The sequence below is a fragment of the Manis javanica genome, chromosome 5, assembly GCF_040802235.1.
Source record: "Manis javanica isolate MJ-LG chromosome 5, MJ_LKY, whole genome shotgun sequence".
Taxonomy (NCBI): domain Eukaryota; kingdom Metazoa; phylum Chordata; class Mammalia; order Pholidota; family Manidae; genus Manis; species Manis javanica.
In genome coordinates, this window is record NC_133160.1 from 9,924,189 (window position 1) to 9,996,277 (window position 72,089).

Below are 72,089 nucleotides of genomic sequence, written 5' to 3' on the forward strand. Positions count from 1 at the left end.
CAGACTCAAGCTGAGCCGGGATCCCAGCACTGCCGTTAACCGCCACATTACCAAAAGCAAATCACATTCCCTCTCTGAACCTGTGTTTGCATCTGTAAAATTGGGATTATAAAGACAAGATTAAATGTGCTAATGTGTGTCCAGTGTCCTGCCCTTTGTAAATGTTGGCTTGTACCTCCTTTCCTCTTTCCTCCTCTTGGGTTTCTTGGCCAGCATCGGTGCCTACTATGGTCCCCTTCAGCCACGCTGGAGGACCGCCTGCAGCCTGGTGGACAGCTCTGTACATGCCTATGGCTTCCAGCCTCCAGCACCTGGGGTCTCTGCCTGGGGCCCGTGTGCTCGGTGTGCACACAGCAGGTCACAAGATCAGTGCCTGGGGGATGACGGTCCGAGGTACGAGCTTCCACCACTGAGGGATGGGCATTGCGGATGAACGCCCAGCCTCCTTCCCCCTTCACAGGACAGTCTGAAGAGGCCTCCGCCTCATCTCTCCGAGGTCCCCACTGCCCATGAAGGTGACCAGCACATGGGCTCACCCTTTACTGGCCATCCTTCATTCTGGTCTCACTTTCTCACCCCTTGCTGTTCTTCCTGAGTTTGTCTCCCAACAAGCCAGCACCTGGAGAGCAGCAGTTGCTGTCTGTGCCCCTCGGACTTTGCCATTTGTCCAACTTCATCTATCTGACTCGCAGCTGCTAACATATGCATCTTTTTGCTTGGGTTTGTTTGTATGCCCCTGGCTGCTGGAGTCAAGCAGGCTGGAAGTGCTGGAGAATTAATGCTCCGTCCCTTCCCCCTGAGCAGCCATCAACCAAGGCGTGGAAGGAGGTCCTTTACAAATACCAGAGCTCCCAGGTGCCCTAGGGAGGATGACTGAAGGGTGCTCTCTGCTGCTGGGATTAAGCTCCAGTAACTGTCTTGCTAACTTGCTACATTTGGGTTGTCCTCCCTTCCCTGGCTCACTTTCCTTCTCCCTATTGGTGTGTCTTTTGCCTTCGAAATAAATTATTTGTCCTTGAAATCTTTGTCTCAGGGTCTGCCTCTGGGGACACCCGAAGTAATATACAGGCTCTGCTACTGGGGCTTCCCACACTAAGATATCAAGTAGATCCGATCGCAGTCTTGCCTTAAATCTCCTCAAAAGAACAGGGTGGAACATGCTGTTCTTCAATGAAGCAGCTCTCTTGTAATAATCCCATTTGGAGCCGCAGCAGATGAGTCCTCTTCACTGGGTGGGGGAACCTCATCTTCCCCATGCCATTAAGCCTCATACCCCGCCCTTTGGTACATAATCGCCCCCTGTGTTCCACATGAACTCCTTTGTTGTATTTCACAGTTACTGAAACACAATGGACCCTCTGTTCATAGCTTTGGAAACGTCCCTTGGGTCTCCGGCTGGGGGCGTCTCTCGCTATTTGTTTATTTACTTTCTGGGGAGCATCACACGTGTTCGAATGTTGGCAGGAGAGTTAGTCTGGCTCAATACTTACATTTGCCAAAAAAGAAATTTTTTCAGAGCGGCTGATGGGAAATCCCATAGCAACTCCCCCTCCTCCCCCCAAGACTTCATGTTATGCTCTAATTTTTCTTTCTTCTTTTCCTGGTGAGTAATGAAGGATGTTTGCTCATCTGGGGCCCTCCTGCATCTATTGCATTCAGTCTCTTCTGTGCCAAGCACCCTGCATTCCCCATTGTGCAACCACACTTTCACAAGTTCTCTGTCCAGCAGGTTCCAGTGACACCCCAACCCAAAGAGCATGTGACTTAGCATCAGTCAATCAGCAGCTGAAGCACAGTGGCTGCAGTGACTGGTTTGGCGATGGGCATGGCGTACTTCGGTCCAATTGGAATTTACCTCAGAATTTGTTTGGTAGCTACTAGAACCCCTCTCTCTTGTGCCCCTTGCGAACCTGGAGTGGTTGGGACACCGATAAGTGAGCCTGCCTTACTGAACATCTCAGTTCCAGGAGAGCTTTAGATGTTATTTTTTTCACTACACATTGCTCCCCACTGTATTATGTTTAATCTCCCTGGACAGCAGGTTCTTGAATAGTATTTTTGAGCAGAGTCTATAACTTTCCAGTCACTTTTGCTTGTTTTAAAAAGCTCAGCCCAAAATAGTTCCAAAATCTGAGCAAATACCTGATTCAAACCTTGTGCTGGTTAGGATATCAATTCAGTTGTAATAAAACCCGAAATAACTGGCCTGAACAAAATAAAAGTTTAATTCTCTCTCCTGGAACAGCCCAAAGGTTAGTAGTGTCTGTGGTGGTTTGTGGGCCCACAGATTCAGACTCTTGCTATCTTTTTGTTCATCAACCTCAACACATAGCTTCTACTTTGTGGTCTAAAGGGGCTGCTTTAGCTCCTGCCATTATGTCCATATTCCTTTCTGCAAATCGGAAGAGTAAAAGGAGAGAGAGAGGGCACTTCTCATTTTTCCAATAGCACAACCCAGAAGCTCACAGTTGGGGGTGGGATCAGGGACAAAAGCCCTGGCCACCAGTCTCCTCCTCCAGCCTATTCCACCCTGCTCTATGACCTATGTGGACAGAATAAAAGAACTCTCTTGCCTTCTGGCACCTGAGTGGGTTTGATCAATGAGATACACTGATAGAAGTTGGGAAGACGGGAGCAGAGTAGGTCTGGGTATTGATTACCCTAGCTCTCCTGTTGGGTAACCATGGGCTACTGTGTCCCTTGACTGAAGGTCACAGCTCCTTCAGGCAACCTCTCCATAGTGCTCTTCTCTCCAGATCTGACAACCACTTCCTTCTTTGCCCCTTCAGTCTTAGGGTGATAACACCTCCACTGTTACTATCTGGGGGTTGGAATACCCCTGTTACATCCTTAGTGGTAATAGCTCCCCTTCTGTTTCTAGCCTCAGGGTGCTACATATGCCCATACCTTTATAAACCCTGCCCTCACCTTTATAAAAACAGTCCATTCAGAAGACTCTATTCCTGCTGGGGCCCTGACTGATGTCAATCCTCCTAACAGTCCTAAGTAATAGAAGTCTTTACCATTATACCTATCTATCAGATGAAAAACTGGGGGACAGGTTAAGTGAGCTGCCTAAAGTCACTTAGGTAGCAAATGGTGGCACCTGTGTTTGAACCAAGGTAGTCTGGCTCCAGAAACCATAGTCTTCACCATTGCATGGGCCTTAGTTTTTCAGAAATGTGAGGAGGGAGAAGGACCAGGTTGTGGGTTAGCCCCAGGTCATCATTAATCTGCCGAGGGCCTCAGTTCCTCATATTTTTGGTGAAGGGGTTGGACCAATCCAGTTACAATCCCAGAAGCCTGCGGGGGCCAAAAAGTAACATAAACAAGGGAAGTGGGATTGGTCATTGCCACAAAGCAATATTTTTTCCTTTTTTATTTCAAACATTTGGCCCTCTTCTCTATCTTTCCATCCCCCACTAGGATAGAGAATCAGGCATCATTTAGAAATTGCACTTGGCTGGCAGTAACAGAAACTTGACTCCAGGGAATTAGAAATTTATTTTTCACATAAACCAGTCTGGAGGTCACCATTCTAAGAGGAAGGTATGGTAGCTTCATGATATTGTCAGGGACTCCATTTCCTTCCATTTTTAGCATGGAACATCCCTCCTCAAGGTCACAAAATTGCTGCTTGAGCTCCAGCCATCATGTTTGCATTGCAGGGAAAATGAAGAACAGAAAGGCACCAAAGGGCTTTCTTGGAAGTGTCCCCACCAACTTCCATTTACAATGCACTGGTCACTCAGCCTCAGCACTGTTGACATTTTGGACTGAATAATTCTATTGTGAGAGGGTGTCCTGGGCATTTTGGGATATTTAGCAGATCCCCACCTCTATCCACTAGATGTCAGTAGTGCTCCCCCTTCCCTGTGATGAAAACCGAAAACCTCTCCTGACATTGCCACATGTCCTCTGGAGGACAAAACTGCCCCTGATTGAGAAACATTAGGGCATTCTTAGATTCAAAAGCAGCTAGGAAATTTACACTTTGAATATATTGATGCCCCAATAGTATAAGAGAAAGAAAGAAGTGGAAATTAGACATTCGAGTGGCAAAAAAACTGTCTTTGCTCCAAGAGCTAATTCACTTTCCTCTTATTTCTGCTGAAAGAGAAACAGTGACCCAAGAGTGATGATAAACAGTCTTAGTGTAGGGGTAATAGAGAATGGTGGGGACTGTGGCACACTGAGAACAAAGGCCCTGTTCATGGTAGTGGGGGTGGGGGTGGGAGGGGTACTTTCCATCTACTTTCCAGCTTTGTTACCAAAAGAGAGCATGGGACTAGTTTCTAGAGCTGATTTTTTCAAGAAAAGCTAGAAATCCAGATTTTAATATGCAATCTCCCATTTTTAAATATTGGCAAGTAGTTCAATTTATATATATATATATGTATATATATATATATATATATATATATTTATGAGTGATATTAACCTACAGAAAGCTAGTAACCTACAGAAAGCAACTGGTATGCATGATTTTAAAAAATTATATTATGGAAAATTTCAAACATACACAAAAATAGAATCATATAGTTAACACTTGGATAAATAGATCATATAATCTATCTTTAACAATTATCTACATTTTGCCAGTCTCATTTTTATTCTTTCCTTTCAACTTGCTGTTTCTTTTCTATAGTATTTTAAAGCTTGTCATTTCACCAAGAAATACTTGATAATCACTTTTTTAAAAAACAAAATCACCATGCTATTTTCATACCTACCAAAGTTAACAATGATACCTTAGTATGGTCCAAATGGTTTTTAAGGGGCCTCCTGGCTTTGCCATTCTAAGCTTTATTAACTGGTTCTCTCCTTGCCTCCTGATTGTCTTCCGTCTCCCACCTTTGTCCCTCCTTTTATACAGATAGATAGACATACAGACAGACACAGCTGACTATTGTACAATATGGGGATTAGGGGCTCTGACCCCTGGCACAGTCAAAAATCTGCAATAACTTTTGACTCCCCCCCCAAAACTTAACTACTAATAGCCTACTGTTGATGGGCTGAACAAAATGTATTTATTGAAAAATAAATCCGTGTATAAGTAGACCTATACAGTTTAAGTCCATGCTGTTCAAGGGTCAACTGTATATAGATACACACACAGAAGCACATAGTCAGGCACACAAACACAGAAATACACAGTCACACAAACGTACACAAACTCACAAAACACCACACTCAGACATTCCAGCACACAGACAGACACAGAAACTCACACAGCCACCACAAACCCAAACACACACAGGCACACAAGCGCTCCCCAGCTACTTCTTCAAGAGTAAAGCGCACATTCTGACTTTAGACCTGTAAGCATTGTGAATTGGGCTGGAACCAGTGCTTGCCTGATTCCCACCCACATCCTGCCATCTCCCTTGTGCTGACTAATTTTTGACCCTGAGCTTGTTCGCTCACCCGGGCCTTCATTTTCTTTTGTGCAAAACAGGGAGAACGATTCCAACTTGCCTCCGACAATGATGCAGGGAGGGACGTAATTAGAGGATTTCACACTCCTTGTGCAAGTATTAAAGTGCTTAATAATCACTGCAACAATAGCAGCGCTGAGGAGCGATTATAAGTCCCAGAGGAAGCATGGAGTAAACAAAAAGGCCCAGAAAGGGCTCTGACGGTCGCAATCTTCTAATGCCAGAAGATCTAAGGCCAACAGCCCTCCTGTCCTTGAAGACTCACCCTTGCCTCTATTAATACATGAAGATGTTATAAAGGTTCAAAATCCAAATTCCCAGCTGAAGCCATTAAGGGAAAAAGATATTCTGCAGCTCAGTTTTTAAATTAGAAGATGATTTCTGGGTGCTTAAATATCTCCCTTTATCCTTGCACCATTTATACTGCTGCTGACACAGCTCTGGGCCTGGGTGGGGCCTAGGGTCAAGGGGAGACTGGGTGATGCATTCCTTAGGTGCGCCCTTGGAGATGCCCAAAGAGGGCGCTGGCTCCTGCCATGCTCTGCTGAGGACACTCCCAAAATATCCAGGGCACAGATGCTATTTTTGAGGTTCAGCTTAAAGGCTGCCTCATGGCCCCCACATAATCTGATTTTCACTCTGGCTTTGCTTTTAAAACAGATCCTGACTTGCCTTTTGTTCTTCCGGGAAACTGCGTCTCTCTTGCAGTCACTTGAGTAAAGAGTGCGTTCGTTTCAGCTCTTTTGGCCTTTGCAGGAAGACCAAACTCACTTGGTAAAAAAATACTTTTTAATCCCTTGCTGTTTCTTTCCTATTATTGAGTAGAGGGGATGGCAGCTAAGTACTTGAGATTAAAACCTTAAGATGCCAGCTTTTAAAGCCAAGTTCTTCCGGAGAGGATGCAGATTTGTCATCCCCAAAGGTGAGTTTCTGGTCTAATGTCAACAGAAAATGAGGAATTTTTGTTTCTTGTTGCTCTGCTTTGCATGTACAGATTGGAGGTTGGCACTCTGCAAACACACGTTCATCTGCAGGATGTTCTAAGGTTGAGAAGCGACCAGTTTTATTTCTGCAGAGGGAGCAAGATAACAATGGTGGCGATGTCGCTACTGTGACAGGAGAGCTGCCTTGATCTGAGTGCTCACTGGGTGCCAGGCCCTGCACCAGGCCGGTCACTAGTACATATCATTTCATCTTCTCCGCGGCTCTGTGAGGTAGGTATAGCTACTATCCCCAAGGGGAGGATGTCCACCTCCTTGGGAAGCCCTCCCTGAGCCCAGACCCACACCCTCACCCCACGCCCAGTGTTCCTGCCATGCTCTTTGAAGTGACTTCATTTCATGTCCTTGAGAGCAGAGCCCATGTCTCCTTCAGCATTTGTATCTGAAGGGACCAACACATACTAGGCATATTAAACAAGACTTTGGGCAGATTACCTAATTTCTCTGAGCTTCAGGTAATATTTATTGAGCCCTTATGTGGCAGAGATGGCTGGCTGCTCTCTCAATATCCATTCTTTATTTTTTTTTACAATTATTATTATTTTTATTATGGTATCATTAATATACAATCACATGAGCAACACTGTGGTTGCTAGATTCCCCCCATTATCAAGTCCCCCCTACATACCCCATTACAGTCACTGTCCATCAGCATAGTAAGATGCTACAGAGTCACTACTTGTCTTCTCTGTGCTATACTGCCTTCCCTGTGCCCCCCCTACATTATGTCCGCTAATCGTAATGCCCCTTAATCCCCTTATCCCTCCCTTTTCCCCCACCCTCCCCAGTCCCTTTCCCTTTGGTAACTGTTAGTCCATTCTTGGGTTCTGTGAGTCTGCTGCTGTTTTGTTCCTTCAGTTCTTGCTTTGTTCTTATCCTCCACAGATGAGTGAGAACATTTGGTACTTGTCTTTCTCCACCTGGCTTATTTCACTGAGCACAATATCCTCTAGCTCCATCCATGTTGTTGCAAATGGTAGGATTTGTTTTCTTCTTATAGCTGGATAATATTCCATTGTGTATATGTACCACATCTTCTTTATCCATTCATCTACTGATGGACACTTAGGTTGCTTCCATTTCTTGCCTATTGTAAATAGTGCTGCAATAAACATAGGGGTGCATATGTCTTTTTCACTCTGCGATCCTGCATTCTTAGGGTAAATTCCTAGGAGTGGAATTCCTGGTTCTAATGATATTTCTATTTTGAGTTTTTTGAGGAGCCTCCATACTGCTTTCCACAAAGGTTGAACTAATTTACATTCCCACCAGCAGTGTAGGGGGGTTCCCCTTTCTCTGCATCCTCACCAGCATTTGTTGTTGTCTTTTGGATGTTGGCCATCCTAACTGGTGTGAGGTAATAGCTCACTGTGGGTTTAATTTGCATTTCCCTGATGATTAGCGATGTGGAGCATCTTTTCATGTGCCTGTTGGTCATCTGAATTTCTTCTTTGGAAAAGTGTCTGTTCAGATCCTCTGCCCATTTTTTAACTGGATTATTTGCTTTTTATTTGTTGAGGTGCATGAGCTCTTTGTGTATTTTGGATGTCAACCCCTTATCGGATCTGTCATTTATGAATAGATTCTCCCATACTGTAGGATGCCTTTTTGTTCTACTGATGGTGTCCTTTGCTGTACAGAAGCTTTTTAGCTTGATATAGTTCCACTTGTTCATTTTTTCTTTTGTTTTCCTTGTCCATGGAGATATGCTCATGAGAAAGTTGCTCATGTTTATATTCAAGAGAGTTTTGCCTATGTTTTCTTCTAAGAGTTTAATGGTTTCATGACTTACATTCAGATCTTTGATCCATTTCAAGTTTACTTTTGTGTATGGAGTTAGACAGTGATCCAGTTTCATTCTCTTACATGTAGCTGTCCAGTTTTGCCAACACCAGCTGTTGAAGAGACTGTCATTTCCCCGTTGTATACCCATGGCTCCTTTATCGTATATTACTTAACCTAATATGTTTGGGTTAATATCTGGATTCTCTATTCTGTTCCATTGGTCTATGGGTCTGTTCTTGGGCCAGTACCAAATTGTCTTGATTACTGTGGCTTTGTGGAAGAACTTGAAGTTGGGAAGCATAATCTCCCCTGCTTTATTCTTCCTTCTTAGGATTGCTTTGACTATTCAGTGTCATTTTCATTCCATATGAATTTTAGAACTATTTGTTCCAGTTCTTTGAAGAATGCTGTCAATATTTTGACAGGGATTGCATTAAATCTGTAGATTGCTTTAGGCAGGATGGCCATTTTGACAATATTAATTCTTCCTACCCAAAAGCATGGGATGAATTTCCATTTATTAGTGTCCTCTTTAATTTCTCTCAAGAGTGTCTTGTTGTTTTCAGGGTATAGGTCTTTCACTTCCATGGTTAGGTTTATTCCTAGGTATTTTATTCTTTTCGATGCAATTGTGAATGGAATTGTTTTCCTGATTTCTCTTTCTGCTAGTTCATCATTAGTGTATAGGAATGCTACAGATTTCTGTGTATTAATTTTGTCCAATATACATTCTTTATTGACAGAACCTGATTTTGTTCTGGCCAGCAAAGTGCCTTTCATGCAGTTAGGGAGAAAGAGAGCAGAAGTTGTTGGGTGAAGCCCATAGTTGACTGGTACACACCTTTTGCCCATCCTTACATCCTCCTTTATGCCTGGACTTTGGTCCATGAAGCAATCTTGAGGATGGAACAAAAAGAGAATTCTAGGACCCTGATGACTGTATGTTCATCATTCCAACCCTGGATGCCACACCTTTTGATTTCTTAAGCACTTGCACAGGGGCATGGGGATGGAGAGAGAGCACTATCTTGTTTAAGTCAGGTATTTGGGTTTTCCGTTTTATATGGCCAAATGTAATTCTAACTGACAAGATCTGACCAGGCCATGTTAAGTACTTTATTATGCATCTCAGTCATCCTCACAACAGCCGTTTTAGGCAATCATCACTATCACTTCTATTTTAAAGATGAAGGAACAGAGGCTCAAAAGGATTAAGTGACTGGGATTTGAAGTAGGTAATCTGCCTCCAGAGCCTGGGCCCCTGGCCACTAATTTCTGCTCCCTGCTTTACTGTGATCTTGTGTGGGCTGTGGAGGTGTTATGGCCTCTATAAATCACTGGACACATAGTCATTCTCTTCCTCACTTACTCATTCACTGATTAATTCATTTATTTAACAATCATTTACTGAGAACCAACTCAATAGACTTATGTTAGACTTGGGGGCTATGAGAACAACCAGATGGGTGTCTGCCCTCTAGGAGCCTCCCAGTGTGAGGTCTATTATTATTACTTTCTAGGGACAGACAGTGGGCCAGGGTTTTATACACAGCAGTGCACTATACATCCCCAGGGGCATTAGCTACATGGGCTTTAATAGGAGGGGCACCTCTAGATTTGGGCAGTCCACAACTTGCACAACTGTATGCAGCACCCCTGTTAGTCACAGAGCTGGATGCCAATCTCCAACTCCAGCCTCAATCATCCAGTTGGATGCCTTTTCAATGGCTCCCTGCAGTATCTCCAATTGTTCTTGGATCCCTCTTACTATTTGTTGATAACAGTCTCCATCTCTCAGGGTGGCAGTGTTTCTCAGATGTCAGGGGCTCTTTGGACCTCTATTCATATTTGAGCGGGAGGCATACACACACACACACACACACACACTATTTGGAAGCTCCATGTGTTGCCCTGTAAAGTGGCTGGGCAATAAGCTAGCTTTTTCATTCTGGGACCCACATGTCATTAACAAACAGTCTTTGTGCTGAGGAGGTCCACTTCTACTTCCAGTGAGGACTCTCTGGAGGTCCTGCCTGAGCCAGGCTGCCTGTGTTCTGGAAGCTGAGGTAGGGAAGGGACCTGGGCCTGACCATTTTGTTCATAACTCCTTGCCTTATCCCCAGCTTCTGCAAAGTCTGATGTCCCCAATGCCTACCTCCTCTCCATCCCAAGGTCTCCAGAAAGCAACCCTCAGATTCCTGCCAAGATGGGAGGGGCGTTACCTGGCTACACCGGCAGACAGGATGGAAGGCCTTCTTACACCAACTTCCAGCCAAGGCCCCTGTGCTTAGCCCTGGCCAGCTCTACCACCTTCAGAGTTTTTATTAATTAAAAATTAATTTAAAAATTTTAAATGGTAGGCCTGACTTTTTGAATAAAATGTTTAAATTTGATTTTACATTCATATAAAAGGAGTAAAAGAAATGAAAATGAGACTGAAGGAATTGTCAAATTTCAAGTAAAAAATGTTTTCTCCCTGAAAGTATTAGCTTATTTAATTTTTTTTTCTAAAGCTAAGAGAAGTGATTAAGAAAATAATAAGATGCTTGGAGCATTACTTTTTTAGTTATTTATATCAGCTTTTAAATGAATATGTTGATTTTTGCTAAGATGATGAGATTAGTCCATTTGTTCCTTAACAACATTTTAAAATTGAGATTAACCTATATTAAAGTAACTAAAATGCTTTTTACCTATGTTCATACCTGTAATCACCACCTAGATTCATGAATGGAACATTTCTAAGCCTCCCCAAATCCTCCAGTTTCCTTCCCAGTCTATTCCCTGCCTCTCCTGGGCCTGAGATAAACTCTATTGTGACTTTATCACTGCAAAGCATTCTCGATGATTCTAGAACCCTATATAAATGGAATTATAAATATGTATGCCTTGGTCTTAGACTTCTTTGCTCAGTATAATGTCTGTGAGATTCATTCATGTTGTTCCGTACTATCAGCAGTTCATTTTTTCATATTTTCACATATACCTCTTGTCTATTATCTAGCTAGCTAGCTAGCTAGCTGCCATCTACCTGTCAAAATTTAGCCTTCTGCTGTTGAACACTTGAGCCATTTCCCGTTTCGGGTTATTGTGAATAAAGTTGTTATGAACATTCTTGAACATGACTTTTGGTAGACACCTGTTTGCACTTCTCTAGGGAATGCACGGGGCCCCAATTTGGGGTTCTTTTGGATTTCTCCCTGTTATTCTGTTAAGTCACCCCAGTGGCTTCCCCTATTGCAGGCTCAAGCACCCAACTGCCTACTTGACATTGCCACTTAGATGTCTTACCCACCTCTCAACCTTAACATGCTGTATCCTGTAGTGCACCCCCATCCCAAGCCAACCCAAAGCTTCTTTCTAGAGTCTTCCAAGCTCAGACAACACTGTCATCGCCCACCCGATTTGTGAGCCGGAGGTCAGCCTCCAGTCTTCCCTTTGCTTCTCTGCCCCTTCCGGCACCACATCTAGCCCGTGAATTCCAACTTTGAACTCTCCTCTTAAAATCCATCCACTCCTCACCAGCTCCACTGCCACCTCCAGGTCCAGCCCACCTCATCTCCCCCTTAGATAACTATACAACATCCTAACTGACCTCCCTGTTTCCATCTGGCTTTCCTCCAATAGTTTCTCCAAATGGCAGCAAGATGCTCTTAAGATACAAATTCATGTTCTTTTGAATGTCCTCCCACTGCACTTGGACTCAAGGCTACACTCCATGTGCATGAGCTTTACTAACCAGCTCACAAACAGCTGCCTCCTCCTTTTATACCACTGAATACTGTCCATTGTATGGATGGACTGTCATTTATTTATCCCATCTTTTATCAATAGGCATTGTTTCCCTTTTTTTGCTATTAAAACAACATGATGGTGAATAACTATGTATATGTCATTTAGTGTATGTGTAATAAACCTCTAGAAAAAATTCCAAAAAGCAGAATTCCTAGGATAACAGGTATGGCATTTTAAATTTAATGAATGGTGCCAAAATCTTTCTCATGTGGAGCCACATCAGTTTATACTCACATGAACAATGTATGAGAGTGCTCATTTTCTGACATCAATTCTGACATAGTGGATTGTCAAACTGTGATTTTTGTTAATCTGATGGGGAAAATGATATCTCATTTCTCTTATTATGCATTTAATTGAGCATCTTTTTATATGCTTAAGAGCCATTTGTTTTTCCTCCTCTGTGAATGATCTTTCTTGTCCATTTTCCCACCAAGTTGTTGATCTATTTTTTATTGACTTGTCAGAACACTTGTGATTAGCCCAAATTATCCCAATTTCTCTTGTGACATTTAGTTTAGTAAGGTTATTTTTAGCTATAAAGATTGTTTTAAACATTTTTGTGTTTGTCAAATTTCTCTCTTTCATTTTAGGACATTTGGGTTTTGTTTCATTATTAAAAAGGTCTTTTACCGCTGGAAGTATAAAAGACTTCCATCAGTTTTATTTTGCTGCATTTGTGGTTTCACTTTATACACTTACATCTATGATCTTTTTGAAATTTGTCCTCCTGGATTCAGTGGGAAAAAGTAGGGATCCAACTGGATTTTTTTCCCCCTGACTGGTTGTTCCTTTCCATCCTTGTCTCAGTTTAAATGTCACCTCCTCTCTGACCGTCCTAGTCAGAGTATTTTCTATCTCAGTCCATCGTCTGTGTCTTTCACAGAAATTTTTGTAATTTGTAATTTTAAAAACATTTGTTAGTTTGCTTGCTTTGGGGATCTCTCCCAGGAAGATGTCAGCTCCTTGAGGGCAGGGATGTTCACCATCATACCCTCTGCCACATGTACAGCGGCCTGGACGTAGCAGATGTTGGTGGAGGAACGTGATGTTGCTTCACCATCCAGCGTCTGTCGTTCCTTCTTCTGGTATTAACACTGATTTTTCCTCTGGGCAAAACCACACCTCCATTGTTCCTGGTCCTGGTGCGTTCAGGAGTCGGGTGTGACCAATCAGGTCCACCCCCTGACAACAGTCATTGGCTGAAATAGGCACATGACCCAAACTCAACTAATGAGATACAATCTCTGGACAGACAGACAGGCATTACTGAGAGGAAGGCATCTTCACGGGAAATCCCTTTCAGGGTTTTTGCAGCCCTTGACTTCATGGGCAAGGGCACCAACCTCCTCACCTGGAAAAAAAAATCCACCCCAGGCAAGGCAACTTTGACCTCTCTTTTGATCTTGAAAACAAAAGAATATTGTAATTGCAGTCTGGGGTCTTTCGTAATTCAGTTCAAGAGAAGCTTCTATTTCTTTCAATCCAACAAATATTTCTTGAGCACTTGGTGTCAGAGCTGAGCCGAATTCTGGGACTGGCCTCAGTTCCTGATGGTTTTTGCAGATACTGTGTGCTAATTTGTTTTTTTTTAATTAAAATAACATATATTAGAGTTTTTAAAATTCAAAAAAAGTAAAGGCAAAAAAAGGCTAAATAACCCTTGTTGACATTTAAAAAAATACAAATAATACTTGTGCATAGTAAGAAAAACGAAGTCATTTGAAAAGTTAAAAAAAATAGCACTCAGGTGTGACAAATTACACCATCCCCTAATTTCAAGGGATTAAAATAATTATTTATAATTAATGAATAGGGATTAAAATAATAATAATCAAGGAATTAAAATACATTTTTTAGCTCACAGACAAAAAAGAAATACCACCAACTTAATATCCCTATTAACAGTTACCTGTGGTTGCTTGTAGAAAACTTTTATGTATGTACAAGAACATTTATATGAATATGCCAAAATGTTGCTTCACTTTAATTTATAAAAGTGATCAGAATATGCATTCTGTTCTGCCCTTTCAGTTTTTCACTTAATTATTTCAGTAGAAAAATGTACCAGGGACAGGAACACACAGTTCACAGAACTGAAAAGGAAATACAAATAGCTCATAAACATATGACAGGATGTTCAATCTCCTTTATAATAAGAAAAATGCAAATTAGAAGTACACAGAGAGATCATTTCTTGCCTATCAGATTGGCAAAAACCCAAAAGTCTGATAACACCCTGTGCTGGCAAGGTTGCTGGGAAAAAGGCACTCCTGAACCTTGTTGGTGGAAGTGGAAATTGGTGCAAACCTATAGATGGCAATTGGACCGTATCTATCAAAGTAACAAATGCATATACTCTTTGCTGCAATAGCTCTAATTTCTGAAAATTTATCCTTCAGATATTCTTGCTCAAGAACAAAATAATTATGCCTGGGGTCATGTTTAGAACAGAAGTTTTTTAATAAAGGAAGCTCTTGTTGGTCCTGGAATAGTCCTTTGAACATCACAGATACCACAGAGACAACACTCACTCAATATCCATACACATTCTGCCTTGCCCAGCCTCCTTGCAATTAGTTGGAACTATGTGGCTCGTTTCTGCCCAATAGGATGTGCCAAAGTGATGTAAACCATTTCCAGCCTAGTCCTTAAAAAGTCCCATGCAACCTTCTGGCTCTCTCTTTGCCTGTGTCCACCTGTTCCAGATGATACAGCAATGAGATAGGGAAGGGTGCTCGGTCTGCAACATAATGTAAAAGCAAGAAAGAAGCCTTTGCTGTGTTAAGTCCCTGGGATTTGGGGGTTCATTACTACAACATAGCCATTTTATCCTAACTAAAGTGTGGGTGCTCAATAAATTCTTGTTGAATACAGTATGCTGCAGTGAGCATTCTTGTGCATGAAGCTGGATGAATGAGGGTAATCATAGGCTAAGTTGCTACATTGCTGCATCCTAAAGAACACATTTAACATCCTGGTAGATAGAGCAAATTGTCCTGCAGGAAGTTGGCATCAGTTTATACTCCTGACAGCCAGCATCATGATAACTAACACATACAGGTCTGACTCTGTTCCAGGCACTCTGCCAGGGGTTTTGTCCACGTGGAATAAGCACAGCGTAACAGCCCTATAGTGGCAGCCCTATATGCTGGACTGCGACAAATTCCTAATATCCCACTTCTTCAAATGAATTGGCCAAGGCCCAGGAATCCGTATCTTAAAAAGACTCCCCATATGCACCTGGTAGTCAGCCAGCTTGCAGAATCAGGAGTCCAGAGGACTTGGCCTAGGGTTGCCAGAGAGTGGTTCTGGTAAAGCAGCTAAGGGCCACCTGGGCAGGTATCTTCCTTTAGACAGTCTTTAGTATTTGCTGAACAGGAATAACCTAATACAAGTGAATCAAAATTGTGTACTTCTTTCTCTTTAATAGGAAAAAAAAGAGAATGTGTCCATTCCACAAATATATTCTATAGAATTTTCCAGGCCAGACAAACTTATTTAGTGGTCTAGTATTTTGAATATAATTTCATCTGTGAGGTCCAGACACCTAAGAGACAGAAATGAGAGAAACACTTCTCTCTTACACAGAATCCTGAGCTGGGCTGGTGGCTCCGAACCATGACCTTTTCAGGGGATCGGGCTTGCCCCATCGTTATCATCACGTCCCCACCCACGGTCCGCCCGGCTGACCTCCGGTTGGCTTTCCCATGTTCTGCTCACATCCCCTTGGCCACACCTCAGTCACATGGCCACTCCTTGATGCAGAGGGGGCTGGGAATGTCTCTATTCTGGGCAGCCATGTGCTTCTATAGGGCATCTAGAATCATAGAAGGGGAACGCTGGCTTATACTGGGAGACGGTTCTGACTCTACCACTGGAGGCATTATTAAAGCATTTAGAAGTTAGATTCTGGAACAGAACAGATTACTCATTCCCAGTAACAGTACTATGCCATATGGTTTCAGAATTTCAGCTGACCATGACTGCCAATTTCAGGAGGCCCCACTTGGCTGGTTGTGGGGCCTGCAGTATGCCTTATGCTTGTATCATGCAATAAGCACATGTGGGTTCTCAAACTAATCAACAGTAATAGATTAGAGCCAAGAATTTTTTTTTAAATTTCTTCTCCAGGGTGTTGTCCTCAGTGTCAGAAGAGAGATTAATTAACATTTCATTGATTATGTAAGGATGTTGCATGTAGACAACTAAGATTTCTTTTGCTTCAATACTTCTAATCTCTTTCAGCAATTTTTAAGACGACAGACGTATTGGCATGTAGGGACGGCCCCACATCACCTGCTCCCTGCGCTAGCTCTGTCTCTGGTATTAACAGTTTCCTCCTCACCCCCGCCCACCAGCGTCATAGGAAATGCACCGAACCCACACTAAGTCCTAGGCCCTCCGCGAGGCGTTATTTTACCTTTTTGTTTTTGCCTACCTAGCATTTGCACTTTGTCTGAAAACAGCACCACAGCTTTCTTCCAGAACATTCCATATGGCTTAGGTGTGCTAAGCCTACTTCTGGATTTAAATATGAGCATGTGACTTAGGCCTGGTCAATCAGTGTCTTGCATTGTCCCAGCCACAGTGACAGGTTCAAGGAGAGCCATGTGATCTGAAGTAGCCGTGAGACTCGATTCTCAACTAGTGGGAATGAGAAAGTTTATCAACTGGACTTGAAGCTAGTGTGGGCCTTGGGCAGCTGGTGTCTACCTTTGCTATCGTTTACTCATTTCTTCATTCAGCAAGAACTTACTGAGCACTATGTGCCAGGCAGTGTTCTGGGCACTAGGGCTACAGCAGTAAAGAAACAGACAAAATGCTTGCCTTCTAGGAGCTGACATCTAATAGGGGATACAGACAATAGACAAATACGTTGTATGGGCTGAGGGTAATGGGCAGTATAGAGGAAAAAGTCCAGGATAAGGGGGCAAGTGAATGGGGGTTGCTATTTTATATAGGCTGGTCTGGGAAGAGCTCTTTGGAGAAGTAATAGTTAAGCAGAGACCTGAGGGAGTGAGGGGTGTTCCTATCTCAGGGAAGGGGAGAGAGAGAGAAGATGGAAGTGAAGGGACAGACTGCATGCAACCAGCCTGGTAAGCCATGATAAAAAAGGAAGACTTCATCTGAGGACAGAAGGGAGTCATCAGAGAGGTTAGTGCAGGGGAGGAATCTGACCAGATTTGCGCTTTAGAAAACTCATTCTGCCTACCTGGGGGAAGGCAGAGCGGAGAGCTGGAAACGTGAGCTGGGAAGTGTTTTGGGGGCTCTGAGATAAGCTACCTGCAACGTGGGGTTATAATGTTCCCATTTAAAACTGCACCACTGTTTCCTAAACTTTAGTCACCCAAGCACTCCTTGCAGTGTGTATGTCCCCTACTGCTTGCACCATCATATACTTAATACTCTTCTTTAAACAAACACATCTGTTTTACTTCAGTGTATTGGTTTTTAAAGGAAACCTTTTCTCTCTCCCATAGCAGTCAACTCAGGAAAGGATTTGCTGCAATAACTAACAGCCCCAGACTCTCGGGGGTCTGCTAACAGCAGTGAGGGTTTGTTTCGCATTTTTGGCATTTGTCCATTGAAGGTTCGCTGCAGCTCTTGTCTGTGTGTCCTCTTTACTCTGGGGCTCAGGTAAAGGAGCAGCCCATCCCCAGCCCATCCCTTGCCCACCTCTCTCACAGCAGAAATTAGAGAGCGAATGTCCGAAGTACAGGCAGGCTTGCAAAGCTTCTGCTTGGAAGCTTAGCTCACATTCCTTTGGTCCAAGGAAGTCACTCAGCCAAACTGGACATCAGCAGAGTGACTAGGGAACTGCCAGTGAGAAAGGCTAATAAATACTGACCATAATACAATCTACCCCATCTATTATAAATGTAAAAGTAGTGTCACTTGCCCTCAATAGAAGAAGGTGGCCACAAAAAGTAAATATTAAATATTACAAAAACATTTAACTTTATTAAGTTGTGGCCAAATAATCTTGTCTTCTGAAGGCTCAGAGACCTGCTCTCTTTTTATTCACAAGGGAAATGGGTAAACAATAGAAGGGCATGAAAACCATGTTAGTATCAAGCAGAGACTGTTGCCTAGATATAATATGAATGATTGAAAGAATATAGAATGTTATTTGCTGATGTGGCCCTGCGTCTACTAAAATCTTCCAACAAAGCGCCACTGGTATTGGGTCTACACTTTGAAAGACTGTCTTAGAATCATTCTGGGGCAGGGTGGAAAGAAACTAAAAGTTTGAGGAAGTAATGATAGTAAGAACTACATGCTTCAAGGTGATTTGCTGTGTTGCACAATTTCTTGTATGCCCCCCACCCCCAAGTTTTGCAACGTAGTGGCCCTGGATATCACTTACTTAGGTCACCTCATTTAATCTTCACCTCTACTCTGCCAGGTAGGTACTATTATCTCCGTTTTATAATTGGGAAAACAGAGGTTCAGAGAGGCTCAGCGCATTGCTTAAGACCACAGCTGGAGGGCACAAGGACACCGCTCTCAGGTTCACGCCAAACCTGTGGCCTGAAGGTGTAGTTTCAGACTTAGCCACTTGGTGTCACTCTCTCCAAACTGTTGGAAGACTGCCCAGCCGAGTTGTGTTGAGAACTCTGGACAGAGCCAGTTACAAACTGTTATGAAGGATCCCCATCCTATCCTCCACCCTGTCACCCTTGGGTGTGCTGAACGCCTGCCTGTTCCTGTTTGCTCATCGTGTGTGGAACAAGAATTGGGTACTTTGAGCTAAGCACTTGGTGGGCATTAACTTACACAAGCCTCTGAGCAACTCTGTCTTCCCATATTTAAGATGAGAAAACCGAGGCTAAGAGTGTGGAAATGACGTGCCCAGCTACTTAGTGGCTGATTCGAACCTGAATCAAACCCAGATCTGAGGGAGAAATGTGTGTGGTGGGATGGCTGTATTAATTCTCATTTTTTCATAGAATATATTTCCAACCACCTGACCTCAAACTCCATAATGTTCCCGGAAACGACACTAATCTGACTATTTGGGGGACTGCATGTTTTTGTTGCTACTTTTGATGTAGAAGTTAATTTTTCTTTGACTATCAGGAAAACACCGAGTGTCTACTTTTTAAGAATTTTTAAACTACCAAATGTTCTTTGATAACTAGCATTCAGAACTAGAAAATCCATTTAAGTTAGAAGGAGAAAATAAGTCACATCACTGTAATTCACATCAGCCACACAGAGATAAGCGCTGCTGACCCTTTGGAGCACATCCTTCCAGGCATTTCTCTCTTTAATCTATCAATGCATTAAAAACTTTAAAAAAATTAATAAGGAAACATGTTCACATGAAAACTAATTGAAAATGGATACTGTAAATTTCTGATCCTGATCTCCTTCCTCCTCCCCTCTCTCCCATGACAAAACTCTAAGCACCCCTTCCTGGAAGCCATCCTGGGGATCCTTTCCTGGGGATCCTTATAGAACCATCCAGAGTGTAGATAAGCAAACATGTGCACGAATACCTGCAGCTGTTTCTCTAACTAGAAGCATACCGCACATCCTGGTCTGCATTGTTTTGTTTTGTTTTGTTTTATACTTAACAGTGTACCTTGGAGATCTTTCCAGATCAGCAGTAGGAGAGCATTCTTCACATATTCCATTGTCTGAATATAATCATGTATCTAACCCATCCCTGGTGACAGTCATGCCGTCTATCCAGTCTTTTGCTGCAGCAAACAATGCTGCGATTAGTGTCCCTTTCACAGGTGTCTTTCTGTGTATGTTGATCTATTTCTGTGGGATAAATTCTTAGCAGCTAAACTGCCCAGTCATAGGGCAGGTACGTTTTTAAATTTTGACACTTATCGTCTAAATGCTTTCTAAGGTCATACTTACCAAATGACATTTAGACCAACAACCTACGTGAACAGTTTCCCCACGCCTTGGCCGAGGCCACCTATTAGCAGACTCCTCCATCTCTGCCTTGCTGAGAGGGGCACAGGTGGCTCGCCATAGTTCTGATCTGCATAGTCTTTGTTTTTATGCAGGTTAGGAATTAAAAAATACGTGTAAAGGCCATTTGTATTTCTTTTCTGGTAGCAAAGCATTTATATCCTTTCCCTACTTTTCTATTGGATAATTGTCTTTTTTACTCATCTGCAAGAACTCTTTACATACTAAGACAATTAGGCTTTTTCATATGTTGTAAATATGTTACATATTTTGTTCATATGTGTTACAATGTATGTATTTAAAAAAATACATATAGCACACAAAAATGGGGTCCCACTAGGCACAATGTTTTTGAGGCCTGTGGTTATTTGACAATATATTGTGGGTCCCTTTCTATGTCAGTAAATATGCTTTTGCAACAAAATTTTTATTTGATACTTACTTAAAAATCACTTTATGTTGGAAGTCCATCAAATGTAAGTGGTTATAGATTTATGTGAAACAAGTGTGAGAGAGGAGGATTATAAAGCACCCGAAACATGTCATTTGTTTATCTGTTACCAAAGTGAACCTTCCCAACAATACTATGAAGTAAGTAATGTTCCTTTTTTTAGGGGTAAGGAAACTGAGGTCCAGAGAGATCATGGGATCTGTCCAAGGTCTCCCTGCAGGTCTGAGGATGAGCTGGGACTCAAACCCATGCCAATTTGTCTCCCAGGTGCCAGCTGCCACCTTCCATTACCTGAAATCCCCATTTTCCCACTAGTCTGTAAGAACAGCCCTGGGGGCAAGTGCCCACCCTTCCTTCCACTACCCCAGGCTGGGTAATGTCATGCAGTTTAGGGAAGAGGCCACCAGGAGGCGCCAAGGACACACCCCTCACGGTGTGTGGGGCTGGGAATAAGCTGGGCCCAAGCTTTCTAGACTGGGACAATATCCTTGAGGCCTGATGATCCTGGGGACTGAGGTGGCTCAGGGCCAGAGGGAAAGTCTCCTGTCACACCCAGGGCAGCCTCAGCCTTGATCTCCCTTGAGAGAACCACATCCGGCTGCCTTTAGGGCCTACCAGATATCTGGCTCCAACTCAGCTCCCCTGGGAGGTTGGATTCTTGCAGACCAGCATCTCAGCCTCAGCACTACTGATATTTGGAGCCACATAATCCTTTGCTGTGGGTGTCAGGATGCTTAAAAGCATCCCTGGCCTCTGCTTATTAGATGCCTGTCAAATTGTGGCAGCTCAAAACAACTCTGGATATTACCAGATCAAGACGTTGCCAAATGGCCTTGGTTGAGAATGCCTGCTGTGGACCCACAAGGCCCAGGCAGGTCACATAGTGACCAAAGCCAGTCCTGCATAAGGTTAAAGTAGTTCATACACAGAGAGCTTCACATATAGGAACTTATTCATTAATGCCCTGGGAGGTGGGGACTGACGCCATCTCGGCTTTACAGATGAAGAAACTGAGGCCCAGAGAGGTTCAGTGACTTGCCCAAGGCCACACAGCCAGTATGTAGCAGGGCTGGGCTTGACCTGGGTTGTCATTCGCTACCATCTGTGCCTTTAACCACTGCACCCTGTTGTCTCTCAGGAAAATATGCATTGTTCATGCATCAGAACCACAGGAATATTCTCTACGTACATAAGGAATACCTTCTCTCCCAATTTTCTCTTTACCTATTTTCATGTTGTCCTTTTGATGGAGAGTCAGGTCTGAGAGTTTTTTCATTTTTCTTCTAATTGTACTATGAGAAAAACACTAGCACAAAGTCCCATGGTGAGAGGTGGAGCTGGCACCCAACCTCAGCCTCAGGGATGCCCTACAGAGTGGTGGGGACGGTGGTGGCCTAGAGGGCTCAGCCCTGTCAGTCCTGGCACATGGTGCCTGCTATGTGCACTGGCTGAATTTTGCAGGAGAAAGCAGAAATTTGGATTTCTAACATGAAAGCTCCTAATTTGTAAATACTGGCAATTAATTTAAAATATTTAAAACCTGCTGACGACCAAACAAAACATGTCTGAAGCCACAAGTGGCCTGAGAGCTGCCAGTTTTCAACCTTTCTGAGGGGCACGTTCAATGTCCAGGAACAAGCACTTTCATCTCTTAGTGCTCTCTGCCTTTTGTCATCATTTATTCAACTGAGTCTTTCATATCGTCAGCCATGCACACATTCCACCCACCCATTCATCCATCCAACCACTCATCCTTCCAGCCATCGCCCATCCTTCCATTCATGCATTTCACTCACCCACTCATCCATCCATCCATCATTCCATCACTCCCCTGTTGGTTCATTTACTCAGCCATTATTATTAGGCTGCATGGGGTGCTAGACCCTTGCCAGACCCTGGTGACATAGTAAAGATTGTGACCCAATCCCTTTCCTCTAGAAACTCACCATCTAGTTTAGTAGAAATGAGAAAAAAAGGGACTAATAGAGAAGGATGGAACCAAATGGTGCTAAGTTCAGACTCTGCCATCTGCCAGCTGGGCAATCTTGGGCGAAGTATTAAAGCTTTGGGCCTGTTTCCCCCTGCTCGCAAGCAGGTTGTCAGGACCATGTTAGGTCATGTATGTGAAGTGGGGCACAGTAGCAGGCCCTTTAGATGTCAGATGTGATAGGCTGCGGGGAAGCCCAGGGCTGTGGCATCAGGCAAGGTTGCCAGCCCAGTCTGAGGGTCCACGGAGGCTTTGTGGGGTGGTGGTGTCCAGAATGTTCCACCATGCTCCATGCTAGCAGAGGGGTTGCTTTGTCATTACTCTGCACAACTTCCCCCTGGTCGGCTGACACCCTTGGCTGCCTGAACACCCTGGTTTTCCCACTCTTGCTTCACTTTGAAAGGGCAGCTCTTTCTCTGACCACCCCACCCCACCCAGAACTGCCCCACCCCTTGCTGCCACATTTGTGGGAAAACTGTATGGCTCAGAAAGGGCTTGCAGGCTCCCTCTTCTCTAGATGTTGTTATTTTTTTTTCCCATTTAAATTGAAACCACACTGATTAAAGAAAATTAGAAAAGAACACATCAAACAAGAAAGAAGAAAAATTATTCTTTGTCCCATCCTTCTAATGCAACCACACTGAACATTCTGTTTTTTTCCTTTCTCCTAAACCAGGTTATTGGAGTGTATGTGTGTGTGTGTGTGTGTGTGTCTTTGCATAGTTATAACCCATACTGCTCAACTATTTAGCATTGTGTTTTTAAAAACTTTTCCATTATATAGTAAGCATTTTTCCCCACTGCTCATCTCCATGAACATATTTGAAGGGCTGCACTTATTTATGCAGCAGATGTTAACTGAGCACCTACTATGGCCTGTGGGAGAGACAGAGTGTAATAATATAGCCAACCTTTACTAAGTGTACAATCCATGCCAGATGCTGTTCTAATCGCTTGCATTAAATCTCTTCTTCTTCACAACCATCCTATTTGATAGATAACACCATAATGCCCATTTGCCAGATGAGAAAACTGGAAAAAGTAAAACTGGCCCAAGGCTGCACAGCTAAGAGAGGTCCCGCTTTTGAATCCAGCTGGGTCAGTCACAGAGCCTGGACTCTGGTCATGCTGGACTACTTTGTCAGCTGGCCCCCATCCAGAGTGATCTGAGATGGAACAGGAAATGTACAGGAGCACATGACAGCCCCAAGGAGGCTTCAGATCTACCCAGGGGCATCAGGGAAGGCTCCCTGGAGGAGGAGATGACATTTTAGCTGAGGAAGTGGGAGGTGAGGGCACTGCTGGCAGAGGGAGCAGAAATATGAGGACCCGAGGTAGGAGCAGGCATGGACAGTTGACAGGCTGGTGATGCTAACCTGGCTGGAGAGGTGGGCAGGACCACATCATGCAAGGGCTGTGGGCCCTGGGAATCCGGGAGAAGCCCCAGAGGGAGGGGTGTTAAACTGAGATATGGCATGACTGGGGAGGCCGTCCTCCACTCCAGCTACAAAAATGCCCTGCTCTGGCCCTCACAGCCTGTCTGCCCCTCCTCGTAGCACCCAGCACCCTGGGCACTTCTTGCCTGTCTGTCATCTGTCTGCCATTCTAGGCTAAAGAAAGTTCTGGAGGGCAGGAATCTGGTCTGATTTGTTTCACTCCTGTGGCTTAGATCAGTGCCAGGCAGGTAAAATCCCTGGAATGAGATAATGGTGGACGACATGCGGTGATACAGTGTCAACACTGTTCCAACGTTGTCTGCCACAGTGCGGGCCCCTCGGGCCCCTCGGGGTGCAAGGCCTCTTCAGGATGTGCCCGGGCCTTGAGGTTTGCCAGGACTTTGCTCTGACTTGCCCACAGTGTCTTGTTTGGTTTAGGAGAGGCCTAGGTAAATAAGCCAACCCTTGCTGGGCGCTCTCAACACTGTTCTTGAAGGTCGCAAGGAACTGGTGAGAGCGCGTCTGTGTGGCCACCTTCCCACCTCCTCGCCTTCTCCAGCCTGTGTGGGACCCAGCATGGACTCGCCTCCTGCTGTCCATACCACCCGCTGCTGGCGGTGGGGAGAGACTTGGCGGGCCGTGGCCCCTTCCTGCACTCGGGCCGAGGGCCTCCAAGGTAACTATTTACTCATGTCCCCTCAGCCAAGCCCACTATCTTATCAGCTCAAACACTTCAGAGTTCAGGCCAAGAAGCCAAAGTCAATTTCGAAAAAGTCTTTAAGAGGCCAAAACACAAACATCAGGGAAGGTGTTTGGAGTAGGGAGGCAGTGAAGTTGGGGAGGGTGAACACTTGGGTTCCTTTAACAGGCTCACAGGACCCCAGTGACTTTTCTGGGCCCAAAGGCAGATGTCCAAGGAGAGTCCCTACAGCACCGGCTGCAGAGCGAAGACCGGAGCCGCCCTATGTATCCATCAATAGGGGATCAATCAATAAATCATGAAGTACCACACAGTCTACAAAAAGAAAAAAACCACTTACTATGCGGTGACATGCAAATAGATTGTAAAGGAGAAAAAAAAGCAAATATATTCAGCAGTGTTTATAATCAGACCCCTTTTGTATAAACAGAAAAGGTGGGAATCAATATCCTTACATGTCTGTTTAATGTATAGAAAATTTCTGGAAGCATATATTGGGTATCTGGAAATGGCAGCTACCTCTGGTACAGGAGTCAAAGGGGGACAGACTTCTCATTATACCCTTTTGTACCTTTTGAATTACTTAATACCATGTTAATGTAGTATTACAGAAATAAATAAACTAAATAAGAATATTAATGATTTCACTACAGGCAAATGGCCAATAGCACAAAAAATGAGGGGATAATGCCTGTAGAGGTGTAGAAACTTTAAGCCCATACCACATTAGTGAAGATCTAGTTCAAGGGGAAACCTAAACCTATTTAGATTCTTCCCCATAGAGTTAGCCACATTTAAACAAGTCTTTCAAAGTTCTCTTGTGTTTTATAAACCTGGCTGCTTAAATGCACTTTCAAAACATCATCTCATTGAACTTCTTGAAGGTTCTATGAAGTAGAATCAGATCACTGTGTAAATTGATTAATTAATTCAACAAATACTTACTGCTTTAGGTGATGAGGATATAGAGATGAGCAAGATAAGATCCCTGATCTCATGGAGTCTATGGGTCTAGAGGGAGTGCAAAGAAGTAACAAGAACAGCAATGCAAAAAACAGATACGACAATTTCAGTTAGAGGAACTGGAAATAAAATGAGACCAGGAAAGAAAATGTAAATGATGATGGCATAAATGGCAATTTTTTGGTGAGGAGCTCTCTGAGGAGGTGACACTGGAACAGAGACATGAATAAAATAGAAGAACCAATCACAAGAAAACTAGGGAGAGGATAGATCCAGGAAGCAGGAATAGCCAGTGCAAAGGCCCTGAGGCTACACCACGCTTTGCTTGTGGGAGGAACAGAATGATGGCCAATGTGGCTGGAGCTTAGAGAGAGAGCAAAAGATGGCTGTAAGATCCAGTTGGAGAGTTTGGTAGAGGCTGATCCTCTGGGTTTCATGGGCATTGGAAGGAGTCCAGATGAAGAAACTGAGGCTCAGAGAAGTTAAGAAACTTGACCAGTGGCCAAGCCAGATTTCCCAACTCCATATCCAGTCCTCTGAAGCATTCACACATCTACATGTGGCAAAAACATGAAATGTTTCCATACAGCACAAACCATGTTTCGAAAAAATTGTTTTTTTTTTAAATTTCACAGAAAAGTACATAACATCATACAGTGAACTCTCATCAAGTGGATAAACTCATGTAATGCACCCAGATGAACAAATAGAACATTCCAGAAGCCCTCAAGTCCCCTCCCAGCAAATCCTCACCCCACTCCCAAGGTTAACCACTGTCCTGAATTCTAACCCCATAGATTAATTTTACTGCTTTTGAACTTCATATAAATGGAATCACCCAATATGTGCTCTTTCCTGTCTGGCTTCTTTCACTCCACATTATGAGTGGAAGATTCATGGGACTTACAGACTTTTACTGTGTTACAGGCCAGACCAACATACGGTGTGACCCATGCAAAAGAGCTGACCTCCCTACAAAGGCCAGGAGAAAGGAGGTCACACAGGAAGCAGTTCAGGGTATGTCCCAATGTGAAGAAGGCAGATACACAATAGTACGTGTAAAGCTATCCCAGTTTTGTTGGGGAAAAATGTCTCTTCAAGTAGAGATAAAATGATCCTAGAAAATACGTTAACTTTCCTCTCAGCTGTAGCGCCCTGTGAATGCTCAGCAAATGAGCATAGCCCCGGGGAGGCGGAGGAGCCGTCTTGTGTTGGGGGACATGCTGAGTAAAAGATGAAGGATCTGTCAGTTGGACTTTCCTGTACTTCTTAGATCATTTCTTTCTCAACCTTTTTAGCCCAATGTACATGGTGACATTGTGGAAGTTAAATGCCTGTATGATGTGATTCTGCCAAGTGACAAGTGTTCCGTAGAGATTCTCCAATAATGGTGGGAAAGACAGGTGGATTGTATTCTTCTTTATTTGTTTATGCCAGCTTTTCTACAAGAATAAAAATTCCTGTATATTATATAACAACCAGGACAGCAGCCACCGGCTGACAAGTGAAAGGAAGACCTCTCCATAAGTGGTTTATGTCGCTCTCAGAGGGCCCGCCACAGAAAGGGGACGCCGCCCAACGCACTGAGGCAGATGGTGCCGGGAAGGAGGCACTGCCTCCCCTCATCCTGGGCTGAGGGGTGGGGCGGGACGGCACCCATGGGGTCATCCCGCTTTTATGGTGGTTAAAGGGTGGCCTGAGGCCAGACTAGGGTTCGCATTCTGACCTTGCCCCTTAACAGCTGTGTGTTTTGGTTACCATTCCTGCACAACAAACTACCCCCAAACTTGGTGGCATAAAACAGCCATTCTATCCTTGTGGAATTTTCTCTTGGGTTCTGTGGATCAGGACTTGAGACAAGGCACAGCAAGATGGCCTTTCTCTGCTCCACACTGTCTGGGGTCTCAATGGGAAAACTTGAAGGCTGGGGGTGACCTGGTGGCCAGGAGCTAGCATCATCCGGACAGCCTGCATTTGTATGGCTGGTGCCTCAGGGACCTGGGCTGGTTTGGGCTTCCTCGCAGCATGGCGGCTGGGTTTCCAGCACCAGCGCTCCAACAGAGCAAGTTGGAAGTGCAGGGCACTTTTATGATCAGGCCTCAGAAGTCACACAGGATCATTTCCTCTGTACTCTGCCAGCTGATGCAGTCCTAAAGGTTGTCTGAGTGTCCAGGTGACTTTATAAGAACAGCATGAGGACGATGTGCAGAAGCTGGAGCCTCACATACTGCGGGCAGGGGGTGGATTTTAACATGGCGCAGCCACTTTGGAAAATAGTCTGGCAGTTTCCTCAGAAGGCTAAACATGGAGTTACCACATGATCCAGCAATTCCACTCCTGGGTGTATATATATACCCAAGAGAAATGAAAATCTACATCACACAGAACCAAATGTCCATCAACAGGTGAATGGAAAAGGAGGCGGCAGAGCCATACAATGGAGTCTCATGCAGCGGTAAAAGGGAATGCAGGGCTGGGACACGGACGCACCTCAGAGACATGTGACGTGGGAGAAGACAGCCACAAAAAGGCAAATGAGTCCACTGGCATGAGGTGTCCAGAAGAGGTGACTTCATGGGGACAGAGAGTAGATTAGCAGTTGCCAGGGTCTGGGGAGGAGGGGACGGGGAGTGACTGCTAATGGGCGCAGGGTTTCTCTTTGGGGAGACAAGTGTTCTAAAATTAGACAGTGGTGATGGCTGCACAACTCTGAGAATACACCAAAGGCCACTGGATCGCATACTTGAAAAGTGTGAATTCTGTGGTATGTGAACTATATCTCAATAACGCTTTTTTTTAAAAGGAGAAATATCATGAGAGATGGGAGATACTGCTGTGAGCCTCTTCAGAAAATGCACTGTGTGAACAGGAGTGCTCCATCCTATGCCTCAGTTTCCTCGTCTGTAAACGGGGATATTTAACCATCAAATGAACTCAGAGGGAGGGTCTTTGGGGATTAAACGATTCGGCTGGAGGCTGAATTGTGCAAGCACAATGTGGCTGGAGCAGAGTGAATAAAAGAAGTTTCTCCTAAGTGCCAAAAGGAACTGGGTGGGAAACACTGTACGTAGTCCAGAATCCAACCTGCTGTCCCACTCCCCAGCCACTGCCCTGGAGGCCAGCATCATCTTGTGCCTGGACTACTACAGTAGGCCCTCAGTCTTCGCTCTGCTTCTGTCTTGTCCCCAACCCCGCTCTCTACACACACACAGTCCATTCACCTCATACACCTAGAGGGAGTCCATCAAAATCTAAGTCTAACCATGTCTCTCCTCTGCTCAGAACCATCCACAGCTCCCACCTCACTCAGAGTAGAAGCCAAAGATCCTATGAGGCCCTACAAAATTCATACCCCCATCACCTCCCTGACTTCATCTCTCTCATGCTACCCCTCACTCACTCCTTTCTTGATACAGTGACCTCACTGGTTCTCAGCCACTAAAAGGAATGCAGCGCTGGAACAGTCCTGCCTCAGGACCTTTGCTCTTGCTATTTTATCTGGCAGGAACCTTCTGCAGATATCCTCAGGGCTTGTTTCCTCATCTGCTTCAGGTCTTTGCTCAGATGTCACCTTCTCAGGAAGGCCTTCCTTGACCATGCCCAACACTCCCTCCACCTTGGTTGCATTATTTTCTCCATAGAATGTATTGCTATCTGGCATTATATTTATTTTCTTCTTTTTTTGTTCTTCATCTTTTTCTCAACTGGAATGTAAGGAACTTACAAAGTGAGGAATTTTTGTCTGTTTTCTTCACAGCCATAACCCCAGTGCCTGGCACATAGTAAGTGCTCAATAAATATTAGTTGAATAAAGTATAACTTTAAAAAGAAGCAAGTGAAGCAGCCCTGATGGGGGATAACAGGGAGTGGTGGAGACTGTGGCAAACCGGCAGCCCTTGTCCTCTCTGAAAGGTGCAACTATCACTGTGCTTCAGCCTAATATTTCCATGTGGGCTTTGGGCCCAGGGTGGCCAAGCAACCAGTGTTTCAAGGGAAGACAGAAACATCTGTGTTTATGTGAAACCACTGCTGATCAGAAATCCCTGTCTGCTGCTTACATTGGAGCAAAGCTGCCATTTCTGACCTCTAACCTAGGTCAAAATGCTTCCAAGTGGATTTCATTGAACCCCAATTTCCGGGAAAGCTGGCTGGAATTCAGAGAGAGGGTGCTGAATAAGTAGACTTGGCCATTACGTGTTTCTGTGAAGCGCATGACATTTTTCATATTTAGGTTCTTGAGATGATTTTATTTCAGGGTGAGTTTTTTCTCTTCTCCTTAGTCTCAGTTCCACCCTCACATTTATACGGGCCTGGGCATCTTTCCTCCACTCTGGAGCAAAGATCAAAAGTAAATATTGGCAGAACATTGGTTTTACTGTGACCCAGATAAGGAACAGCAGAAAACGGAAACAGCGAGATTTTATTGCTCCTCCCACAACTTCCACTCCAACCAGACTCCCTCAATATTTACTTATTAGTTTCACTTCATACAAATTCTTAATTTGGTTGCCAACAGGGCTGCCATGCAGGGCGGGCTCTGCACAACTCCAGGGCCCCCTTCTATGAAAGGGCTATGATTGGCGCCTCCTGTTGTTGCACCATGGATGCCAGTGTGGGTTTATTTATTACCCCATTCTCACTGACTGTGGCATATGTATCGTTTTTGCTTTGGCAAATGTTTCCTGCTTTGTAAAAGTAGCACAAGCACGTGGAGAAAAATTCAAACAGTATAAACAGGTTGTGTAAAAAAAGTCTCCTTTCTGCCTTCATCCGATCTTTCCCAGATCTTCTCTCTAGAAGCACTTACTGTTGCCAATTTCTTGTGTGTCTTTTTAGAGATATAAACAAATCTCATTCTCACTCTCTTGCTCTCCAAGTATATGTATCACAGATGCATACATACGTATATGTAATGTAACAGAGCCCTCTCTATTTCCTATGTTTCTCTATCATTTCCTTTTGAACCAATGGTTTATACAAGGGGCCAGCAAACTACAGTCCTCTGGCCAAATATATTCCATTGCATGTTTTTGTACAGCCTGAGAGCTAAGAATGAGTTTTACATTTTCTTACATTTTTAAATGGTTGAAAAAAAATCAAGAGAAGGATAATACTTTATGACACATGAAAATTATATGAAATTAAAATCTGTGTCTATAAATAAAGTGTTTTGGAACACAGTCCTGTCCACGTGTTTATGGACTGTCTATGGCTGCTTGGGTGCCAGAATGGCACACGAGTAGTTGTGACAGGGGCTGAATGGCCCGCACAGCACAAAGTATTCACTAAGTGGCCCTTTACAGAACAAGTTTGCTGACCCATGGCTTATAGGGTACATATTGTTCTGCTTTTTTCACATAACTGTAGATCCTGAAGATCTTCTGATATCAGCACATATTAGTCCACCTCATTCCTCTTAACAAAGACTCTAGCATTTCTATTATGTTTCTGAGCCATAATTTATTTATCCAGTTCTTTCGACAGACCCCCAAACTCTTGTTTAAATGAAAAGAGCTCACGTCTCAGGAAAGCTCAAAAATTCCTGACAAGGACAAGAAATCTCAAGTGGTCATTCTGTTGATTATTTGTCTCTTGCTCTGGCAGAAATAGGATTTGTGGCAGCTTACAACAGGAGGGGCAGAGCCGATAAAACAGTGAAAGCACTACGACAGAGGTGAAATACCAGGAAAGGACTGGAATCAAGATGCCTGCCCTTCCCAGCTGAGGAAGCCTGGATTATATTTGAGCTGGAGGCTTTATTTGAATCATATTTGCAGATGATGCAAAAATCTTTGTGGGTGTTTATTTTCCTCAAGAGGGAGGTTGAGGGCTGAATGACTCTGAGAAGTTGGAGGAATCACCAAGCACGATAACATAGAGCAGTGTTTCCTACCCTCACAATTGCCAGATCTTGAAGTAAATTATTTTCTTGAACTATTATTTTTTAAATATTTTTCTTTAACCCATATATTTAGAAAAAAATCAAATACAGTTGGAGAAATAATACCCATGAATTAATGATTCTGATGAGTTAGCTATATATGTATTTTTTTCAAATAGGCATAAATACTTAATAAATACTAAAATTTTAAAAACGCATACAACCTCATCCATGTACCACCAATAATAATCTTGCAAACCAACAGTGGAGCCTGTTGGTTTTTTAAGTGCTGGGGTGTCAGACACTGGGGGTTGCCTTGCCAACGGCCATTTCCCCCCTCCCTTCCTGCTGCCAGAACCCTTAACTTTGTTCAGCAGGCCATGTTCCTGGGAAGTAAACCACATTTGGTTGAAGCCAAGCGTGTCTACGCTATTCTCTTGGATCTGGGATTGGTCTATGGGTGGTCATATGACCCAGTCCTGGCCAAAGGGAAACTCTGCTGGGGGCTTCTGGGAAAGAATTTCCTCTCTGATAAGAGACACATGAAGAGAGACCTATTTGCACTTTTCCTTCCTTTCCTGCTTTGGACATTGTTGTGTGAAGAGGTGATGAGTGAGTTATGGTAGCTATCTCGTGACGTTAGGTGACAAGCCCAAGGACACGTTTCTGACTTGCTGTTGATGGTGGAGGGGGCAAAGAGCCTTGGTCCTTCATGACAACCTTGAGATTCCAAATATACCCTAGGGTCTCCAATCTCCAGATGTCTTTTAAATAAACGAGAAATGTTATTATAGTCTGAACCACTGTAGTGGAGCCTCTAAATCTATCTTAATGGATCAAATGGCTTTGTCCTTTAGTGCTGGACTCCAGGGTCAAACATACTGATGATTATATTTCAGCTCCACCAAATAGTCCTAGCTCTGTTACCCTGGACAAATGATTTAACTTTCTAAGCCTTAGTTTTTTTTTCTCATGAAATATAAATAATATATAACAAATACTACTTAGCTCAGACAGATTTTTGAGAAAAATATTTTTAATTTACTTAGAGCACTTAGAACAAAGAAAGTCTTATTTTTGTTACTATTATTTCTTTAGTATTCATAAAACCTCTAAAAATAATGGGAAAGGCAACATGGAAAGAGACAGGAAGTTGACAGCACCTAATAAAGGCCATCAGCTGGGCACAAGAAGAGCAGAAAATGATCTGAACGTCAGAGCTGACCACAAGCTGCAGATGACTCAGTACTTCAGTGAACAAGCTCAACGTAAGGCTGGGGAACTGGACTGCAAGAGTGACAGGCAGGTTCCTGGCTGTGAACCTTCTGCTCCGTGATTCATGACTCACACCTTTCCAGGGGCATAGACTCTACACTTGGTCATCTCATCTTTTTAAAGGATGTGGGAAGCGGTCCTGGGTCCAGAGGCATAGAAACAGTGACCTGGGACTATTTATGTAAGAGACTGGAAGGAGTTGGGAGCAAGGTCATCACGGCCCTATGTTTAATTTATGAAGCAGCTGTTGGTCATGTCTTCAGCAGCCTGAATGGAAGGAACTAGACCAGGAGGTGCGGCGTGAACAGAAGCAGCACTGGGTGGTGAGTCAGTAAACTTGTGATTCCACTGTGTGACCCAGGGAAGTTTCCTCTCCGTTCCAGACCTCAGGAGCTCCATATGTAGAGTGAAGATCCAGGCCAACCTATGGTCTTGAGGAGGTGACAGCGACAAATAGAAATGCGTTTGGCTGCAAGTAACTGGAAATTCAACTGATGTGGCACGAACAAGCAAAGCTTTATTTTCCCCACAGAATAAAAGTTCAATGGCTCAAGAAAAAAACCAGGCTCTTCCTGACATCTCTGCAATTCTCTTGGCTTCTCCTCATGGTTTCAGGATGGATGCTTCAGTCCTTCTCAGGGTAGGAAGAAGGAAGATGGACATCACCAGTCACCTCTGTCCCTGCAATTCCCAAATTAAAGCTTCCCAGAACACTCAGAAGAGTATCTCATTGGGCAGAGCTGATCACATGACTGATCACATGCCTGCCTCAGCTGCGAGGGATGTTGGGAAAGGAAGGACCTGGGCATTGTTGTGAAAGCTAAGAGGGAGGAGGGGATGGTCTTGGGTTGGCCAACCAGTGTCTCAGGGCAGCAAACCCCTAATCCTGGCCCCAGTGACCTCAGCATCCAGAGCCACTATTGTCTGCCTGTGGCCTGCCCAGCTAAAGTTTAAGTCATGAGAACAAGGTGTGAGTTGAATCCTGACTCTGACACTGGCTTTCAGTGGGACTGTGGGAGAGACTTCACATCTCACCTGTACAGAAGATGAAGTCCAACTCTTACCTGTGGCTTCACGGCTGGCTTCCTGGGTGAGCAACCATGTGGTCACACAGCACCCCACTCTCCCAGGGCCCTGCACTTGGTCCGATGCTCTGCTGTTGCCATCTTAAAATTCTTAATACTTTCAGAGCAAGAGGTCCTGCATTTTCCTCTTACACTGGGTCCTCTAGTGGGTTCTGCATGGCTGGCCAAGCCCTGCGGGAACCACCCTGCTCTCTCAGCGCTTGTTTCCTGTCATCACTTCTTCCTCCGTCCTAGGCTCACGGCCACCTCAGAAGACCCTGCCCTGGCGTGCGGTGGCTCTCCTCTGCTGAAGCAGCCCCCAAAGGAGCTGGAAGCTGCCTGCTGCCTGCTCTCTCCATGGTTGACAAGCAAGGCCTTCCTGAAGGGGCTCTGGGTGGCACATCTCCAAGTGCACCCCTTTATTTTTGTCTCCAGATCTCTGTTTACTTGGTAAATATCTCTTGGTAACCCATTTTGGGGCAAAACTTTAGTATACTGGCAATATGGAAGTGAGGCAGTACAGCAGAAGGATGAAGAGCTTGGGTTCTGGAGTCAGTGCCTCATCAGGTCATTGCTGTGTGGCCTTGAGCAAGTTACTTCCCCTCTCTGAGCCTCAGTTTTGTTTTATGTGAAGTAAGGACAACAGTGCTTACCTCATGGTGCTATTGTGAGGATGAACAGGTCAGGAAAAGGCTCAGCAGAGGGCCTGACACTTGGTAATCATTCAGCAAATGGTCATCATTGTTAGAATATCAAAACTCTGAATGAATAATGAACTTTGGTGGAATGAAAATAAAAGGCTGCCTCTTCCCTGAAGCCAGATCTAGTTTCCTCTCAACTCCCAGAGCACTTTACATGGATTTCCCGTGGTCTGCTTTTGCTATAGCTGTATGTTTTCTTGCCTAGAAATGGCTATTTACCCACTTGTCTAGTCTGGGTCTTTCAGTTGAAAGTGGTAGAAACAAACCCAACTTGAAGTAGCTTAAGAAAAAGTTTTGAGGTGGGTTCAGCTTCAGGAACGGCTGGATCCAAACATCCACCTGTTGTTTAGGAATCACGGGTGCTCCGACTCTCGGCTGCTTCCTCTGGGTCAGTCAGGGTCATCCCATGCCGTGGCAACGATAGTCGCCAGCATTCCCTGGGCCTCCATTCTGCCAGGTCAGCAAGCCAAGTGGTTAGAAGCTGACTTTTCTATGTAGTCCCAGCTCAAGTCTGGGGGTTGACTTTGGTCGGCTTGACTTGTCACATGCACATCCCTGGGGCCAGGAGATGGAATGTGCTCACTGCCCAGGCCTGATCCATCTTCCGCTCTTGGGAGACGGGCCGCTGCCTCCTGAGCCACATGGAGTGATGCTAGAGGGTAGTTGTTCCCTGAAGGAAAACCAGGTCCTGCTGGCAGCAGACGGGTGGTGCCGGTGCAGTGGCCAGGTACAAACGGGTGGCCGCTGAGCAGCTCCCTAACTGTCCTGCTATCTCTACTCCAAGGCCTCCTTTGGACATGCTTGGTGCTCCACTAAATGTTTTCTAAGTGAATGAGTGACTGAATAAGTAAATTCCTAAAAATACAAGCTCATCTGATTTACCAGGGAGGGTGTGATTTTTAGGCGTACTTTCTTAGGGGGAGTATGGCAGCTTCTGATTTTCCATGCCCTGCCCATTTTTATTCTAAGCTCACAGGCTGGCATCATTTCAAACTGCCAAGCCTCGGTGCCGAGCGCAGGTGCTTCCCGGGCTGCGTCCTCCAGCGGCCCCCGCCCACCGCAGGCCCGGGCAGGCGACGGGTGAATCAGGAGCGGCTCACGCTGCCCCACGGAAAACGCACGGGAGGCTGGCGAGCAGGGTCTGATCGGGGCAGTCGTCACCGGGCTGCCCGCCTTCTCATTGGCCAGTTCCGGCAGGCCGCACTTTCACCCAAATCCCTTTCTCATCGGGAATTTCTGAAGAACCCTCTTCAAGCCTGAGCCTTGCACAGGGATGGGCAGGCGGTGCCGGGAGGGAGGCGGGCCCAGGGGCCTGGCAGGCGCGGGCACACACACGCTCCGTCTAGGCGGGCCCTGCAACTCAGGCCGCAGCCCACCGTCGCCCTGTGAACATGTGGGGGCAGTGTAGCCAGACCTTCTGGTTTTTTAAATAGGCTTCATTTTTTAGGGAGTTTTAGGTTCAAAGCAAAATGGAACAAAAGGCAGAGAGGGCTCCCACAGACCCCCTGCTGACCCCCTGTGCACGGCCTCCCCCACCAGAGAGGTAGCTGGTCACATTCATGAACCTCCATTGACACGTCATTAGTACTCAGAGTCCATAGTTGACAGTAGGGTTCACTCTTGGGGCCGTACCTTCTGTGGGTTTGGACAGTGTATAACGACCTGTCCCCACCCGTATCCTGTCAAACACAGTAGTTCCATGGCTCCGAAAATCCTCTGCACTCTGCTATTCACCTTCCCCTTCCCCCAAGCACCCCCACCACCACTGATCTTGGGTCTCCACAGTTCTGCCTTTTCTAGACCTTTTGGTTTTTTCTTGCTTTCTTCTCACAATATCCACGGCTTTGGCTGGACTGCGAGAGTACACTTGGAATAGTCGATGCCCTGGCCAGTCTGTGTAAATATTTTGGATATTATTCCTGGAAATATCCCTTTCTTTAAATGCTGATGATAAATTCTAATTTTATGAAACACCACGCAGGCCAAATAAGATAGGTTCCAGGCGGCATTTGGCTCATGGGCCATCAACTGGGACATGTCAGACGTGCGGAGTAAGAAGAGTGAGGCTGGAGTCTGGAAGACCTATTCCAGCCCTGCCCCTTCCTTGCTGGGTGACCTTGGGCTAGTCACTTTGCCTCTCTGGGCCCATCTGTCAAGTAAAGGCCTTGAGCATGTGATTGTGGAGTCAGGGAACCACACAGGGCCAGTGTCTGAGGTGTGATGTCCTGGCACGTTCACAGTACCCAGATCACAGTATGCATAGCAAACCCAAGCACAGATGTATTATTGCTCTTACAGAATTTCGAGGCAATTAAAAACATCAAAAATCCCCAGAAATATACCAGCTTTTGGGGTGGGAAGAAATGAGAGACCGGGGGATTGACACTGGACACCTGCGGGGCTGGGCAAAGGGAAAACCAATTTCTCTGCACTCCAGAAACCCTCATTACAACAACCATCTTGATGAGAGCTAACATTGGTTCAGGATTAGGAGCCAGGCTTTGGAGCCAGGCTGCCTGGGGTCTAATCCCAGTTCTGCCATGTACTAACTGTGTGACCTTGAGCAAGTACCTTAACCTTTCTGTGCATCAGAGCTTCAGAGGTGCTGTCCTTGTCACGGTCTGTTTGACTGGCACCCATGAGCAGTGCGTGGCTGGGCAGTGCATGGCTGTCCCTGCTGCCTCTCAGGACCTTGTCTGGAAAATGAGGATAATGTTTGTGAGGATCAAATGAGTTAACTTATACAATATACTTGAAGCAGTGCCTGGCACAAGGTCACGGCTTCCTAAGCATTTTCCCAGAGAAGTGTTATTCTCTCTACTCTGTGCCACATGCTTTACCTGCATCTAGCATTACTGTATTATAATCACCCCATTTTAAAGAGGAGAAAACTGAGGCTTTGCCCACAGTCACCCAGCTAGTGATGGGTAACAACAACAATAAAAGCAATAATGTGAAAAACGACGAGCAGCTAATCCTGACTTAGTACCTCGAGTTGTCACATGCTGAGCTCACTGCTTTAAGCACATTATCTCAAGTCTGGCTCCGACACCCTTGCCTGGCTCCCCCGAGCCTGCCCTCAGAGGCTGTGTTTCCCACTGCACCTAAACTCCACTTAAGCCCACAGAGGGTGTCAGCTCCAGGCAGGCCTTCAAGAGCATAAGCCTTGTGTTAGGGATTCATGGATGGGTTCCCAGGGGAGCATCCTAGCCCTGTGGCCGGAGCTTCACCCTCCTTCCCCTTTTATCCTCAGATTTCAAAGCACTTTCTACTCACACTCTAACTAAAGAAGACAACTTCCTGCACTCCCGAGAGGCAGGCATTTGTACTGAACTGGCATCCAGGCTGCCAACACAACTAATTCTAGGATATACTCACAGGGTGTGGCCAGGGCAGCCTTTACCCCACCTACTGGAGCCCCTCCCAAACCACCCAATCCAAAGTCCCCTCCTCTCTCTCTCGTGCACCTGCTCTGTTCCTGTGTACTACTTACCATTTTTAAGAAATTGTATTTATTTAATAGCATATTGACTTAAAATAATAGCAGCAGCAGCTACATTCAGAGAGTAACTACTATGTGCTGGTCCTGTACTTTGCTTGTGCTAACCTCCTGGGGCCCAGAGAAGTTGAGTAACCTCTTAAAGGTCACACAGCTAGTGAGGAAGGTATATTTAATTGCTTATTAATTTGTTCATTTGTCTGAGTGTTTAGTGTTTGTCTCCCCCACTCATCCATCACCCATCCAATCATCTATCCATCCATTTTTTCAACACATTTATTTAACAAATTATATGCCTGATTGGGCCTTAGGCCCTGAGGACACCGAAGTGATCTTGTTCCTTGCTGCACCCCAAGTGCTTGAACAATGCCTGGCACATAGTAGGCACTCAATAAATACTTGTGGATTGAATGAACTCAGGATCCTGTGCTCAGCCTGCACGAGAGCACGAGTCTTTGTGCAAACAGAGACATGTCTCTCTGTGCCCCAGGGAGAAGGAAAACCACATTGTTTGCTCTTTCACATCTCCCCACCTTTGCTCATGTGTCCCTTCTGCTGGCTTCCCTTTCCCATCATTTAGATCAGGGGCTGGTAAACCAAATCTGGCCCATCACCTGTTTTTGTAAATAAAGCTTTATTGGAACACTGCCACATCTATTTGTTTCAGTATTATTCATGGCTGCTTTTTTTTATTTGAGAGGGCATCTCTCATATTTATTGATCAAATGGTTGTTAACAACAATAAAATTATGTATAGGAGACTCAATGCACAATCATTAATCAACCCCAAGCCTAATTCTCAACAGTCTCCAATATTCTGAAGCATAACGAACAAGTTCTTACATGGTGAACAAGTTCTTACATAGTGAATAAGTTCTCACATGGTGAACAGTGCCAGGGCAGTCATCACAGAAACTTTCGGTTTTGAACACGCATCATGAACTATAAACAATCAAGTCAGATATGATTATTCGTTTGATTTTTATACTTGATTTATATGTGAATCCCACATTTCTCCCTTATTATTATTATTATTATTTTTAATAAATTGCTGAAGTGGTAGGTAGATGCAAGATAAAGGTAGAAAACATAATTTAGTGCTCTAAGAGGGCAAATGTAGATGAGTCTGTGCCTATAGACTAAGTATTAATCCAAGCTAGACAAGGGCAACAAGACATCCACGGATGCAGAAGATTTCTCTCAAAACGGGGGTGGGGTGGGTGAGGTTCTAAGCCTCCCCTCTGTTGATCCTATTCATGGCTGCTTTTGATCTACAACAGCAGAATCGAGTAGAGAGACCTACGAAGCCTAAATATTCTCTATCTTTGCCCTTTACAGAGAAGGTTTGCTGACCCCTGATCTAGCTGATTTTTCCATATCCTTTAAGAATGAATTGAAAATGCTCCTCCTCCAGGAAGCATTCTCTGATCTGCAAAGCTGGGTTAGGGGCTCCTGCTGTGTGCTCCCACAGCTTCATGCTTTCCTTTAAAACAGTGTTTCTCAACCTACCCCAATTCCAGCACCTTTTTAGATACTTTCCCCCTAATTGCCAACTCCTTTCCCCCAGTGAAATTTTAATACACAGATAAACCATTGTCATTTCTAAGGTTTTTTTGCCCCTGTTGAGAATTCATGCTAACCTAACTCTTATTGCTCTGTATTCATTCAAACAGAATGTGTTGAGCATCTACTATACACCAAGCCCTGTTCTAGGCACAGAGGACACACACACAGTGTGTACATCTAATTATCTACTGATAGGAATGGTCCCTCACCAGATTCTAAGAAACTTGGAGGCAGGGAATTCAACTTGATGTGAGAATTGTTTCCCAGAGCCTAGAGTATAGAAAGTGATTAATGAGTTCAACGACTTGTTAATGTGAATAGTTGTGGAAATGTAAAGGCACTGGACGGAGGGGGATTGGGAAAAATAAAACTGCATTGAAACAGACAGAGATTGCTGGATTGATGGTCATGTTTTATAGATTTTCAATGAGCTCACAGTTGGTCACTCTGTCAGTCAACAAATGTTTATTCATTGCATAATCTGGACCAGTGGACCATGGTTGGGCACCATCTTTTTTCCAAGGCTCTGTGTTACAGATGTCACAAATTGCTTGTCCCAACTATGGATGTGTATTTGGGTTGTTATTTACAATGTTAAAAAATAGCACACACAGAGAAATTAATTGTCAACCTTAAAAAATTGGGAGATTTCATATAAGAATCTGAACTTCTATTTTTTCTGGAACAAAAGGGAACAATCTGGCGGCCTTGGGTCTGCACTCCTCATTGGCAGGAATCAGATGAAGCTGAGCAGCAGCTGCCTCTTTCACTGGGACTCACACTCACCAGTTTGCCCCAGTCTCCCCGCTGCCTGCTGTCTGCTTGATCTTGAGAAGAGAGTTGGTTGCTATTCAGCACCAGGTGGTTTCCTTACACCTCCTCACCATCACTCCTGCCTGGCTCCTAAAGGCTTTGAGTTTTTGATCGCTAGGGTGTGGTGGCAGGAGGGTCCCAGAGACCTCTTTATCCCCAGCCCCTGCCCTTCCCCTACTCTGTTCAGCAAGGCAATACTAGCTGCATTTCCCCACTTTCCAGGCTTCCGGCTTCCTTCGGGGTCTGGCCTGTGGGAGGCAGCACTGGAGGGAAGGGAGGGAGGGGAAGAGAGAAGCCAGGGTATTCTCTGTCCCTGGACCTGGGGCATTAGACATGCTCCTCTGTGGCTGCAGCTGCTCCCTGGTTCTAGCCTCCCCAGCCCACTGGCTTCTGGGCTCCAGTGACACACCTCATCTTCTGTCCTTCCAGCCTCAGTGATAGTAGCAGCTTCCTGCTCTAGATGGCCTTACCCTCCTGTGGCTTCTCCACCATAAGTAATCAGTCCCCCTGTTAAGCCTCCTCTACTGAAGGACCTGAGTGTGGCTGAAGGGGAGTAAACCCTCCTCTCGAACATCAGGTTCCATGGTCTCAGAGTCCTGTGGTCACTGCTGATTGCTGAGCCCTGCAGGGAAGGGACAGCATCTTTGAGCTCCATGACCCTAGCTGGCCAACTTCACGGGAGGCCTGCTGAGGCAGGAGGAAAAGTCCTTCTGGAGTTGCTGGTGATGGACTCTGGGATGAGAAGGGGTCATGGAGTGACATCAGTACTGCTGTGACCACACAGGGGAGGGGAGGCTTCAGTGTCTGGAGTCTTTTTCTGACTGCTGGGAAGGGCAAGATGCGGGCCCCAACCTGGGAGGCCAGGAGATAAGACCTGGCACGTTCCCAGTTCTCAATATATAGAACCCATTAGGTGACTGGGCTTGGCTCACGTCAAAGTGGAGTGGGCAGGTGGGGAGAATTCACACAGACGTATCTGCTGTAATAGAAATGGCGTAGCCCTGTTTAATTCTTTCTTGAACCAGGAAATTACAACCCTGTGCTCATGGTGGTCACATGGGTGGAGATGATTAATTAAATTATAAAAACAAAAAGAAACTATATTGAATGTCCCTCTTACCTCCTTTTGTTGGGCAATTCAGGGACTTCTTCACTTGTATGTGTTGCGCATGCTTGTGCATATATGGGTGTGCTACGTGTGTTTCCCCACAGCATCTCATTGGGGTATTTTTAAAAAATTTTTTATTGAGGTATTATTGATATACACTCTTATGAAGGTTTCATGTGAAAAAACAATGTGGTTACTACATTTACCCATATTATCAAGTCCCCACTCATACCCCAGTGCAGTCACTGTCCATCCGTGCAGCCAGTTGCCAGAGATCCACTATGTCCCTTCTCTGTGATACACTCTTCTCCCCGTGATCCCCCACACCATCTGTACTAAACATACTACCCCTCAATCCCCTTCTCCCTCCTTCCCCACCCACCCTCCCACACCCCTCCCCTTTGGTAACCACTAGTTCCTTCTTGGAGTCTCTGAGTCTGCTGCTATTTTGTTCCTTCAGTTTTGCTTCATTGTTATACCCCACAAATGAGGGAAATCATTTGGCACTTGTCTCTCTCTGCCTGGCTTATTTCACTGAGCATAACGTCCTCCAGCTCCATCCATGTTGTTGCAAATGGTAGGATTTGTTTCTTCCTTATGGCTGAATAGTATTCCATTGTGTATATGTACCACATCTTCTTTATCCATTCATCTGCTGATAGACACTTAGGTTGCTTCTATATCTTGGCTATTGTAAATAGTACTGCAATAAACATAGGGGGGGTCATATGTCTTTTTGAATCTGAGAAGTTGTATTCTTTGGGTAAATTCCAAGGAGTGAGAGTCCTGAGTCAAAAGGTATTTCTATTTTTAGTTTTTTGAGGAACCTCCATATTGCTTTCCATGATGGTTGAACTAGCTTACATTCCCACCAGCAGTGTAGGAGGGTTCCTTGCTGGGGTATTTTAGAAAATGAATGCCTACAGGGTTATGGAGCACTGCAGAGCAACTCCATCTTTGGGAATAAACACCTTCCCAGCTCTTTGGCTGCCGTCCGTCCTCCCCTCCAGACCGAAACCTCCAGGGGTATGGCGACATGCCTGCTGTGCTCCCAGTGTACTCATGAGCTTGACACATAGTAGGTACAAAAGTTTTAACAAAACTTAACTCAAATGAGTCAAAGACTTGAATATAAGACCTGAAGCCATAAAACTCCTAGAAGAAAACACAGGCAATAATCTTGACATCAGCCTTGATGATTTTTTGGATTTGCCAACAAAAAGCAAAGACAATAAAAATAAACAAGTGGGATGACATCAAACTACAAAGCTTCTGAACTGCAAAAGAACCCATCAACAAAATGGAAAGGCAACTAAATGGGGGGAAATCTTTGCAAAGCATCTATCTGATAAGAAGCTAATATTTAAAAATATATAAAGAGCTCACACAACTTAATAGCATAAAACCCTCCAATCCAATTACAAAACGAGCAGAGATCCTGAGTAGACATTTTTCCAAGGAAGACATACAGATGGCCAACAGGTAGGTAAAAAGATGCTCACCATCACTGATTATCAGGGAAATGCCAATCAAAACCACAGGGAGATATTACCACACACCTGTTAGAATGGCAATTACCAAAAAGACAAGAAATAGCAAATGTCGGAGAAGATGTGGAGAAACGGGAACCCCTGTGCACTGTTGGTGGGAAATGTAAATTGGTACAACCACTATGGGAAACGATATGGAGGTTCCTCCAAAAATTAAAAACAGAACTAACATCTGATCCAGTAATCCCACTTCCAGGTATTTATCCAAGGAAAATAAAAACACTAATTTGAAAAGATATATGCACCTCCGTGTTCATTGCAGCATTATTTACAATAGCCCAGACATGGAAACAACCTAACTGCCTGCTGACAGAATAAATGGATAAAGAAAGTGTGGTACACACACACACACACACACACACACACACACACACACACACACACACACACACAGTATTATTCAGCCACAAAAAAGAATGAAATCTTGCCATTTGCAACAACATGGATGAATCTTGGGGGCAAGTCAGACAGAGAAAGATAAATACCATATGATCTCATTTAAATGTGGAATCTAAACAAAACAGAACAAAACTGAGCTCATATTTACAGAAAACAGATTGGTGGTTGCCAGTGGTGGAGGATGCAGGGTGGGCAAAATGGATGAAGGTGGAAAAAGGTACAAACTCCCAGTTATAAAGCAAGTAATATGCAGCACAGCACAGTGACTATAGTGAATACTGTATTGCACACTGGAAAGTTGTTAAGAGAGTAGATTCTAAAAAACTTTTTAACTATGTATGGTGATAGATGTCAACTAAACTTATTGTCATGATCATTTTGATCATTTTGCAATATATACAAATATCCAATCATCACACTGTATAACTGAAATGAATATAATGTTATATACCAATTATATCTCAATAAAAATAATAAAGAAAATAAAAAGAAAAATCTTGGTTATAATTTATTTGCCTGCACTGTTCTGTGTGACCTCTGGGATCTGTCTCTGGGCATCTCTGCATGCTCTTTCCTCTGTCTGAGTAGCCCTTCCAACCCCTTTGGCCCAATTAATATCTCATCGCCTGTTCACATCTCAGTTCCAATGTCACCTCCTCAGGGAAGCCTTCCCTAATTTTCCAGATAAGACTTGGCCTCCCTATCAAACATGCTTACTTACATCATTTGTTCATTCATTGTTTCTTTCCATGATTAAACATTCAACCATTCAGCCAACAAACATCCATAGAGCACTACTCTGTCCTGGGATCTGTTTCAGGCACTGGGGACACAGTTCCTGCCCTCATGAAGCTCATGTTTAGGAATCATTCAATAAACCAGTGAGCATTCAAGATAACTTCACAGTAATATATACTAGGAAGTAAACAAACAGGGTGACAGGTGAGAGAGGGACTGGTGGAAGGGGGCAGGGACATTCAAGGGGAGCTGATGTCTGCATCAAATATTGAACCAAGAAGAAAGAGTCAGCCACAGGAACACCTGGGGAAAGTATGCAAGGGGGAGGGGACAACAAGTGCAAAGGTGCTGAGGCAGGAAGATGCCCAGCACACTTTAGAAACAGCCAGGAGGCCACTGTGGCTGGAGCACAGTGGGCAGAAGTGAGCTCAGAGAGGTAAGGTGGTAGCAGGTTGTGTGGAGGCTTGAGGCCCCAAGGAGGGCTTTAGATTTTGACCTGGGAACAGAGGTAGCCATCAGAGGTCAGTGCTGCTTCATAAGCCCCAGCCTCAGTCACCATTTCTGATTCTGCGTTTACATGACTATTGGGGTGATGTCTGGCTTTCCACCTGACTTGAGTTCCCAGATGGGGCAGCCATGTCCCTTCTGATCCCCAAATGTCTTTGTGTGTGACTCGTGGTACATGTAGGTCTGTGGCTGGGTGTCCTCAGAAGCAGACGCTGAGATAAGGACCTAGTTGTTTGGGAGGTGAAGCCAGGAGGTGAGGGAGTGGAGACATGAGACAGGGAAGGCAGGGCAGCCAATACAGGGCACATTTCTGATCAGGTTACTACTGTGGGCACCTGGGGCCCAATCCCACTGGGTAACTCCAGGACCAGTGCAGATCATGCCACCAGGGTGTTCCCACTAAGGGGCAAGGAAATGGGTTTCTATCTACCACCTCCCATCAGTCATCAGTTGCTGCCAGGGGTATGAACTCTCTGGCACTTCCGGCTTGTCCTGCAGGGACTTAATGGGCTCTGGTGGCCAGAGAGAACCCTCTGCAAAGAGACGCAGGCACTGGCGATGGAAGACATTGGATTGGTGGTCAGAGGAGTGCAGTCTATATTTAAGCAAATAGATGACCACTTACCGATAGAACAGCTGAGAAAGAAATGCCTCTGAACACGTAACATGGGTACCACGCCTCTTGAATTTTCAGCAAATCACCAGAGTCCCTTGGAGACTGAGTTTTTGCTCCAGCTCTTGGTTTTAGTGTGGCCAGGATGGAAAGTTCTGGAAGCTTGCCCTCTATCCCAGGAGGCTAGGACTCACCACATTCTGGGAAATTGAGGAGAAATTAGGATTTTTCTTTAGGAAGCAGTTTCCTCAACAGTTCCATAAGCCTTTAGCAGCATTCAGCCCTCTCTTATTTGGGTGGGCAGCCCTGATGGTGTGGGCTCTACATTCCAGGAGCAACACCCTTCTCTCCTTCCCTTGCCTGGGAACCCGGGATGACATTTGGATGGCACCATGCCCTCCGCCCACCACCTGGAAATTGGTCTGGCTGACAATGGGGTAGGTGGGGAGGAAGGTAGAGCTGTTGGAACATGTCCCTTGCTGCCTGGGGAAAGGTGGGAGACAGCAGGGATGAGCTGCAGAAATGTGATGAGGTTATAGTTTCTCCATGATGCAAATCTCCTGGCCCTATGAATGGGCCTGTGCAGACAGACAGGGTGAGTGTTATAAAGATACAGTGGGGCAGAGAGACACCTTTCAGAAGAGGTGAATCAAAGAATCCTGTCCCGTTGCCTGGAGCTGGTGAAATCTCCCACTCCCCTGGGTACCAGGTAAGAAGGGGGCATCGTCCCATTGGATCAGGGTTCCTCAAACGTGGCACTGTTGACTTTTGGGGCTGGATATTTAATTTTCTGCGGTGGGGTTTGTCTATGCATTATAGATGTTTGGTAGCATCCCTAGCTTCTACTCAGTGTGAGCCAGGAGTAGGCCCCCTTTCAATCATGACAATCAAAACCGTCTCCAGACATTGCTAAATGTCCCCTAGAGTGCAAAATTGCTCCTAGTTAATAACCACTGCATTAGACCCATAAGTATTTACACAAGAGCTTACTTTGTTCCAAACCCTGTGTTCAGTGATTTACATGTCTCCATGCCCTGAGTCTTCGCAACAAACATATCAGGCTGGGGCTGATGTTTCTCTAGATCCATATTGTCAATGCCCAGGGGCTTCGTGTTGTTGTTCTCCCTTCCTTAGGGTGTGGCCTGGTCTCATGTTGCAATATGCCTCAGCCTCACCCTCACATTCAGCCTACGGGGAAAGGAAAGGGGGAAAGCATATTTCTTCCCTTTACAATGCAACCTGAAGTTGTCCACATAGCTTGGAATCCCATCCATTAGTCAGAATTCGGTCACATGACTATATCTAACAGCAAGGGAGGCTGGGAAATGCAGTGTTTCTGAAACAGTCCATGATCCGCTACAAGTCCATTCCTATGGAAGTACCCCTCAACTCCTATTGAGGGATAACTAGCAACCTCAACCACATCCTATTTCATAGATGGGGAAACTAAGGCACAGAGTGGACAAGGACCTTCTTCAAGGTTCTTAATAAATGTGTCAATATAAATTAAAAATGCTTGGATTCAGATAACAGAAGAATCATGACTAACAGTTATATGCTGAATATGACTTGCCAGGTACTTTAATAAGCCCTTCATTTACACTAACTCATTTAATCTTTACAAACACCCCTTGAAGGAGATACTATCTTCCCTCCAGTCTCCAGATAGGGAAACTGAGACACAGAGCTAGTAAGTGACGGAAAGGGGATGTGATGTCAGGTACCTGACTGCACAGTTCATGCTCTTAGTTGCCTCTCTGCAGAGCCAATTAGCAGTGGCTTCAGTTATAAGGGCATCTATCATTTACTTTTATAGAAGTGTGGCATAGTCAGCCCTGGAGTCCCCTGACGCTGTCCTTTGCCATCCTCAGCACACTGGCTTCTTGCCATCCCAGTGGCACAAGATGGCAGCTAGGATCAACTATCCTCTTCTCCCATAGGTGTGTCTATGGTAAGAAGGGAGGGGCAGGGGAAACTGGCAGACTTCCTTGGTGTGTCCTATTGGTCCGAACCAGGCCAGAAGCTCACCTTGGACCAATCACTGCAGGCCAGAATGGGTGTGCCATGACTGACCAGGACTAGCTTGACCAATCACATTTGTCCCCTGGGGCTCGGTGCAGTGTAGTTGGTACAAATCAGGGTTCAGCAAGCAAAGAGGAAAGGGCATGGCCATTGGGTAGGCAATCAAGGATGATGATGGTCTCAGCAGCTGACATTTACTGAGCATGCACAGCGGGCCAGACTCTGTCTGAAGCTCTTTAGATAAATTACCTTATCAGGTCTTCATGCTGTGATTTATGATGAATGATTTGAAGCCTACGGAACTTAAACAACTTGCCCCAAATTAGCCAGACAGGAGGGGAAGAACCTAGATTCAAATGCAAGCCCCTTAGAAAATGGCTCTCAACCCCAGGAGGCAGGGGCACAAGATGAAATACAGTTAAATTAGAATTTCAGATAATGAGGGAAAATATTTTAATACAATTTTGTCCCAGTGGGGCATACTTATAGTAAAAAAGCCATCTGTTGGTGATACTGAGTATCCTATATTTTTGTTTGCTAAACTTGACAGTCCAACTAGGGTCATGAGGTAGGAAACCTAAACAGTGGTGTGGAGGCTCAGCCACATGTTGCTTGCAGCATAAACACCAAGGAATAATCTCAGTTCCACAAGGAAATATGCATGCTCCCATTTTTCATGACACCTGACCCCTCCTGGATTACTGTTTTCCTTTTTTTGAAAGAAATATAAGTGCAGAGAAAATTTCCCTGCCTCAGAAAAACAAGTGATAAATGGCAACTGGCATTCTGCCTCAGGGCCAGGGCTGCAGGAGGGAGAGGTGGAGAGTGTGGGAAACTGGAGCATCCCCTTTAGACACTCCTATCCCATCGATCTTTGCCAGGTGGAATGTGGACCCAGCACAGTCAAATCTTCCAGTGTTTGAAGGGAGGTAGAAATCTGGGTTTTTATGTAAAAATCTCTTGATTTGTGAACATTGGCTCATATCTTATTAAACACCACATGAGCCAAAGGAAACATATCTGCTGGCTTGTGGGCAGCCAGGAAAAAAACTTATGTTTAACTTTGAAAGAGGAGGCTGCAACTATTGCAAAGAGGGAAGCAGAAGAGAGGCAGGGCTGGAAGCATCCTTGGCATCTGGGGAGTGCTTGGGACTAGGAACTGCAGTCAGACCAGGATTCAAATCTCTTCTCTTCTGGGTGACTGCTGTGCGACAGTGGGTGGGTTGCATAGCCTCTCTGTTTTCTAAGCCATTTAGAGGCTATAACTGTATCCATCTCACTGTGTAGCTGTAAGGATCCTGCTGAACCAGCTGACACAGGTAATGTGCCTGGCACATAAGAAGTGTGTAATAATTTCTTGCCCTCCCTTGGGAAGGGCTCACGCTTAGAAGTTCAATTTGAATACTACTTTTTCAAGCCCTTTCATCCCCCAGCCTTCCCTTCTTTCCTTCCTTCTCCCATCTCTCTCTCCCTCTCTGACCCTCTTCTTCTCTTCTTTTTCTTTTTAAACTAAACAGCATGAAGATTTAGGGCCAGACAGCAGGAGACCTGGGAGCAGGCCCTGGCTGTGTTCCAGCCCTGGTGTGAGACTGGGGGGAGGCTCTCTTCCTCACGGGGCCTCCCTCTGCGGAATAGGCAGGTATGGTTAGAGTTGTAGATGCTCTTCTAGGTTCCAGGGTCACACGACTCTGTGCAGCCTTCGCTGAGGAGGGGTGAGGACGGACACGGCGGCTTCGGTGGTGATGACAGGGGTGGCTCGGGCAGGAGGCTGAGTCAGAGGGCACTCTCAGGGCTGGGAGCAACGGAACATACTGGCATACAGGGTCCAGTGACTAGCAAGCCGCAGGAAGGCAGCAGCCCATGTCATCGGCGACCCTGTAAACAGCCTCCAAGAAGAGCTAGGTCCCTGCTTGTCTTGGCCCTGGCCATAGGCCCAGCCCAGGGATTTGGGTCAAAGCTCTTAATCCTGCCCAGAACTTGGGGGCCCTGGGCCCCTCCTCCCTGGCTTTCTGCGATCTGACCTCTGCTCGCCTCTCTGCTCCTCCTCCTTCTTGCCAGGCCAGAGTCTGGTGAGTTTCTTGAACATACAATTCTCTTCCTGCCTCCAGGCTTTTGCACAAGCTCTTCCCCCTACCTGGAATTTTCTCTCCTCTTCTCCAGGCCTCACCAAGATAATACTTCCTTATGGTTCAAATTTCAGCTCAAATATCACCCCCCGTGGGAAGCCTTCTCTGTTCCCGGGTGAACTCAGGCCCTCCTGTGGCCCATTCCTCTTCTGGTAAAAGCCCTCGCACCCCTGGAGCTGCGTCACAGGGTGCTCACGTGTTTGCTCAGTCTGTCTGCCCTTGTCCTGAGGCCAGGGACTGGGGCGGCGGCTCTGCTACCACAGACGCACCATTGGAGGAACAGACCAATGAATGAATAAAGCTTTCTGAAGGTACCAGGTAAATGTCACAGGCACAGGTTGCTGAACGTCCTGTCACAGCAGTATCACGTCAGGTCTAGGCATTCCTCAGCCTCAGATCCTGCACTATCTCCGCATCGCACTTTGGAAAAAGCTGACTCCACCCTGGGCCCCAGGGCCACCCGCAGGTATCTGGCCTCCTTGACCTCTCTAAACTCACCTCCTCCTGGCTGTGTCCCCCTCCCCATCCCAGCTCCAGCCACCCTGGCCTCCCTTCTGTGTCTCACCAGGACGCCAGGCTCATTCCTGCCCCAGGCAGGCACTTTCTGTTCCCCATGTCTGGAATGCTGAGCCACAGCCTTCTCCTCTTCCCTGTCTCAGCCTCGTCACCACAGAGAGAGCTTCCGCGCACCCGCTCTCCCCTACTCACCCTGCTCTATGCTTTCACAGCATGGATGATGATCCGAAATTATCTCATTTATTTACAAACGTCTATACCTTTTAGCTGAGTTCATGGCTGTGAGAACATGGATAGCTTTCCTCAGCTTCCCCTGCAGCTCGAGGCAGTTCTGACCAATGGGTTGGAACTGGGAGTGTGATTGGCCGTTTTGGGTATCCTTTCTAGTGATTAAACTGCTGCCCACCCTTCACTCATCATCTTTCCTTCTCCATCCTGCCACCTGGAAGGCAGATGAGAAGGCTGGCACTGTGGCCTCCGTATTGGATCATGAGAAGGAGGGCCACACTCTAGGGATGGCAGAATCATGAACCGGAAGGAGCCTGGGACACTGAGAACTTTGTGGAGTCTCCAAACCAGCCTTGAGCTGCCCACATCTAGACTTCATTTACAGGAGAGAAAAATAAACTCCTCTTTTATTTATTGCTGATTTTTTCAAATTAAGTTTATTATATTTTATTATGGTTATATTTTTGCCCTAAGTAGTACAGTCTAATGCAAAATGTCAGCTAGAATACCTGCTGGGTCTTTTAATTTTAAAATGTGCCCTATACAGCTTTATCTACTCTGTCCACAGTTTTAGCTGGAGTTACTGGACGAACCCTGGGCCAGAGAGGGAAGGCCACTTGCCCGAGATCACACAGCAGGGGAGGGGCAGAGCTGCAGTTTGAACCCAGGGTCACAGATCCTAACCCCCAAACCTCATTTCTCAGAAGCTTCCAGCCTGAAGCCTTGCCAGACTTCCTCCAGGCCTAGCCAGGACAATGGGCAGTATGAGCTCTACCTACTCCGCCTTTCAGGCCAAGAAGTTCTTTCTTCTCTCTCTGGGGCCCAGAGCATGCTGGAAATGTGAGAGAAGCCTCCAGTTGCAGGGCCCAGGGGGGTTAAATCCTAGCTCAACCACTGAAGACCCCAGCCTCAGTTTCCCTAACTAGTAACACCCTCGGAGAGGTCAGTTACCCTGCAGGTTCCCTGAAGTGCTGTATTTAAGTGTCTGACACCTCAAGGAGGACAGAGTGCTACACCCCACGAAGTAGAAATTTCTGGGGCACTGGTGTTAGGAGGTGGGCTACATAGCTACATAGTACAAACTTTGGAATCAGTGCTGGCTTCAAATCGTGGCCCCACACTTAACGACTGTGTGACCCTGAGTGAGTCACTCCCCGTGCCGTAGCTTCTAGGCGCTGGAGATTCGGCAGTGAACAAACTGGACGAGGCTGAGCTTCTGGGGCTGATGATCCAGTGGGGGAGCCAGACAGCCAAGAAACAGACAGACGTGTAGCGTGTGGGATGACAATAAGACACACAAAGCCAGCTGAAGCAGAGGGAGGGAGAGAGAGCGGGAGGGCTCTTCAGAAATAGTCAGGGAGACCTCCCCGAGGAGGGGACATCAGCGCAGAGACCTGAAGGGCGCAAGACGTGATGCTGTGCGGCAGCTAAGCCTGACCCCTCCCGGCGCCCTGCAACCACCCCCAGGCCTCCTCTAGCCGAATTCCTCCTCAGAGCAGGAACCCCGTGGTGGCCAGCCCTGGGTCCTGGCACCCGCCCAGAGATGGCTGAGTGAAGCAGAGACCCCGGCTCTCTCCTGCCTGTCCCCCTCCCTGCAAGTGTCCAGCCCCCAGCAAGCCTGCTGTTCTGGCTGCTAAAGCTCCCTTGAATCCACCCACCTTCACTTCCTGCCTGAGCTACTGCGGAAGCCCCCCTCGGCCCCCTGCTCCTGCCTTGCTCTCCTGCAGATGGTGGTCCCCGCAGCATCGGCATGGGTTTCCTCTGGCTGCTCTAAACAGCCGGAGTGGCTTAAAACAACACACGTTGATCCTCTTACAGCTCTGGAGGTCCGAAGTCTGAAATCAGTCTCATGGGCCTAAAGTCAAGGCGTCAGCAGAGCTGCTTCCCGCGGGAGGCTCTCGGGAGGAAGCTGCCTCCTTACCTTTTGCAGCTGCTAGTGGCCCCCTACGCCCCTTGGCTTGTGGGCCCTTCCTTCACCGCCCACGCGCACCCCTCAGGCTCTGCTTCTGGTGTTCTCTCTCCTCTCCGCGTGCTTCTCATCTACAGTTAAGCCTGCCTTTGCCTCCGTCCTATAAAGACTCCAGGGGTGACTTTGAGCCCACTCAGATTATGCAGAAAAATCTTCCCACCTCAAGATCCTTAACTAAATCCTGGCGGCAAAGTGACTTTTGCCACATAAAGTTAACATTCATAGGTATTGGGGACTGAGACGTGGATGTCTTTGAAGGGACATTATTCAGCTGAACACAGTATCCAAAGGCGTCTCGTTAGTACCTAAGTCAGATCCTGTGCCTCTTCTGCTCAAAATCCTCGCATGGCTCCCAGCTGCCTTAGAGTGCATGTGAAGCCCTGCAGCAGCCACTTAGCCCCGCACATCCGTGTGCTTGTTACTTCTCCGACTTCATCTCCTCGTCCTCTCCTCCCTCATTTACCTCCAGCCAGACCTCCTCGCTGATTGTCAACACTCCATGCAAGCTCCTGCCTCAGGGCCTTTGTACACACTGCTCCCTCTGCCCAGAACCTTTCACCTTGCCTCATCCCAAGGCTATTCCTTGTCATGCTTCAGCTCTCACCTCCTCAGAAAGGCCTTTGTGGCTACCAGTCCCTTGCTAACAGCCTACCCCTATCCTCACAGCCACAGTTAACACAGTCTGAAATTATCTTGATTGCTTGTTCATTTCCTTATCCACTTTCCCCAATGGACCGTCAGCTCCTGAAGACCCAGCACGGGCTGGGTCCATCTGGTTCTCTGCTGTAGCTCCCACACCACGGACAGGGCAAGGCATTTGGACCTTCTTAGTGACTTTTTGGCTTGGTCTATTTTCTCAGTAATTAAAACACTCCATAGATAAAAAGGTGGTGAGGCATCATTTATACTAAGTAAGTAAGGATTTAGACAGGCCTAGAATAGAGGCAGGGGTCTCCAAAGGACAGAGCCATCAGGAGTGGCAGTGGGGTCTCCTGGTGAAGAGCAGGGACAAGGAGTGGCCTGGGCAGGTGGCTCTTTGTCTCTGTGCCTCAGTTTCCACATCTGTAAGTGGATGTCAGAACTGAATCTGCCTCATGGCAGGGTCCTCAACCAGTGCTATTAACATTGTGGGCCTGATGATTCTCTGCTGGGGGTCGTCCTGTGCCCTGTAGGAAACTGAGCAGCAACCCTGGCCTCCACCCACCAGATGTCAGCAGCACCTTCTCAGTTGTGACAACCCCAAATGTCCCCAGATAGCCCAAATGTCTCTTGAGGGGCAAAACCGCCTGCAGCTGTCTCATAGGATCACCCTGGGTTTGAGAGATGATGTGGGTAAAGCATTGGGCACAGAGCCTAGTTCTCAAGAGCGACTCAGGGCATAGGAGCTACCACCTGCTTAATAGGTGCCCAGGCTGGCATCCTGGCTTTGCCATCCGTTAGCAGGTGGCTTTGAGTAAGTGACGCTAGCTTTACACGCCCAGCTTCTTCATATATAAAATGGGATAATAACCTCACTCTCTTGTGGGCTGTCAGAGGACGTAGGGCCACACTGGGCATGTAGTAAGTGCTCAAAAATGGCAACTCTGATGATGAGGACGAGGATGAGGATGAAAAAGTAGGAGCAAAAAAAGGGTCCTTTGCAAGGCAAGGGTCTCTAGGGTGTGCACCCCTGCATTCATGGGGGACACACAGGCACATCTGCTCAGACCCTCAGCCCTGTGGGCCATTTAATAATTAAGCTGAAGAGGGAGTGATGAGGCTAGAAGGCCAGCGGTGCCCAGAGGCTGGCCTTGTTTGGCTTTGGTGACGCCATGGCCCTGGGATCATGGCCTTCTGGAGTCCACAAACAGGGGGCTGGGCCCCAAGACAGGCAAGGCCAGGCCAAGGTCTGTGCTGGTGGCCTCAGGCCTAAGTCACGAAGTGGGTGGAAGTGGAGTGCCCAGCGGCCACAGGGAGCCGGGTGCTATGGACGGAGGGCTGTTTTCTCAAGGGCTCAACTCCCCTGCCACGGGTTCTCTTTCCTTCTCTGCCCAGCCCCTCTTCCTGTCACCTCCCATTTACTCAGCATGTACTATGTGCAGTGCTCTGCCAAGCACTGTGTACAGATCAACTCCTACTGCCCCACAGAGCGCGGAGGGGTTGCTGGGCGCCTTCCGCAGATGAGTAAGGCTCCCAGTGCCCCAGTGAGGAGTCAGGCTATGGGTGCTGAAGTCACTAGCTGGGGGCAGAGCCACCCCCCAGCCTGGGCCTGGGTCTCCCAGCTCGCCCTGACCCCTCCCTGGCCGCAGCCTCTCACCCCCTGCCCTGTCACTCTCCCACCTCCCTCTCTCCTCCTCTCCTCTGTTTTCTTCTCTCCCCAGCTTCCTCCAAACAACTTTCTATTTGTGGTTTTCTCCATGTCTCCCATTTTCTGCCTCGGTTTCTTCACTTTCTCTTCCTTACTCCCTCTGTTTCCTTCTCCCTGTGTTTCTGTGTTTCTCTTCCTCACCCCTCCGTCTGTGTGTGTGTGTGTGTGTCCCTCTCTCTCTCTCTCCTTTCCCCCCTCTTGCCTGTTTCCTTCTGGTTGCCCCGCCTCGCGGCCCTGTCTCCCTGCAGCCAGCCCTTGTCCCGCCGCCAGCACATTATGTCCCTGGTCAGACCCTGACGTCAGGCGGGGCCTGGCCCGTGGCCATGGGCTGCTGCCGGGCAGGCGGAGGGGTGCATGTCTTCCCGGTCCCCACCGTGGTGGCCGCCTGCCCAGCCCCACAGTCAGGGCTTTAGATCCCCCAGCCTGGCCTCAGCTGGCCCAAGAGGGGACAGTGCTTGGTGGCCGCCTGGCCTAGGAGCTGGGGCTGCAGGCCTCTCACACCTCCCTCCCCTTCCCCTGACCCCAGAGCCACAAGAAATAGCTCCTGGTCCTGCCTGGTCCCAGAGAGGAGACGGTGCAGTGGGGACCAGACCTGGGGCTGAGTGTGTGACCTTTGGCAAGTTACCCGCCTCTCTGAGCTTTGTCTTTCTGGACAATCGGGCCTTTGAGGCACCTGCCTCTCAGGTGGGCCCGGAGGGCCAAGTCTAGCCAGGGGCCTGCAGTGTGGGAGGGAGCTCAGTGTCATCACAGGGTCTCGACCTGAAGCCCTCAAAACGGGGAGGCTCAGAGAGGCGCAGGGGGATCTGGGTGACCCAGGACCAGGGGGCACAGCTGGTGTTTAAAGGGCAGGCACTTGCCGTGACACCCCACCCAAAATACAAACAGTGCCCTTGCTGAGAAACCCTCCCAACGCCCACTGAAAGCCCAATGAGTGGTTAAAAAAATGTAATATTTCTTGTTTGCTTTGTTTGGATTCCCCCCTCTGATTTTCAAAGGGATGTCATTTCTTTGAAGGGCATTTAGAAGGGCACCTGAGCATCCTGGTTTAAGAACGGACTCGAGGGTTAGACAAACCTGGGTCAAATCCAGCTCTGTGACCTCTGGCCAGTGGTTTCCCCCGCTGAGCCTCAGCGTCCTCATCTGTCAAGTGGGAATAAACATATGCACCTTAGAGGGCTGTTGTGAGGATTAAGCAAACGGTGTTGGCAAAGCACAGTAGCCTTTTTTCTTGTTTTATTTCTTCTAATTTCAAATATAAGAGATATAGAAATGTACAGAGAGAGCAACAAGGTCACCAGAGAGAATCATTCTAGGATTTTCATAGAAATTCAGCTGTTTACATTTTTATATTGAGATCCTACTATTTCCTGCTTTCTCATTCTTTTTGAAAATAAAACCTGACTTGAAGTTTCATAGAAAAGGATCTTTGCTTATTTTGTTATTATTGTTTTTTGCATACATGCACATTCAAAAAGTTCAAAGGTGTCCAGTGAGAAGCAAAGCTCTCTCCCACCCCAGCATCTGGCTCCCCTTCCTGGAAGCAAACATCATTGGCAGCTTCTTGCGTGTCCTTCCTTCCTTTCCTGGTGTTAAATCATCTTTGGACACATGATTCTAATCCCTCTGCTCATTTTTGTTTTGTTTGTGTTTTTTAATCCACTCTATGATAAAGCATGACATTATAAAAAATGAGAACATACAGCTAATCAAAAGGAAAGGGAACATAAGGAAAGTGGAATCACCTGAAATCTTACTAGCCCTTCAGCACTGTGGACTCTGCCCTAATAGGCTTTTTTCATTATTCGATGTCTGTGCACATTCTTGTAGTTCCAGATGTGTTTTCTTCTTAGCACTGATCAGCCTGTGTTGATGTATTTGTGTACTGATCCGATCCTTATCTGCCTTCCCACTGTCGCTGAGTCCCGAGAGGCAGGGACAGCCACGTCTGTGTCCTCCAAGCCCAGCAGAGTGGAAGCACACAGGAGGCCTGTCATGAATATTTTCCAAACTAATGAATGAATACTTGAACTTTCAAAAGGGACAGTACAATATATTACACTATCTTGTGACCTTTTTTTCCATTTAACCTAGGGGTACATCTTTTCCCATCTCTAGCAAGGCAGCAAATCCCCATTTTTCATGTCTGCACAGAGCCACCACAATAAACATCTTTTTGATGCCGGCCAGAAGTTTTGATGCCTTGCCAAACTGGGAACTTCTTTTCAAATGCAGATCTGTTAACAAATTCCATATGATCTGTCCATGTCTTAGCCCTTTGGCCATGTACTTTCAGCCTGACACTTTGCTGGTTTCATGGATCCATTGTTTTCTGGGACAAATCAAGATTTACTGTCTGTCCCCGACATCATGTTTTTCCACAGAAGCTTAAGAGAAGAACTCGTCCCACCCTTACCCCACTGTTTCCGCCAGTTAAGGGTTCTGTAGATTTTCTGAAGTTGGGAAACTTGGTGTAACCCTTGCCTCCCTGGGTTCCTTGTTACAAACAACACATATCAAGCTCATTCCTACCTCAGGGCCTTTGCACTGACTTGTTCCCTCTGCCTGGAATATGCTTCTCACAGATATTTACCTACTTCAGGTCTCTGCTCAATGTCACCCTCTCAGAGAGGACTTCCTCAAACATTTTTCAAAATTAGCATCTTTGAGTCACTTACCCAGTTTTATATTTCTTCATAAAACATTGACTAGTACCTGGTACCATATTATATTATGTTATGTTACATTATTATTTGGGGGTTTCTTATTTATTGTCCACCTCCCCCACTATGAAGGCAGAAACTTGGTTTGTTCTCTTTCCCAGTATCCCCAGCATTGTAGGTGCTCAGGAAATATTGTTGAATCTATAAATGTCAATTCCAGGATTTAAGGTTCCTTCCAAGGCTGAGAACTGACTGCCATCATTCATTCATTCATTCATTCATTCATTTATTCAGGATCTATTGAGTATCTACTGTGTGCTAGGGCCTATCTGGGTGCTGGCCGTACTACAGTGGGTAAGGCAGACGGACCCTCCTCTTCAGGGATGTACCTAAGTGGTCAGAGAGTCACACCCACATCAGGTAATGACATCCAGGTTGACTTGCTGGCCTCAGGGGGCAGGGCAAGAATGGTGCTTGGCTTCTGACAGAGGTGAGTCCCCTTGCAGAGCTGGAGAAACTACAGGGGTGGCACAGTGGGAATGATGCCATTGTCATCTTTACTCTTGCCTGCTGTTCTCTCATCATAAACTGAGGAAAAATTAAAAAGCCATGCCAGAAACAATTTGGTGTTCCTCCCTTAAGCCCAGTCAGGCCTTTGCTTGTGGAGCTAAGCTTTGCCCTACCTCCTGGCTGCCCTGCACCCTGCAAAACCACTTCAGGGACGTGTCGACCCTAGTAGCCATACCTCCCAAGGGAGATGCCAGAAAACTCGCTTTCCCAGCCTCCCTTGCAGCTTGGTGCAGGCATGGGACCTGGGCTTCCCTCGTCAGACATGCCAACTGGAGTAATTAGAAGGGAAGGACAGGTGTGGAGGAGAATGGGCCTGACCCCAGAGGATGCCATGGGAGGGGTCCTCAAGGACAAAGCAGGTTCACTGGGACAGCTCGGCCACAAAACCTAGGCCTCATTCCTGGCTGTTAGAGCCTCCAATCCCAACTCTGTGTCCCATCTGGGATGACAGGTATTAACAAGTATTAAGAATATCCATGTTCTTTGACCCCCAAATCCCTCTTCTGCAATTCTGTACTGAGGAAGTAATCACAAATAGTGCAAATGCACAAGGAAGCTCACAACATAATTACTGAGAATAGTGAGAAGTCAGAACTATCTGGCATGCCCAATGACCAGGGAATGGTTAATTTAGGTGATGATTCCCAAAAGAATGTTAGAAATGATTCCTCCAGCAAAATATTAGGATTACATTATGCTAAATTATTAGCAATACTCAGGATTAGGTTCATCTTTGAATGGCCAAAAACCCAAAATGACAGGGGCTTAAATGAAATAGAAGTTTGTTTCTTTCATATATAAAAGAAGTGTGATGGTACAGTGCAGGGCTGGTAGGATGGCTTCATAAATTCATCAGGGACTTAGGTTTCTTTTCTCTTGTTTCTCCACCATGGCCCAAGATTGCATTCAGATTCTGGCCATCACATCTGTATTCCAGCAGTGAGAAGGACAGGAAGAAGAGCAGGCATCCTTTCCCTGAAGACACTAATTGGAAGCTACGTACATTCATTGGCCAGAACTTAGTCACATGGGCACACCTGGGAAATGTAGTTTTTTTCTAGGTGGCCACATGCCCAGCTAAAACTGGGGATTTCCATTTCTAAAGTAGAGGGAGAAATCAGAGAACTGGGGAGAAACTGGAGTTTCTGCTACAATACGCAAAAATTGAAAATAATGTCTATTAACCTCCCTGTTGCATCTGTGCAGTGCAATGACTAACAGCATCCATTTCTAGGTGTGATGAGCTTGAGGAGGAGGGGGCTCTAAGCCAGAGGTTCTCAGCGGGGGTGATTCTGTCCCCCAGGGGGTGTCTGACAATGTCTGGAGATATTTTCGGTTGTCACAACTGGGGGCTGAACAGTGCTACTGGTATCTAGTGGGTGGAGGCCAGGGAGGCTGCTAACGTCCCTCAATGCACAGGACAGACTCCCACTACAAAGAATTACCCAGCCCCAAATGTCAATAGTTCCGAGTGGAGACACCGTCTCTGAGCCCATCAGGTGCTGGCATTGTTGGGCTTGTTACACGGCCTTTGCTGTCATGAAGTGCACAGTAGCGGTCGGTTGGGTCACACAGCTGTGGACACGCGTATTGCTGCAGAATGTACAGAAATCCAGACACCCGCTGCAGCACCCCTGCGTTGCACTCAGGTGCTGTAGCCTCCTGAATGCCCTGAGCGTTTTCATCAGTGGCCTCAAGCTCTAAACTAGGAAGTGGGGAATGTGTCTGTACCCAGCAGAGCTGGGAGAGGGGCAGGATGGCCACCAGCCCCGAGTCCAGTGACTGACAGCATGGCTGCTGACCCCAGCAGCGTTCACACGATATACCCCCAGCACTTGCTACCGGGTGGCATGCAGCTTAGCTCATTCTGTCCTCCTGAAGCCCCCCCCGGGTAGGCACTGCCATCACTTCCATGTAAGAAATGAGCAAACAGTATAGGAGCCAACTGACCGCAAAGCCAGCATTCTCTCCCCAGGCCTCGCTGCTCTGGCCTGGTGGCTCCTGGCTGGGGTGTATTTTGGAATTACCCAGGGAGTGTAAAAACCCAGATTCCTGGGTGCCCCTGCTGGCACAGTAAGGTCAAGCTTGGTTCTGGAATCAAACAGATCTTGACTTCAACTGTATGTCCTTTACCTCCTGGCTATGTGACTGGGGGTCAGTCAGTGGCTTTATCTTTCTGAGCCTCAGGTCTATCCTCTGACAAAAGAGTAGCATTGTTTTCTCAGAAGGTGGCCATAAGGATTCAGTGAGATGCCCTACATCACAGGCTGAGCATGGGTTGTGGCATACTCATGCAAGTATTCATTAAGTGTTGGCTTTTATTTTTATTTTTGGAGCAGGACAGGGGCGTGTGTGTGTGTGTGTGTGTTTATATTTAAGCTCTTCAATTCTGATATATCTGGCTAAGTCATCCATCCATCCATCCATCATCCATCCACCCAATCATCTATCTATTAATTTGCTCAACATATTTATTTGACACAAATTATGTGTCTGGCTAGGCTTTAGGCCCTGAGGACATAGAAGTGATCAAGATAGGGACACTCCCATCCTGGAGTTGCCAGTATCAGTGTGGGGAGAAGAGATGAGAAAACACGTAAATGTTATGTAAAGCCACGTGGAATAAAGTGCTGGAAACATAAATTAGTAGCGTAGCGGGACAGCGTGGGCTGGAGCTCCTCTTCCAGCTGGTGGTGGGAGGCTGCATGCCTCCCATTTGTCCCTGCAGGTCTCCCTGCACCCAGCTCTGTGTCTCAGGGCAGATCTGTGTGGACAGCACCAACACGAGGAGCCATGCCTTCCCAAGGTAGAGGCCAGAAACGTTCTCAGCCTCTGCTGCAGCCCCAGTACAGGCATGATAGCTGTGTTCAAGAAACAGCAGAGGCCTGGAAGGTAGATGCAAAACTGAGGTTCACACAGGACCAGGGGCTTGTTTGAAGCCACGTAGTGGGGAATGAAGGAGGCAGAACTTGAACCCGGGTGTACTGGACTCTCAGCTTGAACTCTTTACCGACGCACAGCCTCACTGTCAGGAGAGTTGCACTGAGTTGAAAGGAAGGAAGAGAAAAGTCGAGAAGTTCAGCCAGTGTCACAGAGTGAAGCCCAGCTAAGGGCTTCCCGCTCACCTCCTGTCATCCAGGCCTGGCTCTGCACTTCACAGGCATGGGCTTGCAACAGCCCTACAATGCGGGATGAGCAAATCAAGGTTCAGCGAGGTCAAACTTGAGGTCACACAGAAAAGGAGTCAGGGTACGAATCCACCAAAACCTTTGCTCTTTGGAGTCGCGTCTACTTCCAGGAAGACCCGTGGAAACATAAGGGCAAATATCTGACATTCTGACCACGCTCTGAGCAACCTGGGGTCACATCTGAAACTTTTCTACCTCTAGACCAAACCCAGGGACACTACGTACATTAGGCCCTCCACAAATAACACTTAAACACTGCAAGAAAGCACGGCCAACTTACAGGGTTTTGCTTGCGAATTTCAGAGGAGGCTCTTCCTTCTTCCATTTTTTTTTTCTCCTAAATATCTCTTATGTGAAAACTCTAGTGAAGTCATTCTTTGGCCTCATTTTAGTTCTTCTAAAATGGTAGTTTTGTGTGTGTGTTGGCGAAAGGTGGAGTGGAAAACAGTATTACCCACATTCTCAACCTGGACTGTAGCATTTATCTATCCAGCCTTCCATCTACCGATTTGTCATCTGCTATCAATCCATCACCCACACTTCCATTCAACTATCCTATTCACCCACTCTATCCAACTTCCCATTCATTCCTCCAGTGATCCATACATATAATCATCATCCATTCATCCAATAAATAACTACCACCCATCTCCTTTGTGCCAAGCCCCTATGCTGGACTCAGAGTCACTAGAAACTAATAAGACTTGGTCCTTGACCTCACAGAGCCCCAGTACAGTGGCAGAGACAAATATGAAGAGCTCATTCATTCATTTATTCCACACACGTTCCACACTGTCTCCTACGTGTCAAGAAGTGCTGGACTCTGGGGAACAAAGATAAAGGAGGTGAGGTCCTTGGGCTCCCATCCTAGTGAGAGAGACAGAAGTAAATACAAACCAAGGCAGGTAGCACTTGTTCAATAATCATTACATTCATTCAATACATTTGCTGATGCCTCCCACTTGCCGGACCCGGGATCAGGGAACACCAACATATAAACTACTTGGCTTTATCTGCCAGGAGCACAATCCAGTGGAGGACACAGTCCAGCAGAATTTCAGCAGAATGTGGTATGAGCTGCAATTAGGGTGAGAGCAGGGGTTCCATGGAAGCAAGAAAGGTGGCTATGAGCTTTCTGGACGAGATGAGGCCCAGCTGCGCCTGAAGATGAGGTGGGGTCTGTTCAGTTAGCCCCCTCTCTGGACTCCCCACAGCCTTCTTTCCTCCCATTCTACAGAACGTGAGGCCAGATTCAGGGGCCTGAGTCCTCCCTCCCCTCCCTCCAGCGCAGGCAGCTTTTGAGGCGAGGACTCAAACCTGTCTCATGGCAAGGCCCTAGACAGCTGCCCAGCCAAACCTTGGAAACTGTCCCACAGTGACCAAGGTCCATTGGTGACATTGAGGTTGTTTGTGCAAATGCACTCCATTTTTCTGGGCAGTCTTGAGCACAGAAAAAACAACTCTGCTGACATGACTTATGGTGGAGTGCACAGCGGGCAGCTGAGAGTATCTACCACGCGCGGTGCCTTGGGAACAGAAACAATGCAGCCAGAGTGAGACGGCCAGAAGCTGGACTGGAGACTGTGGCAGGGGGCCATACAGGCCCTCTTAGGCCTCAGGAAGGACTCAGGGTTTTAGTCAAATGGTAATGGGGAGAATTTGAGCTGGGTTCAAATGGATTAAAACCTAAGATTCAAAACCTCCAAATGGCTAGTGATTCATTGATTTGCACATTCCTTCATCTAACGTATATTTGAGCACCTACTCTGTTCCAGGCACTGAGGAAGGAAGGGTAAATGTCACAGACACAGACCCAGCCTTCCTGGGACCAGAGGGGACACGGACCCTAAATCAAATAACCACCCAATGAAACGCAAGCAGGGATAAGTGCTATCAGGAGGCTTCTCCAAGAGGACATGTCAGCAGCTGGTGTAATCCTTCACCGGGCCCGAGTGTGCTGAGCACCTCCTGTGCTGACGGTGGGAGGCGGAGTGAGCAAGAGAGCCCGGCACCTGCCCTCACGCACCTATAAACGAACAACTGCAGAGTGAGGCAAATGCAAGCGGGGGCTGTAGAGGGGCTGTGGATGCAGGGAGGGCTTCCTGGTGGAAGGGGAATGAGCAGGAGTTAGTTAGGTGAGGGATCGGGTATGGAGGTGAGAGAGGGGCAGATGGGGTGTCTCTGGGAACCTGTTGGGCTTGGAGGACAGAGGGTGGCAGAAGATGCTGTAGCTTTGGGAGAAAGTCAAGACCTGTTGGAACGAGGCCCATGGTTGTGGACAATGGGAGGTAGAGGGTGTCTGCAGGCCTCCTTCTCTTTCTCCATCCTGTCTGTCTCTGTCTCCTTTCTCTATTTTTCTTTCTCCATCTCTGTCTCTCATCATCTGACTTTGTCAGTATCTGACAGTCTCTTAGGTTCTCTCACTGTCTCTCCTGGCCTCTCACTTTCTCTATTTCTGACTCTCTTTATGCCCTGGTCATCTTTGTGAGATGTCAGTAGGTGACAAGGACACCAGGAAAAACCCTGGGCGGGTGGGCAGGAAGCGAGGTCAGGGGCACAAGGGCAGCTGAGCACAGGGACAAGCAGTGACTGGATGTTCTGTTTTGAAAAGACGGCTCTGATCGGAGGCAAAGGTGGCTGACCACGAAACCCGATAACCTGGCCAAACTGTGCTCTAGCCAGCCTGCTGGCCACCAGCCCCATGACCCATGAATGCTGCAGAGAATTCTCCCAGAGGGAGAAGGAGAAGGGGGGAAATGGCCCATGGGCAGTTACTCCTCTGCAAGTAGGACCAACTTGCAGGAAGGATGAAAACAAGGGAACAGCAATTCTCAGACAAGACCTCAGTGTGACTTAGAAAAGGAAAACCCTGCTTATTTCTATATGCATTTCCAAGGCTTAACAATTTATTAAGCATTCACTCTGTGCCAGGTGCTGTGCTGTTTATACCACTGCTCCCCCTCTCATGTAGAGCATGTGGTTTAAGACCATGGCTGCTGTAGACAGACTGCCTGAGTTGAATCCTGGTTTTGCAAATTACTAGCTCTGTGATCTTGTATAAGTTATTTAACCTCTTTCTTCACGTGTGAGATGAAAAGAAAATAACACCTGTCTCGTACATTTGAGGTCAAGATTAATATCAGTTAATATATGTAAAGTGCTTGGAATGATGCAGGGCACATAATAAGGGCTCAGCAAAATTCAAGTTATTATTATTTCAGCCTTGTGATTGAAGAGCTAATGCTAAGGAGGAAGAGGGAGTCAAGTTCAAATCTCTGCTTCATCCAAAACAAAATGAACAAAATAGCAGTAGATTCACAGACTCTGAGAATTGACTGGCAGTTACCATGGGGGAGAAGTTGGGGGAAGGGGGGGAAAGGGGGGAAAAGGAACACAATAATTCTCAATCGTAAGTTGGTCATGGGGAGGTAGCACAACATGGAGAACATAGCTAATGATTTTATAACATCTTCCTATGTTGACGGATAGTAACCACATTAGAGGGGGATGAGGATTCAATAATACGGGTAACTGTTGAAGCACTGTGTTGTACATTTGAAACCAATATAAGAATGTGTATCTTCAATGAATACTTCAATTGAAAGGAAAAAATATCTTTCCTTCATCATTTCCTAGCTCTGTGACTTTGGTTGAGTCTTATAACCTCTTTAGGTGTTAGTTTTCTAACCTGTTAAGTGAAGATGATCTTAGTACTCACCTCACCAGGTGGAGGTTCTATGTACATGTAAAGTAGATGGAAAGTTCTCACTTCACAGATGAGGACAGTAAGTCCCAGAGAAGTCCATTTATTTTTTTTTCCCCCATATGCCCGGCAGCTTCCAGGTCCCCAGAGCAGCCACGTGGTGCTGGGTCTGGGGCTCTTCCTGTCCTGGAAGACTGCAGTGGGCAGTTGGAGATGGTGCGAGCTTCCCGGGCACCCAACTTCAGTCCTGACAACGATGCCTCATCAGCTCATTTCACAGAGGTGGAAACTGAGGTCTGGGGAGGTAAAGAGGCTGCCCAGGGCAAAGGTTCTCAAATGTCTGCTTCTCTAGCTGCTCTTGACTCGAACAACTCTGACACGCCTGCCACTCCTATGCCATCAGAGACAAGTGCGGCCTTGACTCTCTCACATGCTCAGGCCTCAGGACTGCTGGTCAACCAGACAGAACCTATAGGCACAAGGAGCTGTGCTGTCCCCAAATCACGTCTCCCATCCTTGGCCTCCTTCCTTATCCCACCCAGCCAGCTGGAGGAAGTCAGACGGCCATCAGACCCTGAGCACTGCCCTCACTCGCAAGGCGAGAAGCAGGTGACAAGCACAGGCGGTGTGGATGAGGGGACCACACGGGGTCTGGAGCCCCAGAGCGCCCGGTTCTCCTGGCTGAATGACTTCAGACATGGCATTTTGCCTCTGACTCTCAGTTTCCTTATCTGTAGAATGGGCACAGTCATCAAAATGTTCACCCCTTCAGTTGCTGTGCACAATAGAGAGAGCATGGATCCAACATTAGGCATGGGGCAGGCACTCAGAAAATGACAACTGCCCACTATGGGGAGGGGGTGGCTGAAGCCCTTGCCCATCCCCAATCTCTCAGCCCGGTTTGGCTCCTCATGGTCAGTGGTGAGCTCTGGATGAGGCAATATAGCCATTAAGAGCATGAGTCCTGGGCTCAACTGCCGGAGGTAAACCCTGCCTCTGCCACTGTTAGCTGTGTGATCCCAGACAAGTGACTTAACCTCTCTGGGCCTTAGTCTCTCCATACATGCAAGAGATGTAATAATAGTCCCCGTCTTTTAAAATCGTTGCAATAATCAAATGAGTTCACAAATGTAAAGGCTGGGGTCCTACCAGGCACACAGTAAGGGCTATAGATATGTTTGCCACCCTTTGGGCACTGAGGGAGAAAGGACCTGCCCAATTCACAAGGGACTCGGGGACAGAGATGGGGTGAGGGAGCCGGAGGAGAACCGAGGTCTGAACCAGGAGACATTTCAGAAAGGAAAGCCCATCACGTGGAGGAGGGGCTTTGTGCTGGTCCCACGTGGCCCCAGGGAGGGCTGCTTCGCATCCGTCCTCTGCGGGTGCCCAGAATGGGCACCTCCGTAAGGTGGAAGTACCATCCTTCAGTTGCTCAGCCTGGACCCCTGGAGTCATCCCCAATTTTTTTATTTCTGTCACATCTGGTCCAGCAGAGTGTCTCATCAGTGTGACGTCAGAACAGACCCAGCATGGAAGACCATGGACTTCTCTCCAACCCCCTCTTCCACAGCCACCCCCTGGGCCCAGTCACCATCATCTTTTGCTTGGACCACCGAAGTCACCTCCTCCCTGATTGAGCCCCTTCCTCCTAGCCCCTGACAGTCCATTTCCCACACACAACCACAGGGTTGTTTTGGAAGTGAGAACCAGACTAGCCTCCTCTGCTCAGGGCCGCCGTGGTCCCATCTGCCGCAGAGAAGCCGAGTCCGGCCTCTGATGTGCAAGGCTCTGCACGGTCCAACCCTGGCCTCTGCCCTGGCTGCCTCTCCTGTGCCCCTCACTCAGGCTTCTGCAGTCATACTGGCCCCAACCGCCCACCCCGCCAGACACAGTCCAGCCTCGGGGCCTTTGCACTTGCTGTCTCCTCTGCAGGGAATGCCCTTCCTTCAGATATCCCCATTGCTCAATCCCTCATCTATTTCAAGTCTATCCTCAAATATTTTCTCAGTATGGCCTCCCCTGGCCCTGTGCCTGCATTTAGACCTGTGCCTCCCTGAGATTCTCCATCTCCCCTTCCTGGTTTATATTTCTCCTTACACTTTTGCCATCTGAAACACAATATATTTAATTGACCAATTAGTCACTAGCATGTTTATCGCCCTTGCCACCCCCAACTCCCAAAGTCAGTTCCATGAGAGAAGGGTTTGGTTTCTGGGTTTGTTCATGTCAAAACCCAACGACACAAGTGACCGATAAATTCGAGTGAATGTAGCGCCTTAGGCACTGACGGGAAGCAGGCTGCAGGGCGAGGAGACAGCCTAGACCAGAGCGACTGCCTAGTTCCTGGAGGAAACAGACCTAAACTCCTGCAATGGTCCTGGTGGGGGAGGGGGCCAGTTGGGCGGGGACAGAGGGGTGGCTTCCAGCTGGAGCAGTGAGGATGGGGCCTGCGGTGAGCGGGAGAGAGGAGAGCCTGGCAACCAGCCCGAGTGTCTGGAAGGACGCAGCTGCCTGAAGGACAAGGGAAGCCCTCAGAGGAGCAGGTTGCAGTTTGGGATGGGAAAGCTGCCTCTTCATGCTCGCTAAGGCCTGACACTGCAGGGACTCGGGACCCGGCAGGGCAGAACTGAGCCCCTGACTTCCTGGCACTTTAGTGTCGTGGATTTGAATACCAGCACTGCCCCAAACTTATCAGGAAACTTTGAACCAGTGAGTGGCATCATGCCCTGCCTCAGTTTCCTCATCTGTGGCAGATGATGATCCCTCCCTGCCAAGGCCGTTGCGAAGCTCAATGAGCTAATGCCTCTGAAGCGCCTGGCACCCAGTGGGCACTCGATCAGAGTTTGTTGTGCTCTGTCCAGTCCCCGTGCTGGCTGCCCCCAGGGGACTATGCTGTGAGTGCTATTTTTAACTGTGGCTCCAGCGGGCTGAGCAGAGGCTCAGAAGGCTGCGGGAAGACCACACGGTGAGCAACATCCCCGCTCTCTCGACGCCAGAAGACTGCAGCGTGGAAACATGGCCCTGTGTCCATGCTTCGCCTGGTAACCCTTTGTGAGAAACTATGTCATGCCACTTGGTGCTGTTCATAAACTTAGCACTGACCTTTCCCAAACAGGGTGGTAGGGGAGAGGGCTGCAGCCCAGTCACCCCCTAACCCCCACCAGGAACTGTTGGTGACCCTCGGGTTAGCCCACATTCGCACAGAGCAGAGTTGGGGCGGCTGGCCTCTGACCAGACTTTGCCCACTTGTTTCAACACCTCCGAGCACTTCGCAGCTGACCAGTCCTTGGGTATTTTTAAACACTGGCCTCGGCCAACCTCTTTGTCACATTCCAGTCGGGACTTGGATTTAGTGCATGACCCAGTTAGGGTAGCTTGGGGTTCAGGATTTGTTCAACAACAAAAATTTAACCAAATTCCAGGGCCTGTGGGCCTACTGTGTGTCAGGTCCTGTAGCAGGAACGGAGGCCCCAGGGAACCAAACTCACAGAGCCTGTCCTTAAGGTGGTCTCAGTCTGGCAGGGACATGGTGACAAGCACTAGAATGGAGGCTAAAATTGCAACGACAACTAAAATATCTACAGGATTCAGTGGTTTATGTAAATGAATGAAGTGGGCACAGCATGAGGCAACAGGGAGAGGTGGGGACTGTGCTGAATTGGCAAACTCATGCCCTGCCTGAGGGGCAGCTGCTTCCCATCTCTGACCTCTGCTGTCATGAAGAAATCAAGCCCAGGGTTCCCACAGTTGCTGATTTTCAAGAGAAGTTGCAAATCTAGGTTTATATGGAATTTCATGCAAAGATCTCTTGACTTTTAAATGTTGGCAACAAATTTTTTTTTTAATGTTAAAAACATTCTGAGAGCCACATGAAACTCATTTGTGGGCTGGATTCAGCCTACAGAAGTCAGGTTGATCAAGGCACACAGTTTGTGCTTTCTGATGCAAATGGATGCATTATAAAATGTTCAACAAACACGTGCTGAGCACCTACCATGATCTCCTACTATTCTAAGCCCCAGGGAAACAGCAAGGAACAAGGTGGACAATATCCCTGTCCTCATTCATATTGTTTTGTTTCTTATGTCTGGTCGTGTGCTGGAGCCGGCTTGTACTGGCTTGCGAATTCTGTAGGCTGGTTGTTACACATAGGCATCATTAAAAATTAAATTATATGAACTTACAATTAAATAAATTACAGTAAAAACCAAGGTAACAACTACTCACTCATCACTTTCTAATTATTTTACTATTTTCTATGTTCTTGAGGTTATTCACACCTATTGTATCATACGCCAAATTATATGGTGAAAGTGGTATATAATGGTCTGCCACTGCGTATCTCTTCTCAACTCCAAGTTCAGTGAATTCATGTTGGTAACTTTAAATTGGCCATGGTGGGAGTATTTATATCATAAAAATTGGAAGATATAAAATCAGAGCTCCCCCTTGCCAAAAGCCAGTTGTTAAACATTTAGCAGCAAACCAGATTAAAACAAATATATTGATAATATGAAATACGTCAGATAATAAAAACTACAATGAAGGAAAGGAAAGTATGTGGAGGAATAGAAGGTGCTGGAGGGGAGTAAGTCATGGAAGTGTTCTCTGAGAAGATATTTGAGCAGAGACCTGAAGGAAATGAGAGAATGAGTCAGACAGATATCTGGCAGAAGCAGGTTCAGGCGAAGGGAAGAGCAAGTTTCTGCCTGGGGACAGGGACAAGCTTGCTAGTTCAGAACAGGGTGGAGGGAAGTCTAGCAGGAGCACTGAGTAAGAGAAGGAAGGAAGGGATGAGGCTGAGGAGGTGGGCAAAGGTCAGATCATACAAGGTCTTAAAAGCCACCATGAGGAGGAGGATTTTTTATTCTAAGAAAGATGGGGAGTCCAAGACAGTTTTGAGCAGGGGAATGACATGACTTAATGAATCTTTTAATAAGTTTGCTCTGACTGTGGTGGGGGAAGTAGAGCAAAGGGAGAACCAGGAGACGAGGGAGGTGACCGCTGTCCCAGTCCAGGCAGGTTTGCATGGTAGTTGTAAAGGTGGTGACAAGAATATGGATTCAGGAAAGACTTGGTAGTTGAGTTGACAGGGCTTCTGATGAGCAAGATGTATGGGGTGAGGGAACAGGGAATCAAATATACCCCAGGTCTTGGCCTGAGCACCTGAGCGAGGGGCAGCACCATCTCCTGAGATGAAACCAGTGGGCAGGCCCAGGAATGGAGGGAAAATGGGAGGCTCTATTTTGTGACATTTGGGGTATCTTTGTGATACCCCACAAGGGAGGTGTCAATGCATCAGTTGGGCATCAGAGTCTGGAGCACAAGGAAGTTCTGTTGCTATGGGAACCCCGAGCCAGGGGAGAAATGCTACTGGGGGGCTGACTGAGTTCTGTAGAGGCCTCACAGTGAAGGAGTCGTTAAGTACAAGCAGAGTACCCAGCAGGTGGAGAGCAGAGGAAGGGCGTCCAGGGGGAGGTGAGCAGTGACAAAGGCCCGGCAGAGGGAAAAGTACAGCCGTTTGTAGGATGGTGCCAAAGGGGCTCCAGCGGGCCAGAAAGGTGGAGGGGCAGATCACTCTGAGGGCTGCTGCACCCTCAGGGCATGTGGTGAACTGCAAGCAGGTGCAGGCCGTGGGAGCCCCTTAGGAAGGAGACCCTGCATCCACCTCTGGCCTGAGGTTACACAGGGTAGAAGGCCCCTGCCCTCCTCTCCCCACCAAGCACCCTGTGCCCAGCATGCACAGCAAAACGCCCCTCCACGTCAGCAGGAGCCTTTGCCAACCCAGCCAGTTTCTTGGAGAATTTTTGTCAACATACCAGAGAAACCAAATAACCCTGAGGGAGGAAGGAGGGTCAAAAGAATGTTCTAGAACCTTTGGTCTAGATTCTTATCACCCGGAAGGGCAAGGAGTTCAGTTCCGGGGCATGAGGGATGACCGAGGTGAACGAGGCATGGTGGGACTCGGGTGTTTTCAGGATCTTTGTACCATCCTCCAGGAAAGGTATGGGGGACAAGGGGTCGAGCCCTGGGACTCAGAGCCAGCCCTGTCCTTCTCTTTGGGTCTGAGTTCAAAGGCAGGTTTTTCTGCTACCTACTTGCTGTGTGATCTTGGGCAGGTCATTTATCTTTCTGAGCCTCAGTCTCCTTATCTCTACAAGGGGACAGTAATGATGCCTGTATTAGTGCCACTCAACTGCCCCCTGGAACTGCTGGGGAAGAAATAACAGAAATCAATAATTTAGCCCAGTGTCTGGCTCATGCTAAACTCCCAATAAACATTAGTGGTCAGTCATTATTTGTAACATCATTAATCATTGAGTCTTACTGTATGCCAGGCTTTGAGCTAAATGCACGATCTCATTTAAGCTTTATTTCTTCCCTGCGAGTGAGGATCATCATTATCAACTCCACCTCACAGACGGGAAATAGCCTGAGCATTGACCTAGCTCATCCAAGGTAAAACCCCTCGTAGGGAACACAGCTGGGATTTGAACCTACATCTGACCTCAAAACCTGTCCTTGTATTCATTCTGGGTTCTGACTGCTGTAAATCGAAGTGGGCTTCAGAATTTTGGGTAATAGTAGCCCATGTGACCCTCAGTGTCCATCCACACCAGCGCGGGCCCCTGTCTTTCCTGGAACTAGCCAGCCCAGACTTCACCTTTGTCCTGGGGTGTAGACAGGACGTGGATGATGACTGCCCCAAGGCAGCAAAGGGCCTGGGGAAGCAGAGCCATCCTCAGCCAGCCTGGGCCCTTTTTCTTGAATTAGGAGTCCAGACGGGCACCCGTGTCCCATCAATAAATGTGCCCAAAAATAGCTCACTGGGCCTGGCCAGGGCAAGAGGACCAGGACGTCCTGTTCCCATCGGTTCTGGCCAGAGTGTGACCGTGTGCTTGGCCTTCCCCAGGGGAGGCTGTTGGAAGCAAAGGCAGAGCTCATCCTGCCTGAGGACTCACGGGAAGGAACTGGGCCCCTGGGCACCAACACTCCCCACCTGCGACGCTGCAGAGCTTCCCGAAAGGCTGATGGCAAGGAAGACGACTGTAGTTGGAATGGGGCCGATGCCTTTTATCTTAGTAGGCAGCTTCCCAGGGAGGTTAGGAGAGCGAGCGCTGGAGTCTGGTTAGTGCGGGACTGAGTTCTGATGTGGTCATTTCCCAGTTGTGTGACTTTGGGCAAGTCACTTCCCCTCTCTGAGCCTTGATTTTCTTACCTGGAAAATGGGGATAAGCTTTTCATAGGGTTGTGCTTTGGTGAGTTTATTATACATACAGAACAGTTCATAGACTTTGCAGGTTTATTTACCATCTGCTCTTCTTACTCCCTCACCCCTGCAATGTGAGTGCCCCCTGACCTTTGTCTGAGGTTTACTAATGAACTCTAAGGCACTGGGAGGTTCTCGGTGACTATTTGTTGAATGAATGAATGGATAAGTGAATGAATGAATGGAAATGACAAGCACAAAGTAAGTGCTCAAAAACTCTTAGTAGTTCTCATTGTCTTAACGGACATTTGAAAAAGAGAAACTTGAGGATCAAAGGTGACT

General features: G+C 46.7%; 3 long non-coding RNA genes across 4 annotated transcripts; all 3 read left to right on the forward strand.

Moving 5' to 3' along the window:
• Positions 1-6,016: 6,016 nt before the first annotated feature.
• Positions 6,017-12,524, forward strand: LOC118970208 (uncharacterized). 2 transcript variants are annotated; one of them, XR_005057984.2, is made up of 3 exons: positions 6,017-6,215; positions 6,436-6,655; positions 10,351-12,524. It is a non-coding gene; the product is annotated as an uncharacterized lncRNA (long non-coding RNA). The 2 variants fall into 2 exon arrangements; XR_012131927.1 differs by having other exon boundaries at positions 6,019-6,215; positions 10,400-12,524.
• Positions 12,525-32,406: 19,882 nt separating this feature from the next.
• LOC140849446 (uncharacterized) lies at positions 32,407-34,530 on the forward strand. Its single transcript, XR_012131271.1, has 2 exons — positions 32,407-33,740; positions 33,970-34,530. It is a non-coding gene; the product is annotated as an uncharacterized lncRNA (long non-coding RNA).
• A 14,331-nt stretch (positions 34,531-48,861) lies between these two features.
• On the forward strand, positions 48,862-50,503 carry LOC118970356 (uncharacterized). The gene is made up of 3 exons (XR_005058280.2): positions 48,862-49,299; positions 49,391-49,822; positions 50,260-50,503. It is a non-coding gene; the product is annotated as an uncharacterized lncRNA (long non-coding RNA).
• Positions 50,504-72,089: the final 21,586 nt, after the last annotated feature.